Source organism: Cetorhinus maximus, chromosome 16, assembly GCF_964194155.1.
Source record: "Cetorhinus maximus chromosome 16, sCetMax3.hap1.1, whole genome shotgun sequence".
NCBI classification, from domain to species: domain Eukaryota; kingdom Metazoa; phylum Chordata; class Chondrichthyes; order Lamniformes; family Cetorhinidae; genus Cetorhinus; species Cetorhinus maximus.
In genome coordinates this window covers 9,502,592-9,574,680 of record NC_135894.1, presented here as the reverse complement: position 1 = coordinate 9,574,680, position 72,089 = coordinate 9,502,592, and positions in this window count along the sequence as shown.

Below are 72,089 nucleotides of genomic sequence, written 5' to 3'. Positions count from 1 at the left end.
GAAGTGCAAAAACTGGGATTGGTGAATGTAACCTTAATGTCACAATCATAGATTTGTATTTCCACTGCTGTGGGTTGCAAGTAGAATGTGCCATTATATTAGGAAATGTAACCAATAGAAGTCTACATTGCTGCACTATTCCAATATGAAAGTACCTTATGGCCAACATTTTCCCCCATTGGGGGGCTTTTACGGGAGCGGGCATGAGCGGGAGGGTTCCTGATCGGCGCCCTTGGTTGGTGGCGTGCCGCCATTTTACGTGGGCGGGCCAATTAAGACCCGCCCAGCGTGACATCCATACACTCCCTGTGCAGGCGGGGGAGGGGGGATTCCCTGAGCCGGGAGTGTGCTCTTTCACACATGCGTACAAAAGAGCGCACAGATCTCCCTGAGGCAAAGTGCTGCCTCAGGGAGATCGGCTAAGGTTTGGAACATTAAATAAAGATGTGAAAAAAAATTACTGACATGTCCCCTCATGTGGCACTGTCGCATGAGGTGGGACATGTCAATTTCTTTTATTTATAGATTTCATACAAATTTTAATAACCTCATTGGACCTTACCCCGGCCGTGGATGAGGTTTCATGTTTTTTCAGAAGCCCACCAGGGCTCCCGGCCTGCCCGCCGACCTTAAGGTTGCGATTCGGCTGAAAATCGAAATGACGCGAGATGGCGTCAGAACGCATGCCCGATGTCACCCCGCGTCACTTTACGTGTCGGCGAGCGGGCCCCACCTCCCGCTCGCCGAACAGAAGATTCAGCCCTTTGACTGGTAATAACAAAGGCCGGGATTTTCCAGCCCTATCATAAGGCGGTGCCCCAGCCAGATATCCATTGATTTGCGGCGGGACCGGAAGATCCCAGCAGTGGTCTGGTGTGAAAAATCCCGCCCAATGTAACTTATAACCAAATGAAATTTGCTGGTGCTTATTATGAAATGATAGGATAATGCTGTCATCCTCCAGATCACTCAGTCCCCCTTATCATTTTACATGTCTAGAATCACAACAACTGGAATTGATTAAAGTCATTTGAACAATTATATCCTTAGTTAAAGAGAAGTACTACTGAGGAACTGTTTCTTCATGCATCAGTTGTTAAGTTTTTAATTAGGTGACTAATTTATGTTTTCTTTTCTGAAAACAGAACAACCACCTCCGTGAAAATAATAATATTGACTCTGCTTAATACTGCCTAGTAAACAGGGGACAGAAACGTTTAATATAGAAATGGGGTCCAAAATAGACGTGGCAACTTACATGATTGCCCATGTCAGTTTTGCTTGTCCCAAGATAAATATGCGTTACTTTATCTAACAAAAATAATTCGATGGGAAATGATCCATCCGAGAATAAGATTTTAGAGACGCAACTTTGAGACATTGTTTTAAACAGAGCCATTGCCCATGAATGGACAGTTAACACAAAGCCAAAAATCAACAAGAGAAGATGTCAAATATGGACAGTAGTACTTTCTTCATTTTATTTCCTGTTCTGTGACGTGGTTCTGGCACGGTTATAATTAATGTTTTAAAATAGTGCCTCCTTCCAGCCATTTTCCATTTTTTGCATTCTTCATCCATCCTATATTTATGTTAAAACATAGTTAAGTTATGCAAATGGTAAAGCCAGAATTACCTTATGGGGGGAGTTTTCTCCCCGTTGGAGGGGCTGGGCGTGATCGGCTGGGCGCCGCCATTTTACCTGGGAGGGTCGATTAAGGCTTGCCCAGCGTGACGCGTACCCAGAAGCGCTGGGCGCTCCCTGTGCGGGCGGGGGTGTAGGCTGAGTTGGGGCCTGCGCTCTTTCACACATGCACACGAAGGAGTGTAGAAATCTCCCTGAGGCACAGAGCAGCCTTAGGGAGGTTATTTTTCCCCATAAGGTAATTTTTAAAAATTTTAATAAAGAAAAAAAAATTTTTAAGACATGCCCCCTCATGTGACAGTGTCACATGAGCTGGGACATGTCCATGAATTTCATTAAAAATTTTTATTAATGTTTAAAATCTTCATGAGGCCTCATCCCGCCCATGGATGAAGTTTCATGATAAATGCGAAGGCCGCCTGGGCTCTTCGCCGCCGCCCCCCCCTCCCCCACCAACCTTAAGGTTGGACGGGCAGCTCCGTTAGTTATTTTAATCGATATTTAAATGGCCTTAATAGGCCTCTGACAGTTCGCCGGACGTGCAGTCGACTCCGGTGCGCACCCGCCGAACTGAAGTTCTGAATGACGCGCGGTGATGTCGGGACACATGCCCGATGTCACCGCGCATCGTTTGACGCGTCGGCGAGTGGGGCCCATCTCCGCAGGCCGGCCTGAAGATTCTGGCCTATATTAAATTGTGGGGATAGGACCAGATGACAGCACTGTGGGTGTACCTACACCACATGGACTGCAGGGCTTCAAACAAGTGGCTCACCACCACCTTCTCAAGAGCAATTACAGATGGGTGATAAATGCTGGCCTAGCAAGCGACACCCACATCCCATGAACAAACGTTAAAAAAAACTAGTAAAAGATAAATTAGGATTGATGTCAAGCAGTTCTTCATACGAAGAGTGACTAGGTGATCAACACTTGAGATGACCATGCAGATAGAATGATGGAGGTGAAAACCCTGGATTCAATAGCAATAGGACCAACTATAGAGGCTTTCTGGATGGACAAATTGAGATGGTCAAGTACATTTCTTATCAGTAATTATCTTATAAAGTAATTATCTTATAAAGTACTCCCTACTTTATTACTGCTATAGATCTCCTCTCCATGCACTTACAATCAGTAGGCATGTGTTCCCTAATTAACTCGAATATGCTGATTTTCCTGTAGTTAAGTTCTGTTCAGCATATTCAATCCCAGGCTGAATTATGTACCATATGAGAATACAATTAGAATGAATCGCAAAAGGAAAAGGAAAGAACTCAACCCAGTACTTTCCACAAATAGAAAATGTTCTGTCAGCAGAACACTAATTAGTTGAAGCGAGCTCCTTAAACATTTTGTAAAAAGTGCACGTCAACAATATTGTCACAAAAAAATGACATCCATAAAAGTCTGTGACATGCTGAATAAGGTGAAAAAGCTGCAGGCTTTTTAATGTCATGTGAAACTATCATTGTTTTGCAAGACTAAATGCTGTACAAAATTGCCATTCCTTAAAGTGATGTGTTATCGACATTAGCCTTAAATGTGGGCTGAATGTCAAACACCTCAGATTCCACTGAATGTTTATAATTAGGCATCTGTGACAGGAAACATGGAGCACATACTTAAGCTGAAAACTGTCTTTATCAGTGAATCAATTAAGTTTGCTTTGTTTCATAGCAAAAAAAGCTAATAATAATGTGGTAGTGTGTCTAAAGCTAACAGCAATTGTAAATAATTAATTATTGCTATAATTCAGTATGAACCAATTTGTTGGAAAACATATGGAAATGCTTTTGCAGCCTGTTCATTAAGATACCATGGTGAATTTTTCCATCTATCAGATCATTCCACTAAATAAACTCTATCAACACTAAAATAAGTAGATTGGAAATCCATTGTTACTTTAGAAGGTATTCCATCAAATGGAATGTCCCTTTTAAACACATCACATTAACCTGGCTTTTCAGCTGCCCTCCATTAACACGACTACTTATTTTTTGTACAGATTATTTTTTAATTGAATGTATTATTTGTCATGGGAACAGGTACAAAGCAGGTAAAATACCAGGGCACAGATTCAGTGCTCAACATAGCAAACGCCAAACACTAATTAAGAGGTGAGAACTGTGGGCTGCGGCAACATCTGACAATAATATGTTAAGAAACAATTCTCAAGAAATTTTAAATTATTGATAGTATGACCTAAAAAAGGCTAATTTCAACTCGTAGGTACTATAAAAATTAAGTGGAGAATGAAGTATCAGGCATATTTTTTAATTATGGTTTCGAAAATACTTCTTAATTCATTTTAATTCTTTTAGGGGATATGGCTGGGCCAGCATTTATTGCCCAAACCTAAGTGCACGGTGAGAATTTGGGATTGCCATTTTTTTTCCGACAGGTGAGAAGTAATCTGATGCCCACATTAGGGCACACCGCACCTTGCTGTACAAACCGGCAAGGGCCACCATTTCTCTCATCCGCTCTCCTCGGATTCTTTTCTTGTTGTTTTTTATTCATTGAGAAGTGGGATGCCAATGTTCAGGGATGAAACTCTGTTCCACCTTTGGATCCCAGGATTAGGATCAAGCACTTTCAGGTTAGCTGCCACACAGTCAGGTACACAGTAAAGCTCCCTCTGCTCTTCCTCAACCTCAAGCAGTCATCCCTTAATGCACCCATGTGAATTTTTCTATTTTCTATGCTAACTATCCCAATGAATAAGATGGCCCATACACATCAGTAATTCAAGCTTCTCTGCAACTTCTAAGAGGCATCTGGCCTCTAATCTTAAAATATCTAATGTCATATGAAGATCAGTTGAATATAGGAGTTATTTGTAATGGAAGACAAAAGCACACAGAATTTCCAATTCTTGAAGTTCACTTGTACCACATTCCCATGTGTGCTATTTTTATGCAAGGATTAACACATTTTAAATGGGTTAATGACTATATGAAAATAGCATACATAAGAATATAGTACAAGCACAATAAGTGTTTGGACATGAACTTTGTTGATGAAAAGGTGTCAAATTATTCAACCTTCAAAAATTACCATTGAAACTACAAAATTGCTGCCTTTTGATATACCAGCCCTGATATTACTATGAAGGCAGATTCATGCGAGGGTTGGAATTGCAGGGGAGAAGCCCGTAAATCAACTGAGTGGGTCAGAATTTGGAAGTGTTCAGGATACATGGTGGATAGATTGAGGGCAGGCTGGATGACTGATAGGCTGAATGGTTGCAATCAGGAACAGGAGGGATATATATTTCCCCTGCCATGTGAGGAAGAAACGTGCTGCTCTCAACAAAAAAGTGTGGTTGGAGGTAGCTGAAGAGGTGAGCAACAGAAGTATAGTGCCCAGATCACGGATGGAATGTAAAAAGCAGTTTACCAATATAAAGAAGTCAAGAATGATGAGTGCGTTTGCTGATTCAACTACATCCTGTGCTTTAACTCTGGCCCTCACCCCCACACCTGCCTTTTCAACATTCTCCATCACATCATTTCTCACACCCACTCAACTTTCAGCAGCATCTGGTCTTCACTTCCTATCCACTTCAGCACCACCGCTTATCTTTCCCCCGACAATGGTACAAGGACTGGGGGATACGGATTTAAGGTTTTCGGCAAGAAATGCAGAGAGGATGTGAGGAAGAACTTTTTTTACACAGTAAGTGGTAATGATCTGGAATTCACTAACTATGAGGGTAGTAGAAGCAGGACAATGAATGATTGCAAACAGAAATTGGATGGGCACGTGAGGGAAATAAACTTGCAGGGCTATGGGGATAGAGCGGGAGAATGGGACTGATTGGCTCACTCTATAGAGAGGCAGCATTGACTGGATGGACCAAATGGCCTCCTCCTATCCTGCAATGACTCTATGACTCTCAATGACACCTTTTTCAGCCCAATCCTAATATAACGTGATGCATCAGTCGGAAAATTACTCTCACCAAGTGCATTGCATCTATCGAGTGAATACATAATCTTCATTTATTCACAGGTCTGTTGCCTCATCCCTTGTAGAGGAGAACATAAAATGCAAAAGAGAGGTAGAGGACTGGAGGTGGATTGCCACAAGTAGTCCAGCTCACTGATGCGGGGAGTGAGACCCTGGAGATAAGTGACACACGTGTGTCCCTCTCAGTCGGAGATGGAGAGGTAGGGAGCTCACAGAAAACTGAGGACAGAATTAAAAATATCTCTGATGACACTTGCTTACATTATTTCAGCAATGACTGAACTATGAAAAGACTAAGTAAGGTGATTGTCAAGATTATGACTTTGCCACAACTAAATCATATCCCTTTCTTTAACTTCCAGGGCCTTCACAAACACAACAAGTTATGCTGGATAATTCCTCAGAGGATTTCATCCCTTCTGACAGGCCATCGTTACATATTATACAACCACACACCAGCATAAATACTTGTTCTTCAGTGGGTCCATTTAGACAGTTAGTTGGGTTTTCACCTGATAATTCACACCTCACAAGCGAGAACAAGCACATACTAGTGGCTGGAACACCTGAGGAGAACCTGCATTGAGGGGTGTAATGCTCTGCTCATCTGAACACAGAGGCTGAACCTGGGGCTATCATTGAGATGCAGAATGTTAGAGGTGCATCAGCAAGTTAACCTAATACTGACAGATGTGGCGTGCAGAGAGGATGGAGGAATCTAAATCAATGACTATTGGGTTGGTGGCACAAGAAATTGTGAGAATGTCTGGCATGGAGAGTCAGGCCATCTCCATAGAACTTCAAGCACAGCTGTCAAATGAGTTCACGGCCATGCAAATTTTCAATGCCCATTTGTCTGTCGCCTTTAACAGGATGACAGATACCTTATCCATGGCCATCTTCACCGTTCTGCTCTGCAGCAGAGAGATAGGGGTTGATGAGGCACTGGCCCATTCTGATTGTCCAAAGGGGACAGGGAAGTGGGAGTTGGTGGGTGAGTCTACCCCAGCACAGGTGCAGGTGAAGCAGTCTTTGGGCGGGACCCTCAGTGGTTCCAAAGCCCTGCGGGTATCAGTCAAAAACATCTCCACAGAAAGGGCAGGGTTCTGAGCAGCCTGTTTCCATCTCTGCTGAAGCCACACAGGATGCCCCACATAGAAGCGGTAGGAAGCACAAGTTGAAGAAATTGTAATTCAAGAAGGATATGCACACATGCGTGTTTGACAAATAATGAGTTGTTAAGCTTCCTTTTTCATAAAGCCGTATTAAATTTATTAATTACAACCACATCCACATCTTACCCATTATTCCCTCCCAAGTGCCAATGTGCAATGAGTGATTGAGTGGATGAAGGGCTGTTTATTGACTATTTAGGAGGGGTGTGTGTTCATAGTGGTCTGTTCCTGGTGGTGGGAGTGGACCACAGAATTTCATTTCTTATGTTTTACACTAGGTGAGCCTTTGTGATACTAGGGCATCCAGGCAGCAATGTAAGCAGCTGGTCTGGCAATAGGTGCATGATCTTCATCCTCCACCTCCTTCCCCTCCTGCTCTGCTATGTTCTCCTCATCCATAGATGAATGATGTGCTCTTTCTTCCTTCTCAATCTGTAATCCTCTTTACTGCTCAAATGTTTTGCATGATGCAGCACATGACTATCATTCTGGGCACCCTTGCTGGCAAATACTGAAGGGCACCCCAGGCTTATCTAGGCACCTGGAGCACATCTTCAGCATTCACCTGGCTTTCTTAATAACATACTTGGTGGTGATGTGGCTCTCACTGCTGTGTCCCTGAGCCTCATTGGTGGGATTCCCCACAGATTCCGTGAACCAGGTTTTGGAGGGGTTATCCCTTGTCTCCTGTGAGCCTGCCCAAAAGTCTGCTTCCTGGTACAACAAGATCTGGAATGATGGACTGTCACAGTATGAAAGCATCATGACAGCTCCCAGGAAATCCAGCACATTCCTGCATAGACTTCCACATGTGTTTGCACACCAGCTACACATTGATGGACAAATATCCTTTGCAGTTTCTAATGGGATTATTGTGGGGCTATGGTCGGATTGCCACTCGTGCAGTTGATGGCATCTTGTACCTGTGGGAATCCAGCCCAAGGCTATTGTTACCATGGGAAATTTACGTAATTGTCAGCCCTGGAAATGAACCATCAGTGACCTGCCTTATGCATTTATATGCTACTGACTGGGAGATCCTGGATAACCAACATTTTTTTAATACTAATCTTATTTTACTGATTTTGACATTTTTAGAGGGTATTTTTTTTTTACAACTGGAGGTAAGTTTGTTTTTGAAACATCTTCAATTTCATGTTTAAGGTAATGCAAGGTCAAAGAAGACATGCCAGAAGGATCAGTTAGCATGATTCTGTCTGTAGACCTTGACACATCTACCTCCCAATGACCAAGAACAACTGCTGAACTTTACTCAATATGAGCTAGGCTCAGTTTTGCCATCTATAGATCCTGGATCCACCAGATTACTGCCTCATTCTGGAAAAGTCAACCAACTTGTGATCCTGGGGTGAGTGAGGGAGGGGCAAGTGCTGCTTCTGCCATTCTACTTAGAGTTAGCTAGCACTTTTAAGTGCACGTCTGGTGGTACCCCTGGACTACAGCCAGGATCCCACCAGATACATGTCCCAATAGCTTCAGTGGTTGCTCTATCTATAGAAAAAGCAGCTGAAGTTCTAAAGTGAGGCCTAATGTTCAAAATGTAAACAGAAATCAATCACAAAAGATGGTCCAGTTGTCACTGGTGATCCGATTGAAGGAATGGTACTGCTTTAACTCCTTCAGTCTGAGTGGTCTTTGCTTCACCAATATCATTGTTGCCTCAGCAGTTTGGATGCCCCTTTTGCAACACCACAAGCATGAATACTGTATTATTATTTAAACAGCTTCATCCCCAGGGTTTGGCAGAGGTTGAACAGCAAATGGAAGCTCCTCTTTCTCTTTAATTCTGTCCTGACACATCTCCAAATTTGGAACACACTGCGTGTTCATTCCTGCCGTAGAATATCTCTGCTGTCCCATAGGAATTTATTTTATTATGTTTTATTGCTCTGGCTTCATCATGTCGCTATGGATACCAGCACTGCCAGGCTTTCCCAATGCAAAAACTGCATTTTGTTAACAACTGTTTAGGGTATTATGATGTGCTTGCTGTCTTCACAGCTCAGCATGAGATTGTTTACTTGTCAGTTTATGAATAGCTCATTCTATAGTTCATTAAAAAAAAAGTATCTTAGAATTTAAAAAACTTAAAACCATTCACATATATGCAGTACTGATGGCTATAGCTACAATATAGTAATAGAATGAGTATGGACATTGTCGATATCAAATGTCTCAAATGAATATAAATCATTGTTTTACAATTTGCTGCATATACTATTACAACACAATAACATCCTCTCAGGTGGAATTCTCAACTTCCATTTTAAAAATCTAGAAGCCACTTAATTTTCAGCCATCTGGTAAAAATAGTGTAAATAATGTAAGTCCCAGCCTGTATGGTCATTAGATCTGACTGAAGGTTGATATTTTGCCAAGTAACACTCTTATTTTCAGAAAGTTGTGGTTTTAAGGCAAGACTCCAGATTAATACTGCAGTGTAGAAATGAAGTGTTACATTGTCAGAGTACTTCCATAGTTCAGGTTCCAATGTACTGTTCAAAGAGAAGAAGGGAATTCTCACAGTGTCCTAGTCACCATTTGGCCCTTAACCAGCACTAAAAAAAGAAAGCAGATTGACTAGTATTTTGCTTTTATCTTAGGTTAACTAGTCATTCACCCCCAATGCTGATGGTGGGACTTTACTGTGTTCAGCAACACAACAGAAGCTGAACACCCAACTAATTCAATGTTAAAAAAAACGCTCTGGGGTATATCTGATAGATGCAAATAGGCATTAGAGGATAAATTCCCCAATCCTGTACTCCCAGCATGGAGCTCTGCTGGAAGGAAACATGGGTTCGAGAGTTAGTGTTAGAGGCCAGGAATTTCTTGAAAACCTGCACAGGAACAACAGCACAAAAGATCAAGGAAATTCAAGCAAAAGTGATGCATCTGTTTTTATATTAGAACAGAGTTTCCTCAATTCAGTGAAATCACTGCCAAAACTCTGCACCAGTTGTTAACATAGCACCATCTCCAAGCAAAAATACCAAAGAACATGACTCTCCTGCATTTAAAGCAGTTCTGTACTTAGGCCAGATTCCTTTTATGCATGAATATTAAAACATAATAGAGATAGCTGTGATACTTCATTGAGGTTTACTCCTGTACAGATCAAAAAAAGAAAGAAAATTAGCATTTATATGGCATTTTTTATGTCCTGAGAGCACTAAAGGGCTTCACAGCTAATTAAGTATTTAGAAGTGTAGTCACTGTTGCAATGAACACAATTTATGCACAGCAATGTCCTGCAAACTGCAATGAGATAGACGATAACGATAGCAATCAATTTTTAATGATGTTGGTTGAGGGATAAAGTGGGCCACAACACTAGGAGAATTCCCAGCCTTTCTCTGAGCAAAGTCATGGGCAGACAGTTTCAATCCCAAAGTCAGTACCTCGGACAGTGCAGTACTCCTGCAGTAATTCACTTAAGTTTCAGTTTAGGTTAGGTGTGCTCAAGTCTCTGGAGTATGGTTTAAATCCACACCCTTTTGGCTCCAAGGTGTGTGTGTGCTACCACTGAGCCAAGCTGGAAACATGCTGAGAAAATGTCCAAGGGCAGGGATAGGGGCTGAGTAGACATAGATGGGACTGTTATCTCTCAGGCCACCACTGCATCCAGCACCCTTCCCTTCACAAAATTGACAGTTGATGTGCCAGAAGACAAGTGAAGCCAGCCAGCAATCTGGGCAGTGGGGGATGATTGAATCAACATCCTGGGGGTTACCATTGACCAGAAACTGAACTGGACCAGACATGTAAATACTGTGGCTACAAGAGCAGGTCAAAGGCTGGGATTTCTATGGCAAGCAACTCACCTCCTAATTCTCCAAAGCCTGTCCACCATCTACAAGGCACGAGTCAGAAGTGTGATGGAATACTCCCCACTTGCCTTGATGGGTGCAGCTCCAACAACACTAAAGAAGCTTGACACTATTGAGGACAAAGCAGCCGACTTAATTGGCACCCCATCCACCACCTCTGACATTGGCCCCCTCCCCCACTGATGTACAGTAGCAGCAGCGTGTACTATATACAAGATGCACTGCAGCAATTCACCAATACTCCTTCGACAGCACCTTCCAAACCTGTGACCTCCAGCACCTAGAAGGACAAGGGCAGCAGGTGCATGGGAACACCACCACCTGCAAGTCTCCCTCCAAGCCACATATCATCCTGACTTGGAACTATATCACCATTCTTTTCTGTCGCTGGGTCAAAATCCTGGAACTCCCATTCCTAACAGTACTGTGGGGTGCACATGGACTACAGCAGTTCAAGAAGGCAACTCGCCACCACCTTCTCAAGGGCAATTAGGGATGGGCAATAAACACCCACATCCCATGAAAGAATACATTTTTAAAAATCAGAAGGAGCACCACCTCAGCAGCCAGCTCAAAATGGTAAAGGGCACCTTAAACTCAAGCAGCTCCCACTGAGACCCAGAAGTCAGTCACTACTCTCACTGCTTCAACTGCTGAATCATTTAGCAGGAATGAGTAGTTAAGAGTTAGAAATTAAATAAGGCATAGAATTAAAGGGAAGTACCAGCCAAAAACCATAAAATTACATACGTATAGCACAAAGAAAGGAAATAAATTGGTTGCTTTATATTTGACCTTTGGAGAACTTGGTTCCAATAAGGCAGTGGTTCAATAAAGGAGAGGAGTGCAGAGGACAAGATTAGGGGTGATGTTATAGGTAACCTCAATGAGTGCAAGTGGTGAGTAGAGTTTGTTAACAGGGACTCAGACACTTAGCTGATAGCATTAGATAACAATATCTGATACAATAGATTTCCTGGATGAAAAGGAGTTCGTGCAGTAACATTCTCTGGGTCATTGTCTTTGTCCTGTTTCGGTCTTGATTGCAGGTTAGCTCTTCTTTCCCCTCCTCATACATGGTTAGACCTCTATGGGCTGCAAAGCTGTGAAGCATGCAAGAGGCAACAATGAATTTGGAGAATTTCAGGCTACAACATAAAGCCCCTCTTGGTTTGTTGAGACATCTGCAGCCCTGCTTCAAGATATTAATGGTACGTCCTATAATGAACCTACAAGCTTCAGGGCCCGAGTTGTATTTCCACTCTGCTTCTATCAAAGGCTGGTGCGAGGGTGTCATTAACCAATGCTACTGAAGGTAACCTTGGTCTCCAGAAAACCATTCTTGCAAGCTGCCTTCACTCTCCAATAAGAGTTACTCAAATGAGTGTCCTTGAATAAAGTGTACGACTGCTATATAGGAAGCACCCATTGTCTTGAATGATGTGTGCTTTTTGATCACTGACCTTTGGCAGTCATCTACTTAATACATCCATGGACTACAAAGTACAGATGGCCTTGTCAGGAGAAGGAAACATAACAATTGTGAAAGGAAGTGGAATGTCACTATCTCCACGCTAAGTCAGAGTCTGCAGAGTCAGTTACATGCAGTTCTTGTCAGGTAGATGTACCAAGACCTACAGATACAGTTGATGACACGTAGACAACGTTTAGCACTGGTGACAGGAGATCTGTCTTTACAAGCCTTCTTTAATCTTCTACCTACTTCAAGCACTGAAGATTGTGTTTGGACTGCTTTACTAGCAAAGCAAGTTTCCACATGTCATTAAAAATTTATATGAAGCAGACCTATGAAGGAGCCACAGTGCATCTTGTTTGTAGTGACACAGCTTTTGAAGGAAGAGAAGGTTGGCAACCCAAAACGATGCAGGGTCAAGAAATGCATTCTTAGCACTCAGATTAAACACATAAGGGCATTTGGAAATGTTGACAAGAGCAATCGTTAAAGAATTAAAAGACAAATTTTCCTTCAAATTCAAGGCAAAAGGCCGGTCTGCTGATGCTGAAAACCTTCAGCTGTGCCAGCCAGTGAAAGGAGTCAAGGAGTAACAGTAACAACTGATGACTCACAGTGTTGGGGTTTTGCAATGAAATGGGACATCTATCGAGTCGCACAGGCTGACACAAATCAGCTGAATGCAATTTCTGCCCCCTGAAGCAAATGCAAGAGATATATCAGGGGAGGTTTGACAGATGGTTTGATAAAATGTCAACAAGATACAGCTAAAACTCTTTTTCCCAGCCACTATCCTAATGCATTTTTGCTGTTTCTTAAAAATGACCTCAGTTGATCGTGGTTATTTTTAGTCTAGTGCTACTTACTTTGATTTAATTAACATTCTCCGGATTAAAGCTCGGTGAAGGGTAGTAACTTGCTGCACATTGAGGAAACCACTGAATGGTCTATATGACAGTGTTGTGTTTTGCAAATGTGGAAAGCTTACAGAGGCTGATATTCAAAGTCCGATGATTTTAGAATTTCTTCACATTCCCTTGAAAATCCTTCTTCTGACTGATTTATTTACAACTGCAATGGAAAGAAGATCATAAAACACTGGGGTGTTTATCAATCACAGGTTACACAGTTGAATCACTCATGGTATAAAAACTTTATACAATAAAATTCAATCATGCAGTTCCTGACCTCTAAAAATAAAAGATGCCATTCCACAGAAGTAATGTCACATTGAAGCCTTGAACAATGACAAGAATTCAAATTTCTTTTGGAGATGTGGTTCAGCTCAGGACATGTCAAGTTGAAAGGATTGAATCCTAACCCAGGGTAAATAACATTGGCCTATAGGTCTCCAGTGCTGTAGCTGATGGGTATTATGGGTCCAATATACACCTTCTGATGTTTATAGTTTTCCAGTTGCAGTCTAAGTATGAAAGCAATTTGCTAATCAGAATAATACATCAGATTTACTACATCATATAAGTGACACTTTACCAATATTAAAAATGCAGAACCTCATGAGCATATAATAATGCTATAGGATCTCCTATGTGTTGCTTACTGACTGAACCAAGAGCAAGGCTTGGGGTGGAATTTTCCGTGCCCGCAGGTGTCGGGCATGATCAGTGGCTTGAGCGGACAATGTGGCACGATCAGTTTTAGGACAGTGGGAAACCAGTTCGCGATTGTCCACTCAGCCCGCCGCATTTCCCACCATCAGACATCGGGAACCTCATTGTAACACATTAGTATATCATTATCAGGCCAGCTTGCCGGAATCGCCCCCACCGCTGGATCGCCCGTCCACGTTGGCAGGAAAGCACGCCGACGTGTTTCACAATAGCACATAAAAGGCGTGCACTTGGCGGGCTGCACTCGGAGGGGAACTCGGAGGTGAGTGTGCAGTAACGTTGTGTAGCGCTCACCACGGTCACCTGTTGGACTTCAAGCTTCAGGGGCGTTGGGGGTCGGGGTTAAGGGCAGCCCAGCCATTGAGGTGGTTGCTGGCGGCGGAGGTGGGGAGGGTTGCAGGGCAGCTCTGCCATTGAGGCGGATGGTGGCAGGGTGGCTGGGAGGGGGGCAGCAAGGGCAGCCCTGCCATTGAATTTGGCGCACAAGCATTTGGGGTGGGGAGGGGGTGAGGGAAGTGGCCACACATTAGGGAAACCTGTATAAAGTGACCAATCCTCTGCAATTGAGACAGTTTACGCACAGACGCATTGATATGATTGGGGTCGGGCTCCTAGCTTATCTCTGCTCACTCCAGCAACACAGAGACATCAAAACGCTGCCAAGTGCTCCAAAGTTTCACCCCCGGCACCCAACCCCACCCACCCCCCATCACCCCCACCCCCGCCCCATTCCCCCGTTCCCCCCCCCACCCCCACCCCTCCACCCACCACACCCCCCACCCCCGCCGGGCACAGACTGCAAGGTCACGAGCATTTTAATGACTGCAGAACATTTAGACGACTGCACACGTTGTACAATCTCCTCGCTAAAGTTGGCCATGGAGCAGTCACTGCTGGAGGTGCTCACAGCCCATTGCCATGTCAGCATCCCGGTTTGGACCAGTCTCCCCCATGGTTCAAGCTAACAGGGCAGCCATGCAGCCCACTAATCTCTGGCCATCCAAGTGGGGGCCAGCACTCTCCAGGAAGCATTAAGGGGCCTTCACACTTAACCAGGACAGATTCTTAGTATACCCATACTAACCATGTGTCTCTCTCTTTCATCCTGCAGGAGGAGTACATCAGGATCATGGAGCCTGGTGAACTAGCTGTGTGCCTGATGGCCCACAGAGAGTGAAGATGATGGGGGAGAGACTGACTGAGGCTCCTGGCTGTGCAGAAGCAGGAGCAGCACCTCAGGAAGAAGGAGCAGCTGGGGCTCCTGCACATGCTGCCCAAGAGCCACAGTGAGACATCACAGGCCGGCGCTTAGCGACACCCAGGGTCTAAAGACGCCGCCTTTCATTCCTGCAGATGACCGAGAACCAGTGTCGCCAAAGACTGCGCATGTCTAGGGAACTGGTCGGTCACATCGGCCACCTCCTGCAGGATTTGGCACCAAGAGGACATGGAGGGCACTCACTGCCAGTGGCTGTGAAAGTGACCGTGTCACTCAATTTCTATGCCAGTGGCTCCTTTCAGGGTTCCACAGGTGACCTCTGTGGGATTTCACAATCCACCACCCACAAATGTATCCATGAGGTCACGGACACCATCTTCACGAGGACACACAACTTTGTGCATTTTACCTGGGACCGGGACAGCCGGGATACAAGAGCGATTGAATACGCCCTGATCTCGGGATTCCCACAGGTTCAGGGTGTGATTGACTGCACTCATGTGGCACTGAGATCTCCATTGCAACACACGGTGACTACATCAACTGCAAAACAATCCACTCACTGAATGTGCAGCTGCCGTGTGACCACCAGAAACACATCCTGCAGGTACGCGCACAGTTTCCAGGGAGTGTGCACGACTCCTACATCCTCAGTCGGTTACAGATCCCTGGAGTCTTCCAGGGACCACAGAAGCTGCAGGGTTGGCTGCTCAGAGACCAGGGCTACCCACAGAGGCCGTGGCTGATGACACCCGTGTGGCGGCCTCAGACTGCAGCAGAGCGACGCTATAATGAGGCTCATGCAGCAGCTCGTAACCTGGTGGAGCAGACCATCGGGATGCTGAAGATGAGGTTCCAGTGCCTGGACCGGTCTGGTGGAGTCCTGCAATACAGTCCGCAGAGGGTGTCACACATCGTTGTCGTCTGCTGTGCCTTTTACAACCTGGCGCTGCAACGGGGAGAGGAGCTGGCTGAGGAGGAGATGGAGGAGCTGGACGTCTCCTCCGATGAGGAGGACGCCAACAGGGATGAGGGCGAGGAGTGCTCGGAGGTGACGATGATGGGGATGAGGCCCTTGCACTGGCTAGATGGGGCAGGTGCATTCGGGAGGCCCTCATAGCCACTAGATTTGTGGAGGATGATGACGACATGCAGTGAGGAGACCCCATAGATCCTCACATTGCATCTGGGAACGTTTGACTCCAGTCTGGCTTATGGCAGCGTGAATACCCTCTGTGAGAATGCTCCTGTCATGAAGATGCTTTGGAGGCCCTATTAATCGCTTGATTGCAGGAGGATGATGACGACATGCAGTGAGGACACTTCATAGATCTTCACATAGCCTCTGAGAATGTCTGACTCCTGTCTGGCCAAGGGCAGCTCACTCACGCTCTGTGATCAGCATCATATCTTGGAAATGCAGCCATGAAACTTTAGAAGCATCTGATCCTTTGTCCACCTTCAGCACCTGAGCCCTTCAGGAGCACAGCATCACTGGTCACAGATGTTGAAGAGATGGGGGCCAGCCCCACCTTAAAGGTGCTGAGAGCACACAGAGAGTATGAGAGAACTCCGTGACACCTGCCCACTATATTCAGGCAGCAATGACCAGCACTGTCGAGGTGCAGGTATCAGTAATGTGTCCAGGGAGTGAGAGGCCATAGCATCACTTTAGTCCAGAGGATGCACAGACACAGGGAAGAGGCCCTGGACTGAGACACCTGCCTTTATCTTGTGCAGAAAGGTTTCACATCTGAGTGACAAGAACACTGCTCATCAGAACAAGGAACCATAGGCAGGGAGACATTCTTAGGAGTTTATTGACAATAGTGAACAGTATGTACAAGTGATTAACACCCGTGCCCAGGCTGTGCAGCTAATTCTTCTTAACTTTCCTAACCCTGGTGCTCCCCAGACTTCCACAGCAGAGCTGGGGGCAGCCTGCTGACTGTGACGCCCTGACTGTGATGACCTTGGCGGGTGTCCTCTGAAGAGCCTGCTTTCGGGGTCCTGCTGTGTGGCAGTGGCACCCTCCTCAGCCTGTGGAGTAGGAGCTGCGGAGGTCACAGAAAGACGGGATTCAGATGGACCGGTCACTCCCAGGGTCACATGGATGGATGGCCCCGGGAGTGTGCACCTGCTGATCCTCCTCCCAATGGGTGCCCGAGGGCCCCTGACTGACTCCTTAAAGAGAAAGGTGAGCTGAAGTGAAACGGGGCTGCCATATACCCTTCTGGTGTACACGCCGTTGGAGACCAACTATGGCCTCAGCGATGGAGTTGAGCCCATGCAGCAGTGCAGGAGCTACGTCCTGGACTAAGGTCTTCATGGTGGCTGCCATCCTACAAGAGTTGACCTCAGTTTGGTCGCATGCCTCAGTCTGAAGGCAGACGGATTCCTCCATCGTGCCTTCCAATCTGAGGAGTGCAGTGACCGCCCCTTCCTGATGTTCCCGAGCTTGCCTTTGCAGCTCCAGCAACTGTGACATGACCGAGTCCAGAGGCTCGATATCTAACTCAGACTCAACAAATTTCTGGACACTTGGGAAGTCCCTGCCGCCAATTGCTGTGGATCAGAAAGTGTGATGTGCTCACCAGATTGTGATCCCGAGACTACTCTAAAGCTAGATCCCACCGAGGTGTGTGTCTCTGCGCTGGTGGAGGGTGTGGGTGGCGCTGTGACAGGATTTCAGGGAGGGTGTCTCCATATTCCTCTTCAGAGGTTTCTTCGGAGCTTGATCGGAGGCCCTGGGTCATGGACTCTGTCGGCTGCTTGGTGGATGTGCCTGTGAAAGCGAGGGGAGATAATTAGTGCCTGGCAGTGGCCTGTGAAAGAGGACACATCACTCACAGCATGGTTATCTGATGGATGTTGCACTGCTGGATCCTCACTTGGTAGAGCAGCACCGACCTCACCATCAGTACAGGACAAGTCCAGATCGTCACTGGCCAGCTGGATGGCTCTGATTTCAAAATCGATGAGGACCTTGATCTCAGGCATTCCTCCACCGGTAAGTGACCTCTCCCTTTTGTTGTGTGCCAGCTTATCCTGCACGAATAGAGATGGAGAGAGTGTAAACAGGATGCCTGCCAGGCCAGATGTTAAGCGTGCTTGGCATGTGTGGGTGGTGGGTGGTCCCATGGATGGGATGAGGACAATGAAGATGTATGTGAGAGAGTGAATGGTGATGTCCCTTGAACTGCCAATGAGTGAGGGACCTGTGAATGTGATGGGTTTGTGAGTGCGTGAGTTGAGAATGATGAGAAGAGTGACTTACCCTCTTGCGGCACTGGGTGGCTGTCCTCTTTTGAAGGGCATTGGCACTGACCACCACTGCCACCACCTCCCAAGCCGGGTTAGTGCTGTTGCTGCCCATTCTGCAGCCAGAGCAGAGGTAGAGGACGTTCCGGCGGGCCTCCACAGCATCCAAAAGGCACTCGAGGGACGTGTCGCTGAACCTGGGGGTTGCAGAATTCTCCAGTTTCAGGGCCATGTCTTCGGTGCAGCAATGGTGGTCTGGAAGCACTGAGACGCGTGCTTGCAGCTGAACTTTAAACATGGTGCCTGCTGTGACCGGCCCACCATGGAAACGGCTTGTTTCCCGGGGTTGCATAATTAACGTGGCGGGTTCTGGATGATACAGCGTGAAAAACCTGCCAGCGCGGCTGGTGGGTAAGACGTCACTTTACCTGCCCACTACCACACTTAGCGCAAATCTGGGACGATTCCGCCCTTGGATTGGGGCTCCAGAAATCAAGTGAATATTTTTAATAACACGAGACAGAAGTATCAGCTGGAAGATGAGCATTTCACTAAGTTCTGCATGCACAAAGGCCAATAATGTTGCACAAGAGAAGGCACTCCTGTTTTCTTCATAGGAGATTAAAAGATTTGTATTTCTTTAAAAGGCACACAAGAACACCTCTCTCATCTTTTGTTTTTCTCTTTCTGTTTTATGTATGGAGAGATATCCCGTGACACTGCACATGGTAAGTCAGAGAATTTTCATTCATGGGATGTGGGAGTCATTGGCAAGGCCAATGTTTATTGCCCCTCCTTAATTGCCCTTGAGGAGATGGTGGTGAGCCACCTTTGTGAACCACTATAGTCTGTGTAGTAAAGGTTGCAGTGGTTTTGAAGCAACCATGTGGCTTGCTAGGCTATTTCAGAGGGCAGTTAAGATTCAACCACATTGCCAGACTGGGTAAGGATTTCAGATTCACTTTGCTATCGGACCATGGTGAACCAGCTGGATTTTTACAACAACCTCAGTAGTTTTGTAGTCAACATTACTGATACTAGCTTTTTATTCCAGATTTATTTAATCGAAGAGCTGAATATAAGTTCCCCAGCCACCTTGGAGAGATGTAATTTCATTATTCAGCATGATTAGTCCATACATTTGGATTACAAGTCCAGTAACATAATCCACTATGCTACCATAAACCTTCATGGAGTGTCTCCTTTACCATTCTCTGCAGTCATTATATTGCTTTTTCTCTCTTGTTCTGTTTCTGTCCATTTTTCTTTCTTGTCTCAGCTTCTCACTTCATAACTCTTTTTGCTTCACTATGACCTCTTGTACTTTTCCCTTCCCAATTCTTCTTTTGTTTTGGGTGGAAGGTGGTGGATGCCATGCCATAGAGTGGCAAGAAAAAGAGCCACCACTCTGCTGCTGGTGAAGTGAGAGTGACTGCCCTTGACATCAAGGCAGCATTTGACCGAGTGTGGTATCAAGGAGCCTTGGAAAACTGGAGTCAGTGGGAATCAGGGGAAAAATCTCCGCTGGCTGTTGTCATACCCAGCACAAAGGAAGATGGTTGTGGTTGTTGGAGGTCAGTCATCTCAGCTCCAGGACATTACTGCAGGAGTTCCTCAGGGTTGTGTCCTCGGCACAACCATCTTCAGCTGCTTCATCAATGACCTTTCCTCCATCATAAGGTCAGAAGTGGGGATGTTCACTGATGATTGCACAATGTTCAGCACCATTTGCGATTCCTCAGATACTGAAGCAGTCCATGTCCAAATGCAGCAAGGCCTGGACAATATCCAGGCTTGGGCTGACAAGTGGCAAGTCACATTCATGCCACACAAGGGCCAGGCAATGACCATCTCCAAAAAAAGAGAATCTAACCATCGCCCCATGACATTCAATGGAATTACCATCACCAAATCCCCCATTATCAATATCCTGGTGGTTACCATTGACCAGAAGCTGAACTGGACTAGTGATATAAATACTGTGGCTACAAGAGCAGGTCAGAGACTGGGAATTCTGCGGCGAGTAACTCACCTCCTGACTCCACAAAGCCTGTCCACCATCTACAAGGCACAAGTCAGGAATGTGATGGAATACTCTTCACTTGCCTGGATGTGTGCAGCTCCAGCAACACTGAAGACGTTTGACACCATTCAGGACAAAGCAACCCACTTGACTGGCACCCCATCCACAAACATTCACTCCCTCCACCACTGACACACAGTAGCAGCAGTGTGTACCATCTACAAGATGCACTGCAGGAATTCACCAAGGCTCCTCAGGCAGCACCTTCCAAACCCACGACTGCTACCGACTAGAAGGATTAGGGCAGCAGATGCATGGGAACACCACCACCTGGAAGTTCCCCTTCAAGCCATTCACCATCTAAACTTGGAAATATATCGCCGTTCCTTCACTGTCGCTGGGTCAAAATCCTGGAACTCCCTCTCTAACAGCACTGTGGGTGTACCTACACCACATGGACTACATCGGTTCAAGAAGGCAGCTCACCACCACCTTCTCAAGGGCAATTAAGGATGGGCAATAAATGCTGGCCAAGCCAGCGACATCCACATCGCATGGTGTGGCAGATTTGGGAAGAATGTGGATCTCAGTCACTCCCTTTCCAGCCCCTCCTCCAACCTTCATGCTTTCCTCAACCCCCCTCCCCTTCCTACTAAACCCACAGTCAGCTATCTCCCGCTATGAGCTACCCACATAACCCCCGCTATCCCGGGTGTTCTTTGCAGCACAAGCCAGGAATGTGGAATATCTGGCCCAGGAATTCCCACTCCCTGTTTTGTATCCTTCCCATACCATTGGCTTTTTTGGCGGCGTACAAATGCTCCACTCCTTACAACACCAACAGACACTGCCAAGGAAGATTGGGATCCAACATATATGGGACTCTTACCTCACCTTTAAAACCTTCACCCACTGATGGGATAAGACCAACCATGACCTCCATCAGGGGGAGGCAAATCATCCAATTTCAATCGGCCTAACGAGTGCCTGTGCCATTGGGGACAAATTTCGGGTCTCCTGCAGTGGATTGTGTTAGATTCTGCGGATGTGGTGTGGCAGGTCTCTCCTGGAAAGATACCAGTACTGCTTCCTTTGTCCCATGAAATATTTCTTTTTAAATTACATCTTTGGGGACCAAGGCTGAGGGGGGAGGTGGGGCCCGCTCTCACTCTGGCAAGCCCGATTTATCCGGTCTCATTCAGCATTCACAAGCCAGGAATGCTGAACTACTGCCTCAGGAATTCCCACACCGTCCTTCCACTGCTTCTAGCTTTTTTTTTTAAGACATTTAAAGGCTGCCCCGCCAATTGACACTGTCCAGGAAGGTTGGGACCCAACATGTGTGGGTTTATTCCTAATGTGCTGCCCTTACTACAAAATCAAAGCAATGTTCTGGTCAGAGTGTGCCAGGAGAACCACAGATTTTCAGCTCCACCCAGTATAAATTTTATCTTTACAAAGTGTTTGAAATGATGGGCAGGATTTCCCCCCTGTGGGTTTCTGAACCCCCTACCATCAGGCTGAAATGTGGGTCACCGTGTGGAAACATTCATTCATTATGATTTTCCACCAGGTAGCCATTTTAATGGCTGTGGGGGCCTCACCACTCCATTAGGTTTGGTGAGCTGGTTTTTGGAGCTTGAGGGCCAATCAGAGGCCTTGCAGCTTTAAAGGAGCAGCGGGTTTTGATGAAAGCTAAATAAGTGCTTCAAAATGGAGTTTTTTTTAAAAAAACTATTTTAAATTTAAATTAAAAGACCAATTTTGAAGCCAAGGTAACCACAAAGGGTTGGTAGTGGTGGTGGCGTTGGTGGGGGGTGGTGGAGTGCATGGGGTAGGCTGCCTGGAGTGCTGGGCCCCAGGTGTGCTCCTGGTCTAGTGCCGTGCAGCCGCCTCCAGACACTCAAATTGGCTCCCGCCACCTGTGGGAGCCTCCAGTCGTCCCTCTGTAACTGCAGGCCTTAATAAAACCTTAATCGTCCTTAAAATGGTCTGACTCAGCTATCCGACACTGGCAGGTAGGTAACCCTGCAGCTCCCCCTGTCTCATGTCCAGGCTGGGGTTGGGGTGGGGGGGGTGGTGGGTGGAAGGATGGAGCCGGGCAGCCAGCATGCAGGCTGGCAGCACTAGTTTTAGTGCCTGTGTGCCTCTGATCCCAGCCCCGTCAGGCCTAAAAAATCAAGCCCTGTTGTCAGGATTTAATGCCCTCCCCCCACCCAATGGCGAGTTTGGAAGCGGAGGCATTTAATCAGGTGGGATTAAAGGGGAGGGTGGCTGGTGGGCATCCTGCTGCTTTCCCACTCCTGCCCCGATTAAGCCTGTGGCCTGAAGGCCCGTGGACAGCCTTCCCGTCACACCTCCAATTGAAGCCCTTTATTCATGGCCACTTAAGGGCCTCATTCCGCTGTCGCCAGTATTCACCCAGCATGCGCGGGGGACTCACCAAGCAGGAAGCCCCAGAAGCAAACCCTGTCGGGTTTGTTTGCAAGCTCCCAGCAGGGTCCCTCGTTCAAAGGCACTCAGTGCCTGATCAAGGGACCCAGCATCGGGAAGGGGGAGCCACTGAGCACCACCCTCCTGCTTTTGCTGCCAACCTTTCCCACCCCTGTGACTCCCCTTCCGCCATCACTCAACTGTGCCTGGGTCCATGGGCGATCCTCGGCCTTGAATGGGCGTAGTACCAGTGGCTCTGCCGAGCGATGAAGAGCTGTTGGCTTCTGATTGGCCAGCAGGTCATGGCGGGTAGCAATTCCATCCTTGGGGCCATCGATCCAAGGGAAGGCTTGCTGCTGCCCAGCCAAGTGCCGAATTGGCACTTACTTCAGTGGGCCTTTCCGAAAAGGGGTGATGCTGGGCTCCCACTGGCTCTCCAGCTGACAGGCAAGACCCCATTGCCTCCATTAAATAATGCCCTAGGTCAGAGTCTTTGAATATTTTTAAGGCAGAGCTAGATAGATTCTTGATAAACAAGGGGGTGAAAGGTTGTCGGGATAGGCAGGAATGTGGAGTGGAAGCTACAATCAGATCAGCCATGATCTTATTGAATGATGGAGCAGGCTCAAGGGGCCAAGTGGCCTACTCCTGCTCCTAATTCATATGTTCGTACGTTCATATGACTTTTCTTCAAATCATTTGGGAAAATGAACTGAGTAGACATTACTAAAAACTGAAGAAAAAGATTCCATCATTGTGACTAACTGAACAATGCCAATGGATCGTAGAAAATTGGATTTCCAGACACAGTGAAGCTTCTGTTCACAGAGCTATGGTCCTGGCCAAAACTATGGATAGGCTTCTAGTGGTGGTTGAGGCCTTCAAGTAAAAACTTGAAGTATGAAAGCATGAATAAAAGGATCAAAAAACACAACAATTAATGTTATGATAAATTTAATCATATTATTGTGAAATCTGAATTTATTTTCATTTTGTTGAGACTCTTGTTTTGGGCAATAGGAATTCCAGTCACTGGGAATAACTGGCTGACAACAAACTTACCCCTTACCTACAACCTAAGAAACCCTCATAGGAAGTTTGGTGCCATGAAACAGGAAGCAGTTGATTAAAGACTTATTGTGCTTTTGCTACATTTTACTGCATGCAGGAGGCAAACACAGTAAAGACACAACAAGGGATTTAACTAACATAAAGCTGATTCCCATCTCAGGTTTCTTTCAAGCAGCAATTCACAAACTTCAGGCAAGTCACAGGAGGTTTCATGACCAGAAGTGCGAGGAGGCTGCCTTTGCAACCAAACTAGCCCAGAAGAAGATCATACCACATTGTCCTGGCAAACTGATCCCATGTCATCCCTCCCATGCATCCCTCAGTGCTGACATGTTCCAAAACCCACAGTACTGTCAAACCCCAGCCTCACAACACTGCTGAATCCTACCCCATAATACTTCCATGCCCCATTTCCCTCAGCCCATTACCGCTCATCTGTGTCCCTGTTCCTCAATGCTGCCAAATCCAAAGATAACTCTCCCCAGCCCTGCAGCCTAACTTCTCAAAGTGCCATATTGTAGTTCACCACACCCCCTTGGTCACATCACCCATATACTGCTCACAATCTCTGGTACCCTTGTTTCACTTCTACTAACTCTAGGAAGTTCAATACCTAATGCTTTCAGAATCTGGGACTCTTTGCACTACTCATAAATCTCAAAAATCCTCTCCCTGTATTTCCACATTCCTTAACCCAGTCCTAACGCTATAAGACCCCAGCACTCCATTCCCGATACTCCTACACCTCTAGCTGCCCATTCCCATTCCAAAGCCCACAAAGGACTGAATTTTCCTGTGGGCTCGGGGGGAAACCCAAGCTGCACACTTTCGCACCTTCCGAAATGCACACCCGACCCGGGGTGACTTTGCCCAGGGTTTTTGTCTTTTGTACACGGAGGGTTCAGGTTCACAGTGCATTTTACAAGCTGCAGTAAAGTGCATGGAGAATGTGGTTGCAGAGTGGGCCAGTTAGGAGGCTTGCCTCAGTTCTCCAACACAGCAGTCCAGCTCCCAACATCATTTAAGGGCCTGCTAAACCTCAACCCTTCCCCTCATTCACCTTCCATGCTATCGCATGCCACCTCAGACTGCCCATGCCATTTCACCCCCCCCCAAACACCCCCATGCTCCCTCAGACCACCCATGCCACACCATACCAACTCCATATTCCCCATGTATCCTCCGTAGACATCAATCCAGTATCTACTACGTATATTCCTCAGGAGTCATGCAATAGCAAAGGGAATTATTTCAAAATCATTGGAAAAAGTTATACCTCCAACAATCTAACAAAACCTTGAATTCAAACACATTATCATTGATACTAGAAAGTAAATCGACCCCAATGTAAAAAAAAATTAATCCTTTCAGTGCCTATCAAGTCTATGAACAAAAAAGAAACCACATCAAAGGCATATTCTATTATTATAGCCTTTTAAAACTGTCAGTTATTCTTGTATTAATAGACCATCTGCTGAGCTGAAGCCATGACAAGCTTTTGAAACCCAGCCAAACATTCCTAATGGCTACAGACGTAATAACAGAAGCTTCCTGCTCCATTACCTGAAACGAACAAATGGTATCCCATTTCCATTTCAAAGCGAGGTGCCTGTTAATCGATAGAGGGGAGCAGGTGCTAAGATTTTTTTCAATTTTCATATGCAAGGGTTTTCTAACAGTCAGAGCTGTCAGTAGATTTAAATCACAACAGAAAACATGAAATCAGAGACTGACAGGACTTTAGATTTTTAATTCATTATGGCATCTCTGACAATTGGAAAAGCACTGTAATGCATGACAATGATTACACAATGCTGATCAATATAAGGGTCAAGTTATCTTTGTAGGACAGCTCCCTATAATGAATCAATGCATTAAAACACATCTACATTACAATGTAACATCTAATAGTGACATTTTTGGTGATTTTGGCATAGTGCCATTGGAATCAGCTTCACCTCATTCCCTGTAACCAAAAATCCTTTCACTTCTCTATCCCTTTTCAATTCTCCTCTTATGGTCCAAACCGAAATCTTTCTTCCTTGCTCTCCATGTTACTGATGCCCCACTGATTCCCTTTACTTACCACGCATCATCCTTTCCTCGTACTTTTAATCCCCCATTGCTGCTTTCTTACTCTCACAGCTTCAATTACTGGTGAAGCAGGACATAAATTTTAATTTTACTTATTTTCAAAATGTAATGCTATAATTTTAATATGTCCCAGTTGTCCATACTTAAGTGTAAGTTGAAAGATTTATGAATTATTTGAATTTGTCTGTGCTTATACATTCCAAACTTTGGCACTGAATTTCCACACCATTTTAGGCATAATTTCAGCACATAATCAGAGTAAATAACCTTTTTTGGCAGTAAAATGAGGCAAAAGAGCCATTTATGCCAGTCTTGCAGCCATTAAATTGATCTTGCTCCATTTCTTTGTGCTTTTTGGTCTTTTCCAGGCGATCCAAGCCCTGAGTGACCTCATTTAATTCTAATGAGGGACAGTGGCAACACAGCTCTAAGTTTTCTGCTTTTACACTCGCAAAGTGCTCAGGGTAAGTTAGACCGAGGATTCTGTTGACAGGATCAGCTGAGACAGGCAGGTGTGAAAAATCTGTGAGCCTGAAATGAGTGGAGGGTTTCCATAGCAACTTCTGCAGCTGGGAAAGACATTTGCAGTGAGTTTATTTTTGTTTCTGACAGTTTGAGACCACTGGGGAATATTCGCCCCTGGCCCACGGTGAGGTTTCTCAGGAACAAGTAGGTCATTCTCGAAGGGGATCTGCTGTTATCATGATCACACATCATATGAGGGCCGTGGTGAGGGGATTTTAAAAAAAGAATGCTGATGGTTGCATCTCTTCAGATTGCTCTTGGCCAGCTTTGCATTGCCTCCTAGGTATTGGGTAAATAAAACTGCACACCAAGGTACAGGGTACAAAAACACTGACAGGAGTGACACTGAATATGACAGATTCTCTGACATAGAGAAAAAAATGACTTGGAATTATATAGCCCCTTTCACAAGCTTAGGATATCCACAGCCAATGAAGTACTTTATAATCACTGTTGTAATGTAAGAAAAGCAGCAACCAGTTGAGCATACAAACAACAGTATGATATTGTTCAGGTAATAGGAAACATCCTTTCCATATCCACCCTATAAAGACCACTTCCCTAGTTTTCTTGAGTTCCTCGCTCCCTTCCATTTCCTGATTTGTGTCAGAGTTTACAACAAAAATCAGCACAGACTCACCCCACTCCTTCTTTCTCTGGTTGAGACCAGTGACTAATGCAACAAACAGATTACTCTCTCCTCTCAACCTCACTCCCAGAGCAATTGGCAAGGATTACATCCTCTGTATGCTATCGGTAGAAACTTTTGGCAGTGCAGTAAGTTGACATATCTCAAAACTTAATTGATCCCTCATGGTCGCTATAATTCAGTCCTGCCTATTCAGTGCCAGGACCAAAAAATGTAATCAACTATGCAAACAGCAGAAAACTGTCTTTAGTTTGGCACTAGTTGGTGAGCCTCAAAATGGCCAAATGCTGTTAATTTGTTACTGTCTGAGCTGTTCTAACTTTGTGCTATGGTGAGTTGATAGGGCAGAGTAGAGGGAGCTTTACTGTACAGGCACAAGTTATATCTCTCCATTCTTGGCAACAGTGCCTTCAGCTGCCTAGGCTGTAAGCTCTGGAATTCGCTCCCTAAAACTCTCCACCTCTCTTCCTCTAATCACTTTGCACCCAACCAGCAGGAGAGCATCTCAATTTCCTACCCTGCTACCTTGATGTTTTTCTTTGACACTGAAATGTTTCCTACCACATATCCACACCATCACGAAGATTGCCTATTTCCACTTCTATACAATTGCCTGGCTCTGCCCTTGTCTCAGCTCATCTGCTGCTGAAACCCTCATCCATGCCCCTGTTGCCTCCATATTGACGACCCCAATGCTCTTCTGGTAGTCGTCTCATATCTTATCCTCCACAAACCCAAAGTCATTCAAAACTCTGCTGTCCATGTCCTAACTCGAACCACAACCTATTCACCTATCACCCCTTCATTCATTGGCTCCCAGTTACACACTTTGATTCTAAAATTCTCGTTCTTGTTTTCAAATCCCTCCATGACCTCGCCTCTCCTGACCTCTGCAATCTCCTTCAGCCTTACAAACCTCCAGAATATCGTCACTCCTCCAATTCTGCCTCTTGAACATCCTGATTTAAATCTCTCCATTCTTGGCAACAGTGCCTTCAGCTGCCTAGGCTGTAAGCTCTGGAATTCGCTCCCTAAAACTCTCCACTTCTCTTCCTCTATCCACTCCTTTAAGACGCTCCTTAAAACCTATACATGTCATTGCCCGGATAGGCCCTCACAGGGCTCAGTGTCAAATTTTGTCTGATAACACTCCCATGAAGTGCCTTGGGAAATTTAACAATGTTAATGGTGCTTTATAAATACAAGTCATTGTTGTTACATTTAATCATGGTTACACCTGGGAGTGGTTGATGCTAACACTGAATGCTCATGTAAGAAAACATTTTATTTCCCAGCACTAACTACCTTTACCTGACAGAGGGTGTGCGCTCTTAAGCAAGCGGGAAGAACTTATTTTCAGTTCCAGCTCAGTATCTTGGTTTAGCGACTCCATAACATGTGGATGGATTGCCGAGCATGTCATATATCCACCTAACCAAAATGTTATTTTTAGAACAATATTTAATAGAGTTAAAAAAATGTAAAACTTAAGGTTCTTTCAAACTTCTGTAATGATGATAGCATTTTATTCAAACAGGGCACGTAGAGGACAATGTGGCCTGACTGAACTAATTTAAACAGGAAGATGGATTCCTCGCTGATTGTATACAGGGCTTACATTTATCTGCCAGCACACTGATGAATGACTGCAGCCAGTGTTTCTGGTGCATCTGCATCTTACCGAGGGGAGCTGTGGCAGCATTCACAGTTCATCTACTGTGTTCAGACACCAAGAAAATGCTTATGGCTTATCCTGTCATTCATCCAATCTATTTACAGATCACATCTTAAAAATTAAACATGGCCTTTTAAATCTAATAACAAGATTGATATGGATTCCACGTAAAGCCTACTATTTTTGATATTTTTGACATTTGGTGAAATCAAATGATATTTAAAAGAATGGTCCTAGAAATGTAATTGCATAAGGTCAAATTTCTGACTTAACGCAGGCATCTAGGCGTCCAATATGATGAATGGTGTGCACACAACAGCCAGCTCAGGGAGTGCACCATCCACCATGTCAGATTCGGCTGCCATAGTGTGTGCAGATTGATTCAGCGGGCTCAAATATTTATTAATATTTTAATGAGGGTCCTGCACAGACTGTAGGAACGTTTTGTGAAATTGGTCTGCGCCAGCAGACATATAATGCAGGCCGGCTCCAGGTTTCCTGGCAGCAGTCATGGTTCATTTATCTTGCACCGGCCCTCACTGCTAACTTTATTCCAACCAGGCTGACTACTTGGCGACAATAGATTTCACTTCAGGGCATGGCTCATGTCTCCTCTCAGGAAACCAGGCACAGGTATAGAGCTGGCTTCCTATGAAAGCCATGACACTACCAGTAATCTCGCTGAGCAGGCAGGTGTGTTGCAGGCTGCAAAACTTCACTACACTGAGAGGTTAGCCCTTATCATCAACTGCACAACAAGAAGAGGAGGGGGTGAAAGCACAGGAACAGCATCAACCACCAGTGCCCCTGGCTGGTAGAGCTCTCAGACAGCAAGCCTTCCAAGACAAGGATTAGCCTTTATGGAGGGCAGGGTGAGATGAGGGACTTCTGAAAGCAACTCCAGTTTGTCAAGTAGATAGTGTAAGGTGAGATAGACAGAAGAAAGCAAAAAGAGAACGGTGTGAAGAACCCTGTGCAATACCTCCTCCAGAACTGCCACCTATCAAAACCATGCCGGACTCCCTACCGAAGATGTCCAACATGTCTTCCTTAAGTGGAAGAGGGTGTGCAGATTTCTCTGATTCTTTGATTTTGAATTGTCCAGTCACCATCTGCTGCCACATGTTGTATGCAATCTTTTCCTGCCAGAAAGTATAGGCCGCTTGTGACCTCCTTGAGAGCTGTGCCTGTCACAAATGAATAAGTGCATATGTTACATGAAAGATCTGTAGATAAGTGAGGTAAGCAACGTTGAAGTATGCAGAGTGTACAGGTAGGAAAAGGGCTGTTGATGTGGTGCAGTGATTGTAGGAGATTGAAAGGGGTCCAGGGAGGGGAGAATTGTGAGTGGTGAGGCTGCAGATATGAGGGGCGAGTAACTGCGGTGAGAGTAAAGTTTGTTACCTTAACAACTTTGGTGAGGTCATTAAACTTCTTTTATTATTGCAGCCATGTCCTCTCTCTATCTCATGCATCCATCAGAAAATGTAAATATTCTAATTCTCAACTATCAGCGCTACTAATTAAAGCTTTAACAAATGAACTTGCCTGTATTTTTATTTGAAAAAACAAATTAAATGAAGAACAATACTGTGCAAGCGTGTGTCTCTCTCTCTATCTGATACATCTTAGTGATTAGAATGAATACATTTCCTGACTATCAACAACAAAACAGGTGAAAATCAGGTCAGATAATTACAAACTGCTACAAAATTCAATGATTTAAAATTACAATGAGGCAAAACATTGGACAAAGGAGCTGTTTAGGAGTTTCATCCTTGGCTCCATTGAAGTACTCTCAACACTGATTCAGAGGGTTGTAGGTTCAAGTCCCACTCCAGAACTTGAGCATGTAACCACAGCTGAAACTGTAATGCAGTACTGTAGGTGTACTGTACTGTTGGAGGTGCTATCTTTCAGATGAGATATTAAATCAAGTAGTTTTGTTACTATTATCAAGTCGATGTGAAAGATCCCAAGGCACTATTCAAAGAAGAGCACGGGACTTCCCCAGTTAGCTTGGCTAATATTTATCTCCCAGCCAACATTTATGGTCATTTCTCTCCTGGGTTTTTATGAGGCCTTGCTTTTGCCAAATAGGCTGCCCATTCTTTACATTACAACAGTGACTACACTTTCACACGTACTTCATTGGCTGCAAAATATTTCGGGACATTCAGAGATCATGAAAGGTGCTATGTAAATACAAGTTCTTTATTCCTTTCTATATATTAGCTACAGAAAGTTTAGGTTAATAGGTTGATTTTAAAATATTGGCAATAGAACCATTTTACCCTGTTACTTTTGAGAGTTACAATTAGCGGCTACTTAATAGCTGCCTATCTCCATGGTATTACCCTTAAATGACAAAGTCTATGACAGAAATTTAACCCATGTTAATGATGTCCCAGTACAAATTTCACTTGGTCCCCATTCCCCCAGTGCACCCTTTTTAATGCATAATCACATTTCCAGGCCAGTCTCCATTTTCTTTTTAAAAATTGCTCTCCATGTCAGAATATGACTCTGCCATTAGGCTGTACTTAAGAACTGAATTAAGCGATAAATAATTATATGGACATAATTGCTAAATTTTTATAATAAAAACCATTACAAACGTTTCTCTGTCTTATTCTTCCATGGAACCTTCCAGGGTCACTTGTGTTTTCAGCAAGGCTTTTTTTGTTGTCATGCCATGCACACGCAGTTCTGTGTGTTGTCCATGACATTGTTGTGAGTGACCGAGTAGACGGTGGCCAGGAGCAGGGTATTAGAGTTGGAGTTGCAGGGCAGTAATTTACAACTCCTGCTTCTTCAACAAGAATTCCTCATCCCCCACGTCTACTGGGCACTTTAGGAACTTACCCAGAGTTACGTAAAATGTTTTGTTAGTCTGAAGCAAACCTTTCAAGCCGGTGTCCGTTAATCTACATTTTCATATATCCAGAATCATCCAGGTACACAACGTGGTTAGAATATCGGTAAAGCAGTTTAACTCAGAAAGTAATCCATGGCTAAACTTTAAGGTGATGTTTTACACAACTCATTAACAAATTCTTATATCTGATTTATTCTGAAGAATAAATTATGCCATGGAACGGTGTAAGAGTGTGTTAATTGGCTAAAATCCACAAATCCCGCCATTAAAGTGTTTGAATTCTTCACTATCAATTGGAAACAAGATTAATTGTATCACTCAAAGACGCATTAACTATTTCCAGTCAATGAGTGTCAAAGGAGGTCAATGATTAAATTTAAGAAAACTCTAACTTTGATGTGAAGTAATCAGAAAGAAGCAGCAGGGTCATGCCATTGGTTTTCTGTGCCTACGCACATGTGTAAGTGGGTATCAGCGGCCATCTGCGTGGCCATCTTGCATTGGCAGGAGACACAGTGGGCAGGACTTGTAGTTCGGTGGGCACCCACAATTGGCGGGCCCAGGAACGGACCCCATCCACAATCAGCCCCCGACCACGCTTTCACGCTAGCTGGCCAATTAACGGCAGAGAGCTACCTCGGGCACCTGAAGAATTTAAATGAAATAAAAACAGATTTTAAAATCCATAGAAAATGCACGTGTCTGAATCATTCACCTGAACATGTACAAGATGAAAATTCTGTCCATACATTTTTATTTTTCTCTATTTGATAAACGAAACCTCATCCCGCCTGTGGATAAAGTTTCCTGAAAAATGCAAAGGCCGCCTGGCCTCTTCGCTCACCCGCCAGCGCTGGACAGGTTGCCAAAAAATCTCCATTAATTACAACTTTAATAGTCTTAATAGGCCTCTTAATTGTCGGCGGGAATGCTTCCAACTCTCGCGCATGCCTGCCGACTGAAATATCGCGCAAGTGCCCAATGGCGCTGCCCGATGTCATCATGCACTGTTTCACGCTCGAGTAGCTCGGGCGCGAACCCACACACCGAGCAAAAAATTCTGCCTAGTGTTTCCGTTCTATCCTGTTCAGACAATTTATAATTTTTAAATCAGTAAAGAGTCTATTATGCATTATCCCATGAAAGAATTCCTGTAAATATTCCCTATGATGCCTGTGGAAGAGATCATTTTTATGAAAGCATATACCTGAGGGGAGCATATTCCTCCAAAGCTTCCTGTGCTAAAAATAATGGGTGGAAAATCATGCGAAATACACGCTCAATTATCCTGATGACAAATACATGCTCAATTATCCTGATATCTGCTTCCACCAGGCATCACTTCACACCGGACCTGCAAACTCAAAAAAGAATACCTCAAGGTTTTAAACAGCAGAGGTTAAGTTTGACAAAGCCAGGAATAAAGCATCCTATTGCATCCATCAGGCTCCAGTTTACACTTTTTGGTCCCTTCACAGAATGTTCCACAATAAAAATACATAATCAGGAATCTGGACACAGCTCACTCAATTTTCCACCATTGTAACAGGCAGAAAAATGATGTGAGATGTGTACCTGTTAAATGAGGATTGACTTCATGGTCCCATCATTTCAGCCTGCTCATGCCCCACAGAACTTCTTCCTGTCTCGACACTAATTTTTCTCTCCTTGTGCAGTCTCTTCCCAACTACATCTGCAACTTTTCACCATTTCAGTACAGTTTCTAGTTTCCTAGTCCTAATCATCTCCTCTCCACTATGGTCATCCAGACTGCTACACCTTCACCCCCACCAGGATGGTCTGAGGGCTCTCTGCTTCTTCCTTTAACGAAGATCCAACCAGTCCCCAGCCATCGCCACCCTCCTCTGCCTGGCTGAAGTTGTTCTTACATTGAACAACTTCTTCTCTGACTCCATTCGCTCCCAAAAAATAAAAGGTGTTCCAATGGAAACCCCATTGGGAATTAGCGATACCTGCCTTCTCGTGAGCTACGTGAAACACATTTTCTTCAAGCCCCACTCAGGTCCCCTCCCTCACCTCTTTTTCCAGTACATTAAGGACTCTAGTGTTTCTGCTTTCTACTTTTGCACTGAATTGGAAAAAAAATCATGAACTTTTCTTCCAATTTCCACTCCTCCTTAACCTCCACATGGTCCATCTCCAACTCTTCCCTTCATTGAAGAGATCCATTCTATCAGATTACTGCTCAGGCAGGGAAGGAAAACATCCAAGGTGTCGACTAGTCACTTGCTTTAAGACAGTGGCTCTCAAAGTGTGGGTCCAGAGACCACCACCTCCATGTGGACTGCAGGTTGATCCAAAATGCAAGTCACTGAAGCTGGTGTTCACCAAGAAAAGTTTGATGGACTTTGGCTCCACATTCAGCCTGAGTATCCAGGACTTGCCCCAGCAGTTCTGAAGCACCTGCTACCATCATCAACAATAATACTACGTCCCAATGAATGAATAAAAGCAAATCATTCTATTGAATTTTATTTAATAATTTTAAATACACCCTACCCCAGCTCGTTTGGTTCCTCAGCTCTTTAGCCAATTTTTTTTTCTAAATTAATCCAATCGGAGCAGCAGCGGGAGTGGAGCAGAGTGAACCTGGGGGTGAATGGCACCAGTGGAGCTTCTCAATAAAAGCCTGAGGGTCAAGGCGCAGATCGAGCCAGTCGGAGCAGCAGCAGCTAACCCCAACAGGAACCCCGCCAGTATTTGAAAAAGCTGACAAAAGTAACGTCAGCACAGAGCAGAGAGCTGATTGGTAGGCAGTGGGTAAATGGTTTTTCTCCTCTTTATAGCTACATTAAGGAAAGGTAAGAGTTCTAGCTTTTTCTGAAAAATGAAAGAAACTTAAATAATTTTCCACTTGGCTTAAATTTAGGGTAAGAGTATTTTAACTAAAGGTGTGGCAGTGGAGCTCAGTCCCGTGTGATGCACAGCCTGCAGAATGTGGGAAGTCTTAGACGCTCCTGGCAGTCAGGGTGACCACATCTGCAGGAAGTGCCACTGGTTTGACCAGCTTAAGCGCCAGGTTTCTGAGCCTGAGCATCACCTGGAGGCACAGCAGTGCATCCGCGAGGCTGAGAGTTACATGGATAGCACAATGGTCATGATTAATGGTTTAGACATGGTCACCCCACAGCTTAAGGAAGTGTAGTCAGAGAAGGAATGGGTGACCACCAGTCAGAAGAAGGGAGGCAGGCTGGTAGTCAGGAAAGCCCAGAGTGCATCCCACACAAGAACAGTTTCTCTGTGTTGGAAAACGGTGAGAGTGACGGTTCCTCTGGGGAGTGCAGCCAGAGCCCAGCTGCTCAAGGGAGGAGGAGAAAGAGAGGAAGAGCAATAGTGGTAGAAGACTCAGTAGTGAGGGGTATAGACAGGTGTTTCTGCAGCCGCAGACGTGACTCCAGGTTAGCGTGTTGCCTCCCTGGGGCCAGGATCAACAGTGTCAGTGAACGGCTGCAGGGCATTCTGAAGGGAGAGGGTGGGCAGTCAGAGATCGGGGTTCACATTGGTACCAACGACATAGGTAGAAAGAGGGATGAGGTCCTGCAACAAGAATTTAGGGAGTTAGGTGGCAGATTGAAAAGCAGGTCCTCAAAGGTTGTAATCTCTGGATTACTCCCGGTGCCACATGGTTACTTAGTATAGGAATAGGCAGATAGAGCAGATGAATGCATGGCTGAAGAGTTGGCGCAGGAGGCAAAGCTTTTGATTCCTGGATCACTGGGTCCATTTCTGGGGAAGTGGGGCCTGTACAAGTCCGACGGGTCGCATCTGAACTGGAACGGGACCAACATCCTTGCCGGGTGTGGGGCAGTGGGGGTGGTGGGGGGGGTGGGGTTGCTAGCGCTGTTGGTGGGGATTCAAACTAATTTGGCAGGGGGACGTGTGGGGATGTGTTACAGAGTGGAGGTACAGTATAGGGTGATGCACAGACAAGTATAGAAGGAAAACCAAGTCAATCTGGAAGGCAGAGTGTATATTGTTAAGTTAAGGCACAAGGGGCAAGGCTGGATGGCATTTATTTTAATGCAAGGAGTCTCACGAGTAAGGCAGATGAGTTGAGGGTGTTGATGAACACATGGGGATATGATATCATTGCTATTGCAGAGACATGGTTGAGGGAGGGGCAGGACTACCAGCTCAATATTTCAGGGTATAAAATCTTCAGGCGAGATGGAGGGGGGAGGTGGGTGTAAAAGAGGAGGTGGTATCAAAATATTGATCAAGGAGTCAATTACTACAATAAGGAGGGATGATATCTTAGAAGGTTCCTCAAATAAGGTCATATGGGTAGAACTTAAAAACAAAAAGGGGGGAGTCACTTTGCTTGGAGTGTACTATAGACCCCCAAACAGTCACGGAGAGATAGAAGGGCAGATTTGTAGGCAAATCTCAGAGAAGTATAAAAATAATAGGGTAATAATAGTTGGGGATTTCAACTTCCCCAATATTAACTGGGATAGACAAAGTGTGAAAGGCTCAGAGGGAGTGGAATTCTTAAATTTTATCCAGGAGAGATTTTTAAGCCAGCACATAGAAAGTCCTACAAGAGATGGGGCAGTGCTGGACCTAGCTTTAGAGAACGATACCAGGCAAGTGGTAGAAGTGTCAGTGGGGGAGCATTTCTCAGTAAGGTTTAAGGTAGTTATGGGAAAGGACAAAGAAGGACCGGAAATAAAGGTTCTGAATTGGGGGAAGGCCGATTTTAATATAAGACTTGGTCTAGCCAAAGTGGACTGGGAGCAGCTACTTGTAGGAAAATCTACATCAGAGCAGTGGAAGTCATTCAAAATGAAAAATAGCAAGAGTGCAGGACCAATATGTTCCTGTAAAGGTGAAGGGTGGGACCAACAAGTCCAGGGAACTCTGGATGTTGAGGAATGTACAGGATTGGATAAGGGAAAAAAGGGAAGCTTATGGTAGATACCGAGGGTTCAAAACAGCGGAAGCCCTAGAGGAGTATAGACAGTGTAGAGGGTTACTTAAAAAAGAAATTAGGGGAGTGAAGAGCGGGCATGAAAAAACGCTGGTGGGTAAAATAAAGGAAAGTGCAAAGGCGTTTCATAAGTATATTGGGGGCAAGAGGATAACCAGGGAAAGAGTAGGGCCCATTAGGGACCAAAGTTGCAATCTGTGTGAGGAGCTGGAAGACATAGGTGAGGTTTTAAATGAGTACTTTACATCTGTATTCACTATAGAGAAGGACAATGTAAGTATAGAAATCAGGAAGGGAGACTGTGATATTCTTGAACAAATTAGCATTGAGAGGGAGGAGGTATTAGTGGTTTTAGCGGGCTTAAAAGTGGATAAGTCCCCAGGCTGAGATGAGATGTATCCCAGGCTGCTGTGGGAGGCAAGGGAGGAGATTGCAGGGACCCTGACATTAATTTTCAAATCCTGTCTGGCCACAGGAGTGGTGTCAGCGGACTGGAGGTACCATTATTCAAGAAGGGTGGTAGGGATAAACCAGGGAACTAAAGGCCAGTGTGTCTACCATCAGTGGTAGGGAAACTTTTGGAAAAAATTCTGAGGGACAGGATTAATCTCCACTTGGAGGGGCAAGGGTTAATCAGGGATAGTCAGCATGGCTTTGTCAGGGGGAGACAAATTTGTCTTACAAATTTGATAGAATTTTTCAAGGAGGTGACTAGTTGCGTAGATGAGGGTAGTTCAGTTGATGTAGTCTACATGGACTTCAGTAAGGCTTTTGACAAGGTTTCTCATGGGAGAATGGTCAAGAAGGTAAAAGCCCATGGGATCCAGGGCAATTGACAAATTGGATCCAAAATTGGTTGAGTGGCAGGAGGCAGAGGGTGATGGTCAAAGGTTGTTTTTGTGACTGGAAGCCTGTGTCCAGTGGTGTACCGGAGGGTTTGGTGCTGGGCCCCTTGCTGATGTGGTGTACATTAATGATCTAGACATGAATGTAACAGGTATGATCAGTAAGTTCACAGGTGACACGAAAATTGGTGGTGTGGTAAATAGTGAAGAGGAAAGCCTTGGACTACAGGATGATATAGACGGACTGGTCAAATGGGCAGAACAGTGGCAAATGGAATTTATTCCTGAAAAGTGTGAGGTGATGCAGTTTGGGGGGACTAACAAGGCAAGGGAGTACACGGTGAATGGTAGGACCCTAGGAAGTAGAGAGGATCAGAGGGACCTTGGTTTGCAAGTCCATAGATCCCTGAAGGCAGCAGGACAGGTAGATAAGGTGGTTAAGAAGGCATATGGGATACTTGCCTTTATTAGTCGAGGCATTGAATACAAGAGCAGGGAGATTATGATGGAGCTGTAAAATATGTTAGTTAGGCCACATCTGGAGTACTATGTGCAGTTCTGGTCACCACACGATAGGAATGATGTGATTGCATTGGAGAGGGTGCAAAGGAGATTCATCAGGATGTTTCCTGGCTGGAGCATTTCAGCTATGAAGAGAAACTAGATAGGCTGGGGTTGTTTTCCTTAGAGCAGAGAAGGCTGAGGGGGGGCCTGATTGAGGTGTACAAAATTATGAGGGGCGTAGATAGCGTAGATAGGAAGGTACTTTTGCCTTTAGTGGAGGGGTCAATAACCGGGGGGCATAGATTTAAGGTAAGGGGCAGGAAGTTTAGAGTGGATTTGAAGAAAAAAAATATGGAACTTACTGCCTGAAAGGATGGTAGATGAACACTTGAAACTCCATAGCATAGAAGGCTATGGGCCAAGTTCTGGAAAATGGGATTATAGTAGATAGAGGCTTGATGACTGGTGTGGACATGATGGGCTGAAGGGCCTCTTTCTGTGCTGTAAAACTCTATTACTCTATGTAAAAATTACTCAGCTTCCTCAGTCTAATGTTCTGCTGTACTTTGAGAACCCAGTAGATAAAAATGATGGATAGCATTCATAGCCTTGCCGTGATCTTTCCTGATTACTTTGACACAGAAATTAGAGGGATCTTTGCGCGACAACTGAGATTTATGCAGATGGTTCCTAAACAGATATAAATCTGACAGAAGTGAACAGAATTTCAAGTTGTTGGTGAAGTAAACTACTATTCTGGCCAATCTCCTCTTGGAGAAGAACCCTCAGAGAAATTTTTAGATGAGTATATTATGGATACAAAAGTGTAGCCAGCTTGTTTTCTGTTGTTGATGGCTTTCCGGACTGTTGCTTGCCTGCTATGAATGTAAAGGTGTTAAAATTGCACAATTTCTGACCCAATCCTTAGGGCAGAATTTTTCACTCAAGCGGGTGGGCGCATACCCGACCCACTCGAGCGTGAAATGATGCATATTGATGTTGACCGAGCGTGCCAACGTCAACGAGTACTCTTGTGATATTTCGCTAGGCGGGTGTGCGAGGGAGATAGAGGCGCGCCCGCCATTAATTAAGAGGCCAGTTAAGGCCCCGGACACACCAATTGTCTCCGTGTTCTCGTAGTCCGTGCAAATTTTCGGCCATCGCACGAGCAAAACAGGCAGGCGGGCAGGCCATAATTTGCAAAAGCTCATCCATGGGCTGGATAAGAAGGGTCAGCAGCATTGTCAATGTGAGTAATGAGGAGTTTTGGAGATTCTGGGCTGCTGGTTGTTTATTTGAACTGGACAGCTTAATCTCGCTTCAGAGCTACATTCTGAGCATTTCCAGGCTTCATTTCAGGACTCATTGGTGTCTTCCAGGCCCCCGAAGGATTCAGACCATGTGGACCCTTCCTAGTATCAGACAGCCTTCCATTACCCTGGGAATGGGGATTGTGGTCTCCACTGGAGGCACCTCCTCTGAGGGGGAAGAGAGGGGCAGAAGGGAGAGGAGGCCGGGTGTCCCTATGCAGCTTCCAGGGGAGCGACCTGTGGGAGGAGAGGCGCAGGCACAAGGGGCACAGGGTCAGCAGGTAGTCCAAGGTGGAAGGGGCTGCAGAAGCCACTATCCTGCTGCCAGGGTTTACAGGCGGCGATGCAGCTGCCTCAATATGTCCAACGTGCAATGCTGAAGGAGGCTCCGTCTCTCAAGGGAGATAGAGACCTCCATTTGTCAGAGGATCGGGCCTGAGATGAGGTCCAACTGTGTGGGTGGACGCCCCTAGCCAGTGCCTCTGAAGGTCACAGTGGCTCTCTCCAGGGCTCAGTGGGGGATCTGTGTGGAGTCTCCCAATCAGCTGTCCACTGTTGCATCAAGCTGGTGACAGAAGCTCTGTTCAGGTGAGTATTGACTTTCATTCATTACTGTACCGACGAGGCAAGTCAGACACAGTGAGCCAGAGACTTCACGGCCATTGCTGGCTTCCCCCGTGTCCAGGGTGCTATAGACCGTACACATGTGGCCATCAAGGCGCCAGCAGGTGAGCTCGGTGCCTTCGTCAATAGGAAGGGCTTCCACTCCATGAACATGCAGATAGTGTGATCACAGGATGCTGATTCTACAAGTCTGTGCAAGGTACCCAGGCAGCTCCCACGACGCCTACATCCTCAGACACTCCCAGGTGCCGGGGCTGTTCAGTGCTCCAGCCCGGCTGGATGGATGGCTGCTGGGTGGCAAGGGCTATCCCCTCAGAAGGTGGCTTATGATGCCTCTCCGCCATCCAAGAACAGAAGCTGAGCAGCGGTACAATAGGGGCCACGGCACCACAAGAGCTGTGGTAGAGAGAACCATAGGTCTTCTCAAGATGCGCTTCCAGTGCCTGGACCATTCAGGGGCCACACTGCAATACCCCCCAGAGAGTGTGTCACTGATAGTGGTTGCATGCTGCGCTCTCCACAATCTGGGCAAGGGGTGACGCAGTGGAGGAAGAGGATGTTGATGCAGCTGCGCAGGTAACAGACGATGAGTCCAGTAGTGAGTACGAGGATAAGCACGGTGAGGAGAATGCTGGGGGCATGGACGCTGACCTGTGTAACCTCCAGAGAGACAGGGACACCCAGGATGCTTTGATCCAACGGTCCTTCAGCTAGGCTGCCAAATAAGAACCACCACCACATGAGAGGGCTGCAGGCTCCATACTCGATCCCAGAGAGGACCACTTACTTTGTCAACAGCATACACCCTGTGCCTGTGCAATAAAGTTCCAGGAGACACACGTTCATCATTACATAATGGCTAACCCTGCACCTACAGAACAAATGAAGCATACAGAGGCCAATAGCACAAAATAAAATCTCATTTAATTGTGCATATGAAGCAGAGCTGAAATGAACATAAACCGATGTCCTTAATCACACCATTAAATGAGTTAAAGCAAAATGGGAGAACAAAATATCATCCATGATAAGGCCATTTTGTGCTTAAGGTGCTTTACATTTACAGTTATGGGTGCTACGTCTGGGTGCTTCCACCTCGCTGGCACCGGCATTGGAGACAGCCTGCTCACTCTGCTGTCTTGCTGGCCTTGATGACCTTGGTGGTCGTCCTCTGGCCTGTGGAGCCTGTGAAGACCCTGCCTGGGAGGGAGTGGCCAGTGCAATGGCTGGCATCTCCCCAGTCGCCGCCGCCTCATTGGATGTCACTGTCACTGGCAGAGGGGTGGAGGAGCTGCTGCCCTCATCCGGAGCGCCCTGAGAGGAGTCCACAGAGACGACAGGCAGCTCGTGCGCTGACGTGTGGTCACTTGGGAACTCCCTGCTCACCATTGATGGACAGGCACCTAGCTGGGATACTGAGTGCCTAATCCATCTCCCGCACTGACACCAGCTGAGGCCATTGCCTGTGTGTGGGCTGCAGGTCCAAGTTCATCCCCAGGGGTCCCTGATTGTGTCCCTGGAGTAGCCTCTCCATGAGAGTCGCCACTCTCTCCATGGAGGAGGCATTGTGCTCGGTCATGAGGGTCAACACAGTGCTCATGCTCCGCAGGGACTCCTCCACAACGGGGACCATGGCACACATTCCCTCATGTATCTCTGCAAGATCCTCCCACACATCCCGCTGGACATCCAGCATCTGCTGCCTAATGGACAACTCCAGAGGCCCATCATCAGCCTTTGACTGAGCATCATCCTGGTCTCCAGCAGTCCTCCGAGTACTGGCGACCTGGGCACTCTCTGCCTCCGCCTACACCTCAAGTAAGTGTGAAGTGCCCTCACCAATGTGCATCAAGATACAAGACAGTGATCTTATGCCCACTGAGGTGTTAGCATCTGTGCTGGTGCTTGCTTGACAGAGAGGGTGTGCTGCAGGTGCGTGCTGAGCATGGTGGTCCTCCGGGGTCAGGGGTGGGTCTCAGGGTCCTCACAGTGAGCGCCTACTGGTGAGCCTAAAAGGAAGAAGAAGGATATGTCATTAGTTTAAGTCGTGACACTGTCATTGTGCATGCCAGGCACCCTGGTGAGACAACAGATGTCTGCATTATAGTACCCTTGTCTTTCCGCTATCAATGGTGACTCCAGTTTCAAGGCTCACATCAATATAGAGATAAAACTACAATGGTTTCAATATCCAACATTCTCACCTCAGTGCGTTGCACTCTTACCTTCATCTGCCACCCCAGCCTCACCGTGGCTGGTTGACCGAGGTGCATGCTGCCTCTCGAGCTCCAGTGCCTCCTGTTCATAGAGCGTCAAGATTGGGAGCTGTGGGGGACTCCCGCCAGTCTGTGGCCTCTCAATATTATTATAGGATGTCTTCTCCTGAAAGGATAGGGGAGCATTGATTAGTCCACTCTATAACTGCATCGCCATTGCAGCCTGGCCAACTCCAGCTGAGGAACCTGGCAGGGCTCAGCCGATTCATGGCCCTTGAGCCACAAGGCGCCCAGTCCAAGCAGCCAGGGCTCACCCTCTTGGCCAGCTCCAGCATCATTGACAGTTGCCACTCACACTCTGACACCCCTCAGGTCCACGGGGGTGGGGGGAGGGGGTGGCCAGTTGTTAACTGTTCTGCACACTGACCCATGCCAACACGGTACTCACCCTTCCCCATCGCAGGAGATCATTGAAGCACTTCCGGCACTGCACCCGTGTGCGCCTCACCGCATCGTGGCTGCGCACCCTGGGTGCCACCTCCTCCCAGGCCTTTTTGGTGAGGTGCGGGGGCCTCCTCCTCCAGGCTCTGGTGGCAAGGTTTTCCCTCCTGGCTGCCACCTCCTCCAGGAGGGTAGCGAGACACTCATCAGGGAAACGCGGGGCCAATGGCCCCACCGACCTGCCCTCCCGCCCGCCATGTTGAACCACACTGGAACCCATCTTCACTTCAGCGTCCTTCCATGGCAGCCTTCCAGGGGCTGCCTGGGCCACTTCGGAATTGGCTGCAGGGTCACCATTGGACCCTGAAGACATCATGCCCCCGCCCACCCTTTATTGGAGCTTCCCCAGCCACCTTTCACACTGGGCGGGCATTAATTGGCCCGTCAGCGTGAAATCGCGGTGCCGTGCCGATCGCGGTCAGCAGTCGGCTTTCCGACCACCCCCCCCCCTGCTGAGCCCGCCCTCCAAGGGCAAAATTCTACCCTTAGTGCACTTGTGCACTAGTGTCCACAGAACAAAACTGCACTTACTTGCAACAAGAATGTCACTGATTCAGAGGTCCATTTAGAAACTACTAGGAATAGGTAGCAGGGGAAATGGAAATATCACACTGGTGTGGTCAGGACAGAATCCTTTCTAGCCCTGTTGTCAAGATGATATAGAGGTTCAGTAATGTGTTTCACCTGCGCGTTATCTGACCAAGAGGTGTTTGTAAAATGTGGAAAAATAACTAAGTCCTTCAGCTGTCAGCCTTTACCTTGATGAGCACAAAGGCATACGCAAAATAACCTTAATTAAAAATATTAACAAAAGTAACTGTTGTTGCAAATATTTCTTCCCCAGGTTTTATGGTTGCCTCTAGCCAAGTCTTTTCAATAATTGCTGCCTAACAGAGATGTCACTCAAATGTAATCTCTAACCTTTATACTTTGTAACTGCATTGCTGTGATAGGCATAGGTAATGAATATTATGAAGCGGCTCTTCAATTTGAATCATTGATTATTTATAATCATATTTTTAAATTACATGCAAATATAATAGAACTGTGTTTTGCATGACTTGTACTGACACAAACTTGAATCTTTCAGAAGGATGTATTGTTGCTGTAACACAAGTAGCTTCATCAAATATAAAAACAAAAAGCTAAAAGCTACTGCGGATGCTGGAAATCCAAAACAAAACAAAAACAGAATTACCTGGAAAAACTCAGCAAGTCTGGCAGCATCGGCGGAGAAGAAATCAGTCAACGTTTCGAGCCTCCATGGCCCTTCGGCAGAACTGCAGTATAGTTTCAACAAGGGAGAAATATAAATTGGTTTAAGGTGGGTGGGGGGGGGGTGGAAGAGACACATTGAGGGTGTGGTGTGAGCAGATAATAATCAAAAGATGTCACAGACAAAAGGGTCAAAGAGGTGTTGAAGGTGGTGGTCTTTGTCTGAGAAAAGTGCTAATTAAGAATGGAAAACAGGATATTCAAAGTACAGCTCTAGTGGGGGTGGGGTGGAAAGACTAAAGGTTTTAGTTTTAGATTTAAAAATAATGGAAATAGGTGGGGAAAGAAGAATCTTTCTTGGACACCCTGGTCCACTCCTCCATCACCCCCTACTCCTCAACCCCCACTTATGACACCTCCCCATGCCCACGCAAAAGATGCAACACCTGCCCCTTCACTTCCTCTCTCCTCACCATCCGAGGGCCCAAACACTTCTTTCAAGTGAAGCAGCATTTCACTTGCATTTCCCCTAACTTAGTCTACTGCATTCGTTGCTCCCAATGCGGTCTCCTCTACATTGGAGAGACCAAACGCAAACTGGGCGACCGTTTTGCGGAACACCTGCGGTCTGTCCGCAAGAAAGACCCAAACCTCCCTGTCGCTTGCCATTTTAACACTCCACCCTGTTCTCTTGCCAACATGTCCGTCCTTGGCTTGCTGCATTATTCCAGTGAAGCCCAACGCAAACTGGAGGAACAGCACCTCATCTTCCGACTAGGCACTTTACAGCCCTCTGGGCTGAATATTGAATTCAACAACTTTAGATCTTAAACTCCCCCTCCCCCCATCCCCACCCCGTTTCTTTTCCCCCCCACCCGCTTTTTTTTCAATAATTTATATAGATTCTTCTTTCCCCACCTATTTCCATTATTTTTAAATCTAAAACTAAAACCTTTAGTCTTTCCACCCCACCCCCACTAGAGCTGTACTTTGAATATCCTGTTTTCCATTCTTAATTAGCACTTTTCTCAGACAAAGACCACCACCTTCAACACCTCTTTGACCCTTTTGTCTGTGACATCTTTTGATTATTATCTGCTCACACCACACCCTCAATGTGTCTCTTCCACCCCCCCCCCACCCACCTTAAACCAATTTATATTTCTCCCTTGTTGAAACTATACTGCAGTTCTGCCGAAGGGCCATGGAGGCTCGAAACGTTGACTGATTTCTTCTCCGCCGATGCTGCCAGACTTGCTGAGTTTTTCCAGGTAATTCTGTTTTTGTTTTGTTTTAGCTTCATCAAATCTTCGTTGTATGTTACAAATCTAAAGTACCATGCCAATTAAAGATTTCAACTCTCTTTTGCCAGCATGAAATAATATTTAGTTTTGAACAAAGTATTCTCCGTGTACCATCAATAGAAATAACCATTTAAATGTAATGCAATTAGAATAGCTGGGTTATATCATGTCATTACTTTGTGGTGCATAATTCAATCAGCTAATCATATATATGTGCATATATATGGACTCTGTCTTTTGGCAACTGCATTCAGATTACACCACCACCAATGCAATGTACTAATCTATGATTCTACTGCTAGATTCTGCCATTCAGGTTCATATCTTCAGCTGCCATCATATCTTGCCTGCCGGGGCTAATAACAGTACATTGCTGAAATGGACATTTTTAAAGCATCTGCCAACTCACCAGAAAGAGAAAAGGCTTAGATTTTTCTCTCACCTATCCATTATCTTAGGTGCTTTATTTCACCATAAAGCAGTGGTTCTCGTCTGAAGACCACTTAGGCAGGGCAAAATGCCCTGCGGACCACCCACCAGCCCTACACCACCTGTTTTCAATTACTACTGCAAAACAAAAAAAGCTCATCAGAATTAATGGGAATAATGGAGCTGGTTTTGTTGAGACACCAATGAGTTGATGCCCACTTCCAAATTGGAGAGCTTCTGTCTCAAGTTGGTCTCCACTTTGTACCAGTTCCTGTTCTTTGTTTTCAGCTCCACAGTTGTTGAAAATCTAATCCCACAATTGCATGTGGTAGGGGCTGGGTCAGAAATTGCACCATTTGAATACCTTTACATTCATAGCAGGCAAGCAACAATTCACAAAGACATCAAAAAACCAGCTGATTACACTTTTGTATCCAAAATATATTCATCTAAATATTTCTCTGTGGGTTCTTCTCCAAGAGGAGATTGGCCAGAATAGTAGTTTACTTCAGCAACAACTTGAAATTCTTTTCAGTTCTTTCAGATTTATATCTGTTTAGGAACCATCTGCATAAATCTCAGTTGTCACGCAAAGATCCCTCTAATTTCTGTGTCGAAGTAATCAGGAAAGATCACGGCAAGGCTATGAATGCTATCCATCATTTTTATATACTGGGTTCTCAAAGTACAGCAGAACATTAGACTGAGGAAGCTGAGTAATTCTCACAGTTTTTGATGTTATGACAAGGATTAATTTAGAAAAAAAATTGGGTAAAGAGCTGAGGAACCAAAAGAGCTGGGGTAGGGTGTAATTAAAAGGATAAAATAAAATTCAATAGGAAGATTTGTTTTTATTCATTCATGGGATATAGTGTTGCTGGTAAGGCCAGCATTTGTTACCCACTCCTAATAGCCCTTCAATATGTGGTAGTGATCCAGCTGCTTGAACATAACGGAATAGCTTGCTAAGCCATTTCAGAGGCTAAGAGTCAACCATATAGGCCAGAGTGGTTGTTGTCCTCCCTTAATAGACATTAGTGAATCTGAAGGGGGTTTACAATGATCTGGCAGTTTCATGGTCAACGTTACTGATACTAGTTTATATGCCAGATCTTATTTAATTAATTACATTTAAATTCCCAACTGCTTTGATGGGATATTGAACTGGATAATTAATCCAGACCTCTAGATTACTAGCCTAATGACATAAACACTATACTACCATACCCCAAAGCACTGCTATATAAAACAGAGATAGTAACTAGGGAGAAGAAGGAATAGAAACACTGAACCAATCATGTAGGGTTTATCATAGGTTATGAAATTAGCCGTTACCCAAAATGATCCAAGATCTCGCAACTATTTCACAGGATGGTTTTAAAGGGTTTCAATACACCTATTAGCTGCAGAAATAATTTATATTTTCCTAATTATTCAGCCAACAGGGTGAAACGCCTCTCAGCCTGTGGTGTAGGATTATTGGGCGGAATCATCCCAGATTTGCACTAAGTGTGGTAGCGGGCAGGTAAAACGACATTTTACCCGCTGGCTGCAATGGCAGCTTCTCACACCGGATCGTCCCAAACCCGCCACATTAATTATGCATCCCCAGGAAAAATGCCATTTCCATGGAGGGTGGGCTCTCATTCGCCCGCCACGCCATCACCTCACCACTTCACCATGTCAAGCACCACATTTAAAGTACAGATGCGCTCAGTGTTTCCAGCCCAGGACTGCGGCGAAGAAGACCTGGTCCCAAAAGGCAAGAAGACTGCAGCCCCTCAAGCGCCTTTTTGGACACTGTGGAGGCCGCTGTATGTCCTCTACTCCCCGCTCTGACTGCAGGAGGAGCAGCAACATTACCACTCCGGCTTGGTAGGCGATGGCAGTGGTGGTCAGTGCCAATGTTGCACAGAAGAGGTTGGCCATCCAATGCAGATAAGAGGATGAATGAACTCATCCGTGCATCTCATCATCCTAAACTCACACACTCAAGCCCATCACACATTCACTGGCATCTCACTCACTGCCAGCTCAAGGGACATCACCACTCACTCTCTCACAGATACCCTCACATTCCCATCTGGCCTCATCTCCTCTGGAGGCTGCCTCCTCAGCCCTCACCATCTTGAGGCCACTTGCACAGATCAACAAGCGCCCCACACACACACACCCTGGGATACCCCCCTTCCCCAGTACAGCCCTCGCCGTGTAGCCTCTTCCCTTGCCTGAGACCACTTCTCCCCCTTCCACAAGCAAGCCCTAGCCCTGCAGCCATTGAAAAGCCTCCCACATATGGCTGACCCGGTAGATAGAGACCTGCTCGAGAGCTCCCCTAAAAGTGATGTGGTGCTGTCTGTGAAGCCTGGCGCTGATGGCCGCGAGTGCTGCCCGAAGCAAGGTAGGCAAACAAACCTTGAAGTCCCGAGTGAAGTGCAGCTCACCAAGTGCACGCCTTATTTGTACTGTTGTGAAACACGTCAGCGTGTTTTCCCTCCAACATGGGCGGACAATCCAGTGGTGGGGGGGATGAGTCCAGCAGGCTAGCCTTATAATGATATGCTGATGTATTGCAATGAGGTTCCCAATGTCCGATGGTGAGGGACGCAGCCCACCATCGACGAGCAGAGCGGGTGATCGCAAACTGGTTTCACAACGTCGTGAAACCAATTTTTGGCCTTCTCGCCGTATTGTCCGCTCACCCAACCGAACACGCCCGACACCAGTGGGCAGGGAAAATCCCGGCCATTGTCTCTGTCCGTCAATGCTAGAACCAATGTCAACCAGCAGCATGCCCTTTGCTTTCTCTTTCAGCTAATTCCCAGAGGAATTTACTTTGGTCCTAACCCTCACCAAATGAAAAAGAAAACTATTTCAATATATAGTGGTGGCATAGCCAGAGCAGATGGCAAGCTGTTCAACTTGGCAAGACTGCACGCCAAGACCCAAGTGCGTAATGTCCTAGTTTGTGGGTTGCTGTTTGTTGATGGCACTGTGTTAGCATCCCACACTGAAGCTCACTTGCAACAGCTTGTATATCAGTTCGAGAGAAATGGAAAACTAAAACTAAAACTAAAACCTTGTTAGTCTTTCCACCCCACCCCCACTAGAGCTGTACTTTGAGTATCCTGTCTTCCATTCTTAATTAGCACTTTTCTTAGACAAATATCACCACCTTCAACACCTCTTTGATCCTTTTGTCTGTGACATCTTTTGATTATCTGCTCCTATCACTGCTTGCTTATCTCCACAATCACCACACCCTCAACTTCTCTCTCCCCCCGCCCCCCCACCTTAAACCAGCTTATATTTCTCCTTTCTCCTAACTATGCTTCAGTTCTGCCGAAGGGTCGTGAAGGTTCGAAACGTTAACTGATTTCTTCTCCACCGATGCTGCCAGACCTGCTGAGTTTTTCCAGGTAATTCTGTTTTTGTTTTGTATATCAGTTCTCCTGGGCCTGCAAGGAGTTTGGACTGACAATCAGGAAGACCAAAGTTATGGGCCAGGCCGTAGAGACTCCACCTTCCACCAACATCAACAACTTCACTCTGGAGGTCATCAACAGCTGCACATACCTTGGATCAACCATCACCAGCAACCTGTTCCTCGATGCCAAAATCAGCACCAGAATTGTCAAGGCCGCAGCTGTCATGTCAAAGTTGAGAAGTCGAGTCTGGATCAATAGCAAACTAACTGGATAAACAAAGTTCTGTGTGGATGAGGCTTGTGTTCTCAACATCTCCTTTACAGTAGCGAGGCATGGACAACTTATGCAAGCCAAGAAAAGCAGCTGAACTGCTTCCACTTCCGCTGCCTCAGATGGATATTGGGCATCTCCTGACAAGACAGAGTGCCAAATATGAAAGTACATCAGCATGCAGGGATCTCCAGCATGTTTGCTCTCTTTACTCAGCAGCTACTTCATTGGCTGGGTCATGTGAGCTGAATGGATGATGGCCGCAATCTCAAAGACACGTTCAAAGGCAAGCTTGCTATCGGCACGAGGCCAATAGGTCACCCATGTCTGCAATACCAGGATGTCTGTCAGCGAAACCTGAAGTTAACCGGGATCAAAGTCAATTCATGGGAAGTCTTCGCTGCTGACCGGAGGGCCTGGAGACAAGCAGTCAGGAAGGGCATGGAAAAAGCAGAGGACCAAAGAAATGACCAGATATGGGGTGGGCAATAAATGCTGGCCCAGCCAGCAAAGCCCACATCCCGGGAATGAATAAAAGAAAAGGGAGCCGGCTGGAAGGAGAAAGCATCAGTTAGCCTCAGGCCAATCCTATTCATCTGCACCAGCTACACTACAGGGACTGCCATTCACTAATCGGTCTCTACTGTCACAACAAACAATGCTCAATCCTAAAGTGACAAACACCTGGGCACAGTTCATCACCTCCCAAGATGGACGAATGCCAATACCAGCGACATATGACTAAATCAGTTTTGTATTGTTCATTAATTCACACTTTAAGATAGGAATTAATTCTATAATAAAAATTAGGTATATTTTATGATTTAAAAACAAGAAATGTTGCAAATACTCCACAATTCAGGCAGCAACTGTGGAGAGTGAAACAGAGTTAACATTTCAGATCAATAAACTTTCATCAGAAGTGGAAAATGTTTTTTTATTCATTCATGGGATGTTGGCATTACTGCCTTCTTGAACCACTGTAGTCCATGTGGTGTAGGTACTGTTAGGGAGGGAGTTCCAGGATTTTGACCCAGCGATGGTGAAGGAACGGTGATATATTTCCAAGTCAGGATGGTGAGTGGCTTGGAGGGGAACTTGCATGTGGTGGTTTTCCCATGTGTCTGCTGCCCTTGTCCTTCTAGATGGTAGTGGTCCTGGGTTTGCAAGGTGCTGTTTAAGGACCCTTGGTAAATTCCTGCAGTGCACCTTCCAGATGGTACACAGCTGCTTCTGTGTGTTGATAGTGGAAGGAGTGAATGTTTGTGGATGGGGTGCCAATAAAGCAGGATACTTTGTCCTGGATGGTGTTGAGCTTCTTGAGTGTTGTTGGAGCTGCACTCATCCAGGCAAGTGTAGAGTATTACATCACATTTCTGACTTGTGCCTTGTAGATGGTGGACAAGCTCTGGGGAGTGAGTTACTTGCCGCAGGATTCCTAGTCTCTGACCTGCCCTTGTAACCACAGTACTTATATGGCTAGTCCAGTTCAGTTTCTGGTCAATGGTAACCCCCAGGAAGTTGATGGTGGAGGATTCAGGACATACAGGACATACCTGGGCAATTTTCCACATAGCTGGGTGGATGCCAGTGTTGTAGCTGTACTGGAACAGCTTGGCTAGGGTCACAGAAAGTTCTGGAGCGCAAATCTTCAGCACTATGGCCAGAATCTTGTCAGGGCCCAAAGCCTATGCAGTATGTAGAGATGTAATAGATTTTAAGCAAGTACAGAGGCAAGGCAAGAGAGGGGAGGGGAGGAAGGAACAAAAAGGAAGGGCTGTGATAGGGTGGTATAGGCACGAGAGACTAGATGACAAAAAGGATGGTGGTGATGGGGTGAGCAAAGAAGCAAATGATGTAACTAAAGGTGTAAATGACAAAAGCAGAACAATTACCAGCAACAGCTGTCTGAGAAAATGGAAACAGATCTGAAATGATTAAACTCAATGTTGAATCCGGAAGGCTATCAAGTACCTAATGAAAAGAGGAGGTGCTGTTCCTTGAGTTTGACTGGAACAGTGTAGGAGGCTAAGGACAGGGAGGTCAGAGTGGGAGTCCAGTGGAAAACTGCTGACCAGAAGCTTAGAATCACACTTTCAGACTGAACAGAGGTGCTGCACAAATCAGCCACCCAATCTACCCAATGGCCAGGATCCTCTGGCCCCATCGCGGGTGGTACCCGCCATGGGCGAGGCGGCGCCCCACCCAGAAGTCCATTGGCTTGCGGCGGGACCGGAAGATGGAGGTGGTGGGCGGGTACAGAAAACCCAGCCAAATGTAGTCACCTAATGTAGAGGAGAGCACATTATGAGCAGCAAATATAATGTAATAAGTTGGAAGATGTACAAGTTATTGCAGTTTCACCTGAACAGAGCGTTTTGGGCCCTGGACAGTTAGAAGGGCAAGTATTGTATCCTCTGTGCTTGAATGAGAAGGTGCTGTGGAAAGGGGAGGAGTTGCTGGGGGTGATTGAAGAGTGAACCAGGGTGTCACAGGGGGAATGATTCCTTGAAATACTGAACGGCAAGGGAGGGGAACATGTGTTTGGCGGTGGCCTCAGACTGCAGGTGGTGGAAATGGTGGAGGCTGATCTGTTGATGATGGAGGCTAGTGAGGTGGAAGGTGAGGACAGAGGGATCCTATTTATTTCCGGGAGGGAGGGGAAAGGATGGGAGCAGAAATGTTGGAAGTGGGACAGGCATGGTTGAGAGCCCTGTCAACCAGGGAAACCTTCAGTTAGGGAAAAAGAAAGACATATTGAAAGCACTATTATTAAGCTGACATCATCAGAACGGATGTGATGGTGACGGAGAAACTTGGAAAGTGGAATAGAGTCTTTACAGGAAGCAGGATGTGAGGAAGTGTAGTGAAAGTAGCTGTGGGAGTCAATGGTGGATATTGGATAATAGCCTAACTCCAGAAATGGAGATGGAAAATTTGAGGAAGGGAAGGGTTGGAGGTAGACCATGTGAAGGTGAGGGAGGGAGTGGAAATAGAAATAAAGTTGATGTAGTTTTCCAATTCAGAGCGAGTAGAAAACAGGGCCACTCTAGTAATCAAAGAGTTGAGGGATGGGACCTGAGGAGTACTTGGACAAAAAAATATTCACATATCCCATGAAAAGGTAAATATCACTAGGCCCCACATGGGTTCCCATCACAGCACCTTTTATTTTTAGGAGAAGTTGCTGATGCCTGCAGACCTTGTTGGCTTCATCATTAATGAGCTCTAGGGAATGGCTGAAGGCTGTAACTATGGTGACCCGAAATCAGAGCTAATCAGGAACAGAGTTGTTGTTGAAATGGCAGACGAGGCACTCTCAGACATGCTTCAAGCTAAGGAAGATTTGACCCTTGAAAAGACCATTCAAATTGCCAGACAACCCAAAATCCATTTACAGCACAGATCAATCTTAAGGGGTGAAAGCCAAGCCTTGGTACAGAACAACACCCACTGTCCAAAATTAGTAAGACAGCAGAGGTGCAGGGACACGCCAGGCCAAGGGAAACAATACCCCAACTGACCATTAGAGGGTGAGTGACCATACCAGCGCTGTGAAGCCAAGCGACCCCACAGGCGTGAGCAATGTCCAGCAGTCTTAGTGCAGTGTTTTAATTGTAACCACAGGGAGCACTTTGGAAAGCATTGCACAGCTATCACAACCTGATACACAGATGATCCTAAGACAATTCACGAAGTAGCACATCAAGAGGAAACACAACCATGTTCTTAGGTGAGGTCAAAGATCGGGGATTTTCATTCTGGAATGCGGACATCTCAGTTAATGGTCATCTCACAAACTTTAAATTCGACATGGGAGCCTGTGTTATGGCCCTCTCGGACAAGGAACCGTGGCTGAGAGACCTCTAGCTACGTGCAACGTCACACGCTCGATGGACTTGGAGGAATCCAACTTCCGGTTATATGTATGATTCTGGAACTATTAATGTATGAGGGCAAACAAATCGTGTAAATCACGTAGGTCACCTGTAACCAGTCTTTTTCTCTTCTGAGCAGAGATGCCTGTGTTGCTCAGAACCTTCGTAAAACGGCAGAAGACGTCAAAACAACCTCTGCCCTCCCCCCGCCCCCTGCCCCGCGATCCTGGGGAAAGGTCTGCTGGTGGCCTCTCAACTGCCTTATAAGCTCATGGTTGGGCAGGCCTTCCCCGATGGAGGCAATGTGGGTCTTTTGTTGGCACTCCAGCCTGGCAATTGACAACCCCATTGCCTCCATGAGATTCCAGCCAAGGGGTCAACACTAAATCTAGCCTTCAGGTGCAGCATGGTTAGATTAGAGTGAGTAATCGGGCTAGAGCACAATCCAATTATCCCGAATTCTAGCTACATTTTAAAGCCATAACCCTGCAAATGTTCTTTGTAGTTCTTCTGAATGGTTGCCATTACTTCAGCGAAAGATTGGCAGAGACCCATTTTATGTGTCGATCTCAGAAACCCCATTTTGCATGTTTATTTCTGTCAATCTATTGCCAAAGTTACAGCAGCCAACTGAGAGAACCCATGAGGAAATTCCCAGCAGGATATTCTGTCCTTACTGTTTATATTTCCATTATAAATTAGTATGCCTTAATGTAAACTTGTCTCCTGTTAGTGATGACACTGGAACACCTCCAGTGGGGGAGGATGTAATTACCTAGGCATTTACCAATATAGGAATTTATAATGGGCGATTTGACAGAGCCCTGTATACAGCTTTCCACAACAGAAATAGGTAACTGAGAATCTGGGCACCGGTCACTCGAATTCCACCCTCAATGGTTTGATTTTAATGAGAAGAAAATTTGGGGTGTGGTGGGGTGGTGGGGTGGTTGCAGTGTGTACCCGCTAAATCAGGATACCTTCATAGGGCATCGTTTTAGTTGGCTTGTGCCCCATGGAACTTATTTCTCCCCAGTTCAACGCTATTTTTTTCTCCTCTCACCCAGTCTCTTCGCACACGCATGTGGAAGACGTAAGATGTTTAGCATATTACAGATAGGCCTTCCATGACATTGTTCATGGTGAGAAAGAGGATTTGTTGTTTTATAACAATTCGGGTCTTTGCACCCAACAATTTCCAGTGACTCTCTCTTTTGGCTTTTCCCATGTTACATGCCACAAAGCCGCTTGATCACCCTTCTCTATTTACTTCGATTGCCATTTTTTGGATTTGGCGGGTAGTTTTACAGTCAGATGCTCATCCCGCCGCCACCACTCCCGATTTATCCAGGCTGGGGACCAGCACCAACACACACTGGTTTACCTGCACCAGTGACTGGCTGTTCTATGACCAATAACTTCTGGAGTGGGACTTGAACATACAGCAGTCTGGCTCAGAGGCAGAGGTACTACCACCTGAGCCTCAAGACCCTTATCAACAATCTACTGTGAATAAAGAAGTCAAATTTCATTCTTCTTTGTTGTAATGTGCCTTCAAGGGATAGGAGCGTGACATCATTAGAAAGGAAGTGCATAATGCAATCCAATTTTAGTTTCACTTTTGCTTTTAAGCAGAGCAAACACAGATAGCTCTGCTGCTGATATATGACTTCAAGTTTTATACCTATGTATAACTGTTCTCATGTGCCTGGCCTTAATAGATGAACCCACATGTTTACCTGATCCCTTATGAGAGATTGGTGCCTTTATATCATATAAGAATACAACATTATTGAAAAGTGTTGAGACTATTAATGGTACTTTGGAGATACTTCTCCCTATGCCTTTGTCTCTGGTCCTCTCTCTCTGTCTCTTGCACATGGTAATTAGAGCTTTCATTATTGAACTTGTTTGTCTTTTTATCTGAAAATTCAAGTTAAAGGAACAATGATGCTGTGCAGGTATGTCTCTTTGTATCTTAACTCTTAGCAATTAGAATGGTTACATTTTTTAATTGTCAACACAAAGAGGGTGAGAATCAGGTCAGACAATTAGAAACTGCTTAGGTTAATTGATGATTAGAAAATCATTGGGCAGAGGAGCAGTTTAGGAGTATTAGCCTTGGCACCAAAACAGTACTGTCAACTCTGAATCAAAACATTGTAGGTTCAAGTCTGGATCCAGGTCTGGAGCATGTTTTCTTGGCTGACACTCTGGTACAGTTCTGTAAAAGTACTATGCTGTCAAGAGTAGCTGCCTTTCAGATGAGATTTTAAAACCAAGGTACCATCCATCTCCTCAGGTAAATATCAACGATCCCATGGTACTATTCCAAGAAGAGTGAGGGACATCAACTGGTGCCCAGGTCAATAATTACCTTCAACAAATTTTTATGGTCTACTACCTCATTACTTTTTGTGAGATCTTGCTGTGCACACATTGACTGGCCATTTCCGGCAATGCAGCAGTGACGACACTTTGCAAGTACTTTGCGTCAAACACTTTGATACATGTTGAGGTGTTGGAAGACGCTATATAAATGCAAGCTCTTTCTTTCTGTACTTTAGCTAAAAAATTACAAATTAATAGATTTATTTTAAAATGTTGGTAATATAAGCCTTTTACCGCATTACCTTTAAGAGTTGCTGTTAGCAGTACTTAATAGCAGCCTGTATCCATGGTATTAACCTTAAATGACAAAGCTTATGACAGAAGCTGTCGTGACTCAAAGTGACAATTTGGAACCATTAATTTGGAGCTGACATTTCCCCCACACATCTTAAATCTGGGGAAAATGAAATGACAGACAGAGCTGCGTACGGGCAATTTTACAGCTGCAGTACAACCAATTACAGTGAAGTTCTGACCTTTACGATTTCATCTCCATACTTTAGAATCAGGTCATTCCTATTTAAAAATGCTGGGATTATGTTGGAATCATCAACACAGAAAAAGCCCAAGGACCAAAGTGACAAGTCGTGTGAAAGCTGTTATAATAGGTCTCCCATTTTGTCCAAACAATGGATTTAGCTTGTACAAAATATACCTACTAGATAAATCCATTAATCATTGCTTCACTTCAATTACCAATCATCTCACATTATTCCCCCTCCCCCTGACCCCTTAAAACAGGAAGATTTTCATTGGCAACCCCCCAGTAGGGATATTTGCTTTGAGACCTCACATACTGCACTATGAAGGAGCTGCTTAAAAAGCACTGTAATACTGACTGCCCGGCTCCAATTCTCCACTCCAGCGTTCCTGGCACCAGGAGCACATATCGGGAAATTCCACAGGCTGAATTTTACCCCAGGCTTCGGGACCCCGACTTTGAGACCAAGTGTGGCTTCAAGCCTGCGTTCTGCTGGTGGTGGAACCAGCTCAGCAACCTTCCCAAGTGGCCCAGAAGCTCTGGAGCCTCAGCAGCCCCACTGGAAGAGGTGGATGCTGCTGAGGCAGGTTGGGAATCAAGAGGGCGCCTCCATTTTGAGGCACCCTTAGACAGGTAAGTTTACAAATTAAAAATCAGAGGGGCCAAGGAAGCAGCCCTCTCCAGGTGTCTCACTGAGGCTACAGGGACAGCCTTCCTTGTTGGGAGTCCCCCTCTTTGGGGTGTGGAGCCTATAGCTCCTCTAGTGCCCCTGGACAGCTGCAGTGGCACCACTTTCACGAAGCTGGCAGCCTCCCCATGCAGCAGGAGGGCCACTCATGATCCAGGAAAATCACCCTTAATAGGGCACTTAATTATTTAAATTGGCTGCTTGCTTCCATTCGCTGGGTAGCAATCCACAGCCAGTCCTGCTGCTGGATAACTTCCCCGACAACAGGACTGCATTGGTGAGACGCCCTGAAACAGCTTCCCACTATTTTCCCAGCCCTCCCCCGCCTCCCAGCCCATAACCTTGAGGCCAGAAAATTCCTGTCCCACATCCCCGGCCCATAATTTTCCAACAATTAATTTTAATGAATGGAAAAACTATAGATAGATAGACAGCTTTGTACTTTATACACGTGTATGTGTAATAGGCATAAGAACAGGCTATTCAGTCCCTTGAGTGTGCTCTGTCATCCAATTAGATCATGGCTAATCTGTACCTGGACTCCATTTATCCACATTTCCACATCCCTTAATACCCTGACTTAACAAACATCTGTCAAACTCAGTTTTGAAATGTTCAATCAACCTAACCTACCTAGATTGTGGGGGGAAGAGAGTTTCAGATTTCCAATGCACTTTGTATGAAGAAATGCTCCCTGGCATTGTCCCCGAACAGCCTAACTCTAATGTTAAGGTTACTCTCCCTTGTTGGGGACTTGCCCTCCAGAGAAAATAGTTTCTCTCTAATGAACCTATCAAATCCTTTAATCATCTTAAACTCCTCCATTAGATCATCCCCACATGCATGGAATAAATATACTGAACCCTGTCCTGAGTGTTCTAGAGATGATCGCTGATGGTCCTGCCTGGTTTTACACACATATACAGCTCACGAGAAACATTGATCCTGACCCTCCAAACGCAACAAAAAGCTGAGTAGCCATGTTCCCGCTGGCCTGTAGAACGATGGGTGACCTCAGTGGAGGCCACAGCTGGCACAAAGGCATCAGCCCCAGGCACAACACTTGGTTTATCCCATAACATCTTGTCTGCACACGTGAGATTTCCCGTGACCAAGCAATGCATTGGGTCTGACGCAGTCTCCATGGAGACACCCACGTCATTTATGACAGCCTGATGGATGAATTTTTATGTAAATAATTGTTTCCTCATTCATTGTTTTGTAAAGCATGTCATTGGTAAACTTTTACCAGCGATGCATTTACTCGAATCAAGGCAACAATAACAATCTTTCAATCTTCCCGAGATCAAGCTGCTCCCTCTAGAGACCCTATTAAGGTTATACACCCAATATTAACACCAGACAGATAACATTTAGGCTCAAATTACAGAATTGCTTGATTTTGAATAAATGTAGAAGTGAAGGACCCCAACAGGTGCTAGAGGGTGATTGGAGGGGGCGGTGGTAGTGGGAGTGGGTGTGGGGGGGGTGGTGATGGGGGGGGGGGGGGGGTGTGGGATGGGTGTGGGGGGGTGGAGATGGGGGGTGGAGATGGGGGGTGGGTGTGAGGGGGGGTGGGGGGGGTTGGGGGGAGGTGGGGGGGGTTGGGGGGAGGTGGGGGGGTGGGGGGGTTTGGGGAGGTGGGTGGCTGTGGGGGTCGGGGGGATGGGTGTGGGTGTGGGGGTGGGGGGTTCCTGGGTGGGGGGTGTAGGGGTGGGGGTTGGGGGCTGTGGGGGGGGTGGGGGTTGGGGGCTGTGGGGTGGGGGTGAGGGGGGGTGGGGGTGGGGGGGGGGTGGGGGTGGAGGGGGGTGGGGGGGGGTTATGGGGGGGTGGGGGTTGGGGTTATGGGTGGGGGTGGGTGGGGTGTGGGTTGGGGTTATGGGTGGGGGTTGGGGGCTGTGGGGGGGTGTGGAGGTGGGGGTGGGGGGGTGTGGAGGTGGGGGTGGGGGGGTGTGGAGGTGGGGGTGGGGGGGTGTGGGTGTGGGTGGGGTGGGGGTTGGGTGGGGGGTGGGGTGGGGGTTGGGTGGGGGCTGGGAGGTGGGGGTGAGGTTGGGGTGGGGGTTGGGAGGTGGGGGTTGGGAGGTGGGGGTGGGGGTGGGGGTGGGGGGCGCCCGCTCTCCCCGAAAGAAATGTCGGTCCAGAACCGATCCGATGTTAAACAAGGCTGCCCCACAGCAATAGCACGGCGGCCTGAAGGAGGTGAGGGTGGAACTTCTGCCCCTCAGTGGGAGAAATCCCACCCTCCAGAGCTGCCAACCTATCTGATTATCCAGCAGCTCGAGCAGTCCCATGAGCACCCAGTCTCAGTATTGGGTGCTGCTTCGGCTGCAAGTGGGCCCTGGAATGAAGAGGACATAGCCTCTGGAACGTGGCTACAGCACCAAAATCAGATAGAGAGCTTACTGGGACTGAGGGGGCCTTAAGATATAGAAAGTCTCCAACCCTGTAAACCTTGGCAGAAACTGAGGCCTGATAAGTGTGTGGGGGTTTAACTGAAGGCCGGCTGCTGCTAGACCACCTTGTGCACATATATATCATTCCAAATGTTACTGCTGCTACCTTTGACCTACTTTTCATCAGGCATTCCCAAAAACAGCAGAAATAAGGGTAAACAGGAAAGGTAGGCATTCCCCTCCCCCCACCCCCCACCACCATCACCACCCCCAACGCCCCTGGCCCCGTCCACCCTGGCCAGCATTTACATGCATTGGGCAAGGAAGGAACATCTGGCCACAGTCTTCACAGGCCAAGAGAGGGAAATGGTGCTTGGGTCAGGGAGGACGTTGGTAGATCTGACCACCCAGTTTTGTCCCTTTCTCTACCATTATACCAGATGTTGCAGAAAATCCAGGCCAAGAATTTTTAGAAAAACACCATTTAGACAAACAAGCCCAAATTCTCTGTCTTCTCAACATATTGTTAGCACATTTTCAATTCAAGGATATTTGTCTTAATTTGTCTGGAAGGCGGAGGATTGATCTGAATGGTGCAGTTCAGTGGTTACCAGTTGATGTACGCTAATGGAGATGAACTCATTTCTGTTCATGAAAACTGGTCAGAAATCCCCAAATGTCTTGGCAGGTTAGTCCTTTAGCATCAATTATCCCCAAATCAATGAACACAAAAGGTCTAAGCCTATGTATTATGTTGAATAACACAAAACACCTCAACATTTCGTAGCAAGTAGAAATTAGATGTGAACTGTATGATTCTGTAAACATTCAATATTGGTGGCCAGAATCAATAAATTGGCACGATAGTCAAGTTTAATCTAACAGCTTATCCTAGAATATAGGTCAAGGGGTTTCAACCCTTCTTCTAAACTATGCCAGTTGATTCCTGCTAAGATTGAGAAAGGGGACAATCCTGATTGCTATCCTGTGACTCCCAGGTGAGGGCTGAATGAGGAAAAATTGGCTATTTGGGTGAGGTACTGGGAGATGGTCAATACCCATGGACGGTACACTGATGTGTGCCTGTGCCTTCAGTAGTAGAGAAAATTGGTAAGTTTAAAACCCGGCCCTGTGTCTAATTATCAAAATGGTGCATTGTTGATTCATATTCAAAATTACAGGGACCTGATGAATATTCAAAATTATATACTGATTAAAATGCTCTAGAATGTCTTGTGCTTTAGGTCCTTTAAGATTATGAAGCATGTACACATTTTACAGTTATTTTTCTTTTAGAATTTCCTGAATTATGTTTGTTTTTTGCAGCATATTTTGTCCTAACAGGATTACTACTGCGAATGCGAAAAGTATGTTGCCGTAGAGCTTATATTTTTGTGCTCAAGATTCGATTAATTTTAGTGTGTGGCAATGTCCAAGTTGCATTAATGATCAGTCCCTTTCCATTCAATTATTTAGCTGGGCTGCTAAACATAGGACTGATTGCATAGCACTGCGTGCAATAGAGAGTGGTTTCCCCATCAGCACGCCAATATTTTGCTTTCATTTATTACAAAGCACCGCTTGTGGCCAAGATTACCACCGCTGTAATTGTAGATTCAGTGCGAGTGCAACAGAGCTATGAGGAGCCATAAGTTATGCGACAGTTTCGACAAGTGATCTTGTGTTCCAACACAAGCAAATTAAGCAGGCAGCCAACTGAATGGTCACATGTCAGGATTAGGTCAGATATAAAGTGATGTACTGCATAGTGAAACCTCTTAACAGCTGCTGACTGAAAAACAAGAAGCAGATACTTCGGTGGCAAAGGATAATTCATAATTGACATTTTGTTTCACATTAAATGTGTTTTGTAATTCCTATTATTTTTAATTCAGCCTACAATCTCTCTTTGCTGTTACGTATAAGAAGTCCAATGGTGAGGTAGAGAGTGCCATAATGTGGTAATCACCAAAGACCCATGGGGCAAGATATACTGGGCTACATGTAGGCCCAGATTTTTATCCGCAAGTCAGGTATGCAGGGTCGGGTGAATTCCAGGCTCCAAGAGCCCGACTTCTAAAAATGCCCTCCCGGACGTTGGGTTTTCTGTCCGGGAGAGCAGGCTGGGTTAGAAGACAGGGCAAGTGACCTGGAAGAACTGAGGAGAGTGCTGGGGGTGGAGGTGGGCTCTGGCACTGTGTCCAAAATATATTTTTTTTAAATAAAACACGAAACATTCTTCCAGCCCTCATCCCTCACCCCCTCACCCACTACACACTTCCCATGCCTCATCTGTGCCAACCCATACCACCTTATGCACTGTACCCAACCCCCATGACCTTTCATACCCTCCATACCACTTTATGCCCTGTACCAACCCCTCATGACACTTCATACCCTCCAAGCCAACCTATGCCCTGAACCCGCCACCACGACCTCTCATACCTTCCATGCCAACCTATGCACTTGTATCCACCCTCCATGATCCTTTATAGCCTCTATGCCAACTTAATATCAACTCATGCCAACCCATGCCTCCCACCCACCACTCTTTGCCCTTACACCCACCATACCAACTCAGCCACTATCCACCATGGGCAGACCTCAGGACCTATGCTGAGATGAGATAAAATAAAGTTCTAAGTGTCTATTGCAGACTTCACTATATTGATAAAAGCAATCTCGTTCATAAAAAACCCATTTACTACATTTACAATCCTTCAATTACATAAAGCCTTATAACAAACATTTCATTCAAGTGCACAATCCCTGATAACAACAAGCATTCGTACTAATAGACCCACTTCAAAGAGTTCATAACCACTTGTAGCTGTCAACCAAACTGAAATGGCAGGCACCCTGCTTTGTTAATGGGTGGATGTGAGATCAATCATGCAGCACTAATCCAGTAATGTCAACAGATAGAGTGAAATAGCATGCTTTTAACATCCAGACATTTTTTCAAAGATTTAAAGGGCAAGACTTTTAAATGCGTGATAACTTGACAGGTCCCTGTGACAGATCCTCTTGACAGCTCTTCTTGACACTTTTGACAGGTCTGTTGACAGGTCCAGTGAACTTGACATTAATGAGTTTTCCACTGTTTACACACATTCATGCCTACTTTTAACAATTTCAAAGGACACCTTAACTCCCCCAAAGGGCACCTGACCTCCACCAAAGGGCACCTTACCTCCCCAAAAGGTATCCCAGGACTAGATCCATAGAGGATACCCTGGCTACCCAAACTAATCCACAAAGTTCAGACCTGCTCTTACCAGGTCTAATCTGCACACTTCGGGTTTCACACTCCTGGGTTACCAAAATCTGACTTCAGTGGAGGAAGCTAATGATTTAAATGGCCAGCTGCCTCTATAAACCGTGCATGTGCAAAATGCAAACCATCCCCATTCCCGCCCGCACGAAAATAGGAAACGCTGTGTTCGGGGTCAGGAGGGGGACTTAAAATTTTCGTGCAAATCCGCCATTTCTGCCACAATGGAGAGGCTTTCCATAGTGGTGAAAATCCAGGCCATAATACAGTTTATTAATTATGGGCGACACTTATCAGGGAATGGTAATTCTAGCTGTCGAATTGGTAAGAGTTTCCTCTTGTCCTTTGTTGTCAGAGAATGGAGAGCATGATTATCCTAGCACTTTCTGAAACATTGAAAGCCTTCACTGAGAATGAAACTAGGTGGGTGAATAAAAGGGAACCAGTGGATATTATTTATTTAGATTTTCAGAAAGCATTTATTGAGGTGCTGCACGAGAGGTTATTACACAAAATTAGGGCTCGGGGATTGAGGTAATACATTAGCCGATCCTTAACCCATGCTAATGGACAGAGGGAAGAGAGCAGGAAGAAAGGGGACATTTTTGGGTTGGCAGGCTGTATCTATCTGGGTACCTAGAAGAGAAAAAACAGTCTGGACCCTGGCTCTGAGGAAGTCATACGGACTCGAAACGTTAACTCTGCCTTTCTCTCCACAAATGCTGTCAGACCTGCTGAGTTTTTCCAGCAATTTTTCGTTTTTGCTTCAGATTTCCAGCATCCGCAGTATTTTGCTTTTATTTCCCAGTTGTGTGGAGAACAGAAAGTGACTGCAAAAGAATGTGGACAGGTTAAGCGAGAGGGCAAAAATGTGCAGGTGCAATATCATATGGAGAAATGTGAAGTTACCCACTTTGGTAGGAAAACAGAAAGACAGAATTTTTGAATGGGGAGAGGCTGCTAAATGTTGGTGTTCAGATGGTCTGGGTGTCCATGTACACAAATCACAGAAAGTTAGCCTTTCTATCGAAGGAAAAACTATACTGTCTTTGGAGCAAATGCTTCGAAGGTTCACTAGACCCACTCCTGGAATGAGAGTACTGTCCAATGAGGAAAGACTACGTAGACTTGGCCTATATTCTATAGAGCTTAGAAGAATGACAAATGATCTCATTGAAACGTATAACATTCTTAAAGGGTTTGATAGAGTAGATTAAATCATGACTGATATGCACCTCAACTCAATTTGTCGATCTTAGCTCCATATCCCTTGACACCATTAGCCAATAAAAATATAGTAAAACTTTAAACAATATCAACATCTCACATTTACATAGAATCTTTAATGCAGAAGACATCCCAAGGTGTTTAACAGACACCGAATCATGGAGAGTTGGGAGCAGTGACTAAAAGCTTTGTCAAAAGATTGGGTCATAAGGAGATTTTGATGGTCAAGAGAAATGCAGAAGGAAAGGAGTTTAGAGAGAGGGAGCTCCAGAGTATAGGGTAGAGGTTCTACCATATCTGGTGGTGTAACACAAAAGATGAAATGTAGTCAGTAGGTCTCTAAAGGAATGTTAATCATCTCACTCAGCCCCTCTTTGTAAGTATTAATTAGAATTCTGGGTGACAAGTTGCCTGATTCTGGTATTCCTTACTCATAAATACCAGAAACTAAGGTAGTTAAGACTCCAGTACCTACACGACTGGGATCTTTCCAATTTCCAGCAAGGGCAGGAAATTGTGATCTCTCATCTGAGACTCCTCCAAGATAATGGAAAGTGAATAGGCCTGTGTTAATAATACCAAAAAAAAGGCTGTCACAGAAGGTCAGCAACTACCTTGGCATATGCACCAGAACAGAATTAAGAGATCATTTAGTTTTTGAGACTTCCAGTGCACAGGTATGCATGTTCAGGCTGCATATTGGAATAAGGGCTGTGGAGGATAGCATGCCCATTGTATAATCTGCCCAAACTTCCGTTCATTAACTGTAATAGACAGGACACCAGGAAGGCTGCGTAAAGGGCTGCTTTCCCCTACACCTGCTGTTTCGAAATGATTCCTGGAATATGCGGCTCTGCACTCAGAAGGCAAAAGCTGAAAAAAATAACTCCAGGTTTATATACATACAAAATATGAGCTCACATCAGGCCAAGGTCCCAATAGTGAGATATTGCTTTTAACCCAAATGTGAATTCATAAAATTGATCACATGCAACAGAAGGTCTCTAGCCACTATATCCAAATCTTCCAGGACAGTTCTGGATCCTTTAACCTTCACCAAATTCAAATCGTAATTCCAACTTGAGGAAAATGTTGTGACGATGAGAGATTGTCCAATCATTTGTGGCAATTGTTTGTAATTTTACTGGGGGGGTGGGGGTTCATAGGCTTTTTTAGGTCCCAGAAGCAGCATAGGCTATCACAATCATATTATTCACTCTGTTCAGTAGAAAATGTATCAGTAAACTGAGTAATAAACTACATTTAAGCACATACAAGATACAACTATTTGTTCAGAAGTGATGTCTTCCTCTAAAGAAAGGTGAGTTGGAAGGTCTGCTAATGAAGCGCTGAACACAGTTGAACAAAATTAGTTTATTGAGACACAGATGGGCAAGTTATCAATCAGCACAGCTAGGCCAGCTGCCTTGCTGGAAGCTACATCAACAATTCACATAATTAGGCAGATTTACTCTGCATTTAATAAACCAAACCAACATAAATCAAATAAATGCTTCCACTGCATACAAAAAAAGAAACTTGGCTGACTGGCCTGATATTACTCATCGTGCTGTCTCTCCTATCCTCCCTGTGTATTTCCCATATAAACTGCCCTGCCCATATTCTCAGCCACCACCTCAGCTTAGTGATTCCCATTGTGTCAATCACAGCTGAGACCATCTCTGATCCTTTCCTTGTGTCCCTCTCCAATTAAATCTTCATTCCCTCTCCTGGCTCCACTTCCTTCTGTGTCTGCTGCTGGAAAAAGATTCTTCCCCAGGTCACATACAATGGCACATTCCAACTGTCTAGCCTTCAGCCCTCCATTCACCATAGGTTTTCTGCAGATAGTGATACGCTCAATCATCTCCACTTCCACCAATGATGCCCTTTTCCCCATTAAAACTGTTCCTCTCTCTTACCCTAATTCCCCCTGCTATCGCCTTCATCTCTGTTCCCTTAAGTCCAAGAAGTGTAGACTTGAATAGTTATGATGGACAACTAGTTTAACCATTTTTTGTCTGATCTGGCTGGACCACATAAAATACAATTGGGATATGCTCTCTGTTTGAGTTTTGAAATGCAACATTCCTACATGTCCTATCTGGCTTGCTGTAGTCCCGCGACCTCTGCCATGAGGGACTCTCCATAAGCAGCAATCTTACAATCAGTTCATAAAGGCTTCAGACTAGAAAGACTAATCTTTGAGTTCAAAATATGGTGTCAGAGTGGAGCTAAAATAGAGTTTAAAAACCTAACAAAGCTGCACAGAAGACACGGCGATGAAAAAAGGTACACAGACATGTTCAACCTGCTAAAAGCTGCTGAAAAAGGAAGAGGAACAACAAACAAAACCGAAAGCTGAAAGTGAAATACTGGGTGAGTCAAGATGACTGTAAACTTTCCTCTCCCTCCTCCAGTAGAAATGAAAAACAATATGTGGGAGAACTGGCAGCTTTTCCATTGCAATGGCAAAACTATGAGATTGCAACAGAATTAATTAACAAGCTGGAGTTGTTGAAGCTACAAATAGCCACACTTCTAACACTGCTGGGGAGAGACTGCTACAAATTGTATTCCACCCTAAATCTATCCAACGAACAAAGGAAATAGACAACAGAAATGTTGAAAGCCTTGAAGGCACGCTTTGAACCCCAAGTGAACATAACTTATGAACATTATGTATTCGACACCAGAGCTCAAGGTGAAAAGTGGCCATTGATCACTATGTGACTGCAGAAACATGGCTTGTAGAATCATGTGAATTTGAGCAACTAAAAGATGATCTGATTAAAGATTGAATAGTCTTAGGCATATGAGACCCCTCAGTCAGAGCAAGTTTACTGAAAGAGGAGAAACTGATGCTCAAGAAAGTGATAAATGTATGTGGAAATGTGGAAGTTGTAAAATGTCAGCTAGAGCACATGTATGGCTGGACAGACCAGGAAGTACATTATGCTGAGAGACATTCCAGCCCAAAAGAGCAGAGCAGTCACAGACAAAGGGCAGAATTCAAACACTGCAGAAGACATCAAACAAGGGGAAATAAGAATTGTCCAGTGTGGGAAAGCAGTGTTTTAACTGCAAGAAGACAAATCATTTTGCAAACAAGTGTTTGATTAGAAAGAAGCAAAACAAGTCTACACAGACGGCCGCTGGAGAGATATCAACAGAAGAGTCGGATGAAGGACTATACATGACACAAAAGGTTAGTTCTGTCAAGTCTATAGGTGAGAAATGGTTTGTGACTGTTAGAATGATAATCGCAGAAAGAATCAAGTGAACAAGAAATGTCAAATAGATACTGGTATGTTATGCAACATAATGAACTTCACAGACCTGTGTGAAGTGGCTTAACATGATAATCCAAAAATGAAGCCCTCAAAAGTAAGGTTGAGGCTATATGATGGCACGATACTCATACCGAGAGGACAAATTAGTCTGAGAGCCCAATGCAATGGCAAAAAGGAGGATCTGGAGTTCCAGGTCATAGATGGTACACAACAGCCAGTCATCTCAGCTGGAGCAAGTCTGCTGCTTGGACTGGAGACCCTAAACATGCCAATAGAGATTTACAACGTATCCCAGCACACAAATACATTGACTGCCTAGAGGAGCACAAAGATGTGTTTACAGGGTTGGAATATCTAACTGGAGATATCATCTTGAAGCAGATGAGAGTGTAAGATCAAGATAGAAGAGCTGGAAAATAAGGGAGTTATCAAGAAAGTAACAACTCCTACAGACTGGATTAGCAGCATGGTAGCAGTGAAACAGCCTGGAAAGCTGCGAGTATGCTCAGACTCGCGAGTATGCTTAAACCCAAAGGATGTAAATAAAGTGCTGACAAGATCTCACTACCTCATGCCAACCATCAAATGAACTTTGCCACGACTTTCCAAGGCAAAGATATTCACTATCCTAGATGCGAAGGATGGTTACTGGCAAGCGAAGCTGGATTCTAACTACATTCTGGATGCCGTTCGGGAGATACAGATGGTTGCACATGCCATTTGGCATTTCCACAGCCCCAGAAGAGTATCAATGCAGACAACACGAGATAGTCAGTGATCTTCCTGGAGCGGAAGCCATAGTGGATGATCTGCTGGTCCTTGGATGTGGAGACACAATGGAAGAAGCCATTGCTGACCTCGATCGGAATTTAATACGACTGCTGGAGAGAGCTCGCCAGATGAACCTGAAGCTGAACAAGAAAAAAGTGCAACTGAAGATGCCTGAAGTCAAGTACAGAGGTCATGTACCAACAGCAAAAAGTCTTCGCCTGGACCCTGATAAGGTGAGAGCTGTAGCAGTGATGCAGCGACCAACAGACGTGAAAGCAGCGCAACGATTTGTTGGATTTGTGAACTATTTAGCAAAAAATTCTGCCTAATTTGTTGTCAGAATGTGAACCATTATGCAACCTCACTGCCAAGGAGGTGCAGTGGTATTGGAGAACAGAACAAGAAGCAGCATTCACTAAAATCAAACATCTAGTGCTGACAATGCCAGTGCTGAAGTGCTATGACGTCAATGATGAAGTCACCTTGCACTGTGATGCCAGCAAGATGGGTCTGGGAGCAACCCTAATGCCGCATGGACAACTGGCCACATTTGTATCCAGGACACTAATGCAAACGGAACGACACTACACTCAGATTGAGAAAGAGTGCCTGGTTATTGTTTTTGCTTGTGAACAATTTCATCAATATCTGCTTGGGAGAGAGAGACAGACATCCATGCAAGCCATCAGGGAATTGAATCTTGTCTGAGGAAGGCAAGACAAGTGTTCTACTGGCCAAACAGGAGCAATGAAATTAAAGCCCACATTGGCCAGTGCAGTGCTTGTAATGAGTACCAAGCTGAACAAGCTAGAGAGCGTTTGATGGTGCATGACATCCCAGACAGACCATGGATGAAGATGGAGTAGGTCTCTTCAGTGTGGCAGGAACTGACGATCTTGTCACTGTAGACTACTATCCTGACTACTGGGAGTTAGACCAGCTGACTTTAACGACAGCAGAAGAAATGGTAGAATGTCTGAAAGCACACTTCAGTCATTCCAGCATTGTGATGAGTGACAATAGCCCTCAGTTCACGAGTGAGGAACTCAGACACTTCACAAAGGATTGGGAAATTCAACCTTATACATCGTCTCAGCACTATCCCCAGTCAAATGGAAAGGCTGAGGTGGCAGTGAAAATCGCCAAAGGAATCATCAAGAAATCGAGTAACTCGAGCACAGACGTATACAAGGCAGTTCTCGAGTGGAGAAACACACTGACTGAAGGCATGGAAAGTAATCCAGTCCAATGACTAATGCACACAAAATACTCTTCCAACAGCAAAAAATCTACTGAAACCAGAAACAGTAACAGGCGTGAGTGAAGAAAATCAAGGTGAAATGTCAGAAAGCCAAATTTCATTTTGACAAGAATGCCAAACCATTGCCAGAGCTGAGCATTGGAGAGACAGCCAGGGTACAAACCCTCAACACACCCAACAAGAGTCAGCCATGTGGCAATATGGGACATACTAGAGAAGTTGTCACTGCGATCGTACAACCAAATATACCGGCGCAACCACAGGCATTTACAAACAACCAGGGAAACCTGTTCCTTCACCACAGTGATCCGGTCTGGAAGACGGGATCTCACCAGCTGCACTGAGTCCAGAACTACCATCAATCCTAGAGGTCCATGTGTCCCCAACAACAGCAATGGAACAACAACAGATACTACAGAAACAAGTGCCATGGGAACGACACTCTCTAGACAAGGGATTCTGGAATTAAAAGCTAGTCGCAGTAATGGTGACCATGAAACCATTGTCGATTCTCGTTAAAACCCCATCTAATGTCCTGGAAGGAAATCGGCCATCCTTACCTGGTCTGGCCTACATGTAATTCCAGACCCACAGCATAGTGTTTGACTCTTAACAACCCTCTGAAATGTCCTAGCAAGTTACTCAGTCGTATCAAACTGCTACAAGGCCTTCAAAAAGGAATGGAACTGGGCAGACCAACCAACATCAACCTTGGCCCAGAAATGATAACGACAAACTCAGCCCTGTCCACCCTGCAAACTTCTCCTTACCAACATCTTGGGGCTTGTGCCAAAATTGGGAGAGCTGTCTCACAGACTAGTCAAGCAACAGCCAGATATAGTTTCCTTCGACAGGACCTTCCAAACCTGTGACCTCTACCACCTAGGAGGACATTTTAAGGGTTGCAGATGCATGGGAACACCACTACCTACAATTTCCTTTCCAAACCACTCACCATCCTGACTTGGAACCATATCGCCGTTCCTTTACTGTCGCTGGGTCAAAATCCTGGAACTCCCTCCGTAACAGCACTACGGGTGCTGTCCACCACATGGGCTGGAGCGGTTAAAGGGCAATTAGGGATAGGCAATAAATGCTGGCCTAGCCATTGACATCCAAATCCTGTGAATGAATAAATAAAAATAAACACCCTCTCCCAACATCTCTCCTCCGTTGTTCAGCTGGGTGGGACTGCGCTGTCCTGGTTCCATACTATCTTTGGCTCCCTGCTATTTTCCATTTACATGCTGCCCCTCACAGACATCATCCATAAGCACAACCTCAGGTTCCATATGTACACTGTTGGCACCCACTTCAACCTCACCACTACCTCTCACCCCTCCACTGTTTGAGATTTGTTATACTTCTTGTCCAACATCCAGTACTGGGTGAGCAGAAATATCACCCAGCAAAATATTGGGAGGGCCATTGTCTTCAGTCCCTGCCACAAAATCCTTTCCCTATCCACTCACTCTATCACTCTCCCTGGTTGCTGCCTGAGGCTGAACCAGACTATTTACAATCTTGATGTCATATTTCACTCCAAGGTGAGTTTCTGGTCACACATTCCTTACCTAAATCAATCTCCATAACATTGCCAGAATTCACCCCTGCCTCAGCTCATCAGCTGAAACCCTCATTCATGCCTTTGTGACTTCTAGACTAGACTATTCCAATACTCTCCTGGACAGCCTCCCATCTTCCTACACATATCAACTTGAGCTCACTCAAAATGCTGCTGCAGTGTCCTAACACGACCAAGTTGCATTCACCCATTGCCCCTGTGTTCACTGACCTACAATATCTTCCGATCTGGCGACAGCTCCATTTTAATATTCTGATCTGATTTTCAAATCACCCCATGGCTCCTCCCCACCCCACCACTTCCACTCCAATCTCTTTCTCTCTCTTTCTGTAATCTCCCTCAAACTCACAAGCCTTCGAGGTATTTGGGCTCCTCCAATTCTAGCCTCCTGAGCATTCCTAAATTTAATTGTTCCACCATTGACGGTCATGCCTTCAGCTGCCTAAGCCCTAGGTTCTGAAATTCTGTCCCTAAACTCGCCTCCTCTCTACATCTCTCCCTCCTTTAAAACTCTACTTAAGACCTACCTTTTGTCCAAGTGTTTGGTCAGCTGTACTAATATTTCCTTATATGGCTCAATGTCAATTTTCTTTTCCATAACACTCCTTTGAAGGACCTTGGGACATCTAACTAAGTTAAAGGTGCTACATCAATGGAAGTTTTTGTTCTTGTTTCATAACATGCACACCATACAACCTAGCATCAATACATCTTTTCTCAATGAAGATTAAATGCTGCAACAAATCACCACTGGGAGTACACTTCCATCTGGTTGTATGACCATGTGCAACTTTTCTCAGCGTACCCTCCAATATTCCGAGCACGCTCCTGTGTTGTGAGCACCCTCTACAGGGAATCCACCTGTACATACGGAGAGGGAAGGAAATGCAGAGTTGCTGCAGCAGCATTAAAATGGTCGGAACAGCTTAAAAGAGTAAGTCAGCAGTTTGCTGGTAGCAGCAGTTTCAATCACTGCAGCGTGATTACCAGTGATTCATCAGAGGCTCGAAATTGACACATTCTTCATTTTCTGTGTTTGTGTCAGAAATGTGGCGAAAAGCTTCTTGCCAGAGGTATAGGGTGCAGAAGGAGGTGACCATGGCAATGGGTGGCATCTCCAAAAAACACACGCAGAGCTGATCAATACCACAAAATGTTAACTGACAACATCAGGCTAGTCAAAATAACATTAGCCAGTCACAAATTGAACCAACGCAATGTTAAGGGTATGTTTCATCATCCTTGCCTGCCCTGTTCCAACACTAGAAGCATCTACAAGACATCCCTTAACATCCCCTTCCTTCTCCTGCGGCTGCTCTGTTACATATGGAGGAAGACTTACTTCAGATTCCTGCAACTATTCTCACCCTTATTTGTTTTCTCACACCTAAGTCGCATACCTTAATAACAGCAATTAGAGTGCGTTCATTCTCTACATTCTTCTTAAAGATGAAAGCAACAAACAATCAAAAAAGAATATTCACCTGAATCACTTTAGAAGCCTCCGGAATAGCATCTACCAGCGGCCTGTCAACCTCCTGAAGGAGCACCGAGGAGTTAAGAGTTTGAGATTAAATGGGTATCCAGTTGTAGGTACTGGTGTGAAACAAGGTGGTAATAAACAATATGAAAGCACACAGGTTTGGTTCAATTCAATATTTATTTCCAAGG